Source organism: Phocoena phocoena, chromosome 17 (assembly GCF_963924675.1).
Source record: "Phocoena phocoena chromosome 17, mPhoPho1.1, whole genome shotgun sequence".
Classification (NCBI taxonomy): domain Eukaryota; kingdom Metazoa; phylum Chordata; class Mammalia; order Artiodactyla; family Phocoenidae; genus Phocoena; species Phocoena phocoena.
In genome coordinates, this window is record NC_089235.1 from 19,716,429 (window position 1) to 19,788,517 (window position 72,089).

At 34.6% G+C, this 72,089-nt stretch overlaps 1 protein-coding gene across 1 annotated transcript; it reads left to right on the plus strand.

Moving 5' to 3' along the window:
- Positions 1 to 12,468: 12,468 nt before the first annotated feature.
- On the plus strand, positions 12,469 to 36,574 carry HNF4G (hepatocyte nuclear factor 4 gamma). The gene is made up of 10 exons (XM_065895051.1): positions 12,469 to 12,604; positions 15,644 to 15,815; positions 19,125 to 19,219; positions 22,132 to 22,238; positions 23,793 to 23,948; positions 27,785 to 27,872; positions 29,927 to 30,079; positions 30,208 to 30,444; positions 31,400 to 31,522; positions 36,453 to 36,574. Exons 1-10 carry the CDS (start codon positions 12,469 to 12,471, stop codon positions 36,572 to 36,574), a joined length of 1,389 nt encoding a protein of 462 aa, XP_065751123.1.
- Positions 36,575 to 72,089: the final 35,515 nt, after the last annotated feature.

Below are 72,089 nucleotides of genomic sequence, written 5' to 3' on the forward strand. Positions count from 1 at the left end.
AAAGAAAATAGCAGCAAGCTAAAGAATGAACATCTATGAGAAGAATGAGGAAAAATGGGGAGGGTGTCACAGAGGTAAAGATGAAATCAGGATTATATAATTTTAAATAAAACCAGTTACTATATTTGGTAAGTCAGAGGTAGATTTCAAGTGAAGCTAATGAAACTTAAATTTCAAGACTCATCAGTTGTCTGAGCCTCTCCTAAGGTCCTGGTTAGGGCAATGTGTTTCTAGTAATTTGTTCCTCTTCAAGAGCCCTCAAAATTGTATAAGCTTCATTTCCATGAAAAATAGATTGGCTACCATACTGTTTTTTTTTCTACTTGGTATTAATTTTTACTCATTTCATTTTGTAAATAGTAGTAACGCTATAAAATTATTCTGATAAGCTCTTAACACTTAAGTAAAACATTTTTGCATTTTGATACAAATACATATTGAATTTATTTAAATTCTGCATATTCATGGCTTACCTAAACTTTTCCAGAGGTTCATGTTTCCGACCTAAGTTGTCATTCTTTTCTTTTCCTTTCTTTGCTTTTCTTTTCTCTTTCTTCTATAACTGAAAGGAGAACAGTTAGAAAAACATGATATCTGTTATAATGCATATTTATCACTGAAAAATTAAATTGCCCTAATTAATGTGAATGTGACAGTGCTTGGCTGAACAAGCATTTCATTTACTATCATAACCTAAAATCATAGTGAAATTACCAGCTGAAGCGTTTTTTAATAAAAGATTTGGAAATAGAGTTTTTACTTTTAGGGCCCTGGAACTGAAAACTTATTTAGTTTCCTGTAACAAAAAATAAAGGTAAACATTTAGAGGCTGGTTCAACATAAATGGACAGACTTAAAAGGAATGGGTTTATTAATATATATCAATGTTTTTCTTTACATTTAAAACAAATATTAGGCACAAAAATATATTCACATAACTTTTTTAAAGGTTGGTAGCGCCTTAACAGGTTGATACAGGAATTTTAAAAATAGACTACAAAGGACTTTGTAATTCTCCAAAAGATTTTATTTTGCCTCAAAATAAAATTAACGTTATACAGCCAATGAATAACTTTCTGTTTATTGCATATTGGAAACCTCAGTAATAATGCATATATGTATATACAGTGGATCCTCATTGTTCGCAGATTCCATGTTTGTGAATTTGACTACTTGCTAAAATTTATTTCTAACCCCAATATCAATACTTGAAACACTTTTGCAGTGCCGAGTAATGAAAAGTTTGAATTGCTAGATGATGGCATTCCCAGTTGAGGTCAAATAAGACAACACAGCCTTTTTGTTTCAGCTCTGTTCTGTAAACAAGTGTTCTTTTCACAACATATTTAGTGCCATGTTTCCCTCATTGTTGTGCTTTTTGTTGGTGATTTTTCTGTTTAAAATGACCCCAAAGGTAGTACTGTCTAGTGTTCCTAATTGCTGAAGGCTATGATTTGCCTTACAGAGAAACTATGTGTGTTAGATAAGCGTCATTCAGGCATGAGTTATAATGTTGTTGACAATGAGTTCAATGGTAATGAATCAACAATATAGATATTAAATAAGGGGTCTTTAAACAGAAACCCACGTAAAACAAATTTATGAATTGATCCATTGATGACAATGTTGTGACCAGAAGCTCACAGGAAGGTCACCCTGTGTTTCCCCTAGGAGCAAAAGTTCCATATTTGTTAACACAGTGTTTGCAGCAACTTCCTACTTAAATACCTAAAAATAAAGAACAATGTGAATTAAAGCAGGCATTGAGGAATCAGAGACTAAGGAGGGTTTACACCTCTTTCTATCTACCTACATACCAGTAAGTTTGCTGTTTCAAGGTCTAAATGTATAAGACAGTGAAGTTCTCAATTCAGCTTTGTGAATCCAATGGAAACACAATGGTTCAATTATCCACCTCCTTATAGAGAAATAAATTATTATTATTATTTTATTGTAAGTTTCATGAGGGCAGGAAATTTCTCTATTTGTTCATTTAGAAATAGTCACTGGAAAAGTACGTTACATACAAAATTTACTTCTGTGCTCAATATTAATGCTATACTCTGTCAAAGATAATTATTTGCATATATATTTTATTCACACATTCAATAAGTATCTGTGGAGTGTTTACCATGTGGAAGACACTATTCTAGGCCCTAAAGACATAATAATAAATAGAAAATATAAAATCTTTGCCTTTCTAGAACTTAGCAGCTTAAAGCAATGGTTTCCCAAATTTTCAGCACCTTGGAATCTCCTAAAGAATTTTAAAAACACTGATACCTGACTTCCACCACAGACATTCTAATGTAATTGGTATCTGATGCAACTTGGGCCTTGGGATCTTTAAAAGTTCTCCAGATGATTCGAACATGCAGCAGAATTTGTGAATCACTGACCTAATGTATGTTACACATTAAGCAATTCCAAATTGCTTACTTGATAGTGGTGATAGCTTCTGATACTTTAATTTTGAAACTTAGCACATTGGCAAAAGCCATGACCTTACCTGTGACATTTGGCTCAAATTAAATTAATATTTGTTTGCTATTAATATCATTTTAATCGTCTATATTCTTAATCCAAAAGACATACTTCATTATGGTATTTTCAAAAAACCAACCAATATTGCGTTTTTCAAAAAGAAATTTACATAAATTGTGGTGAAATATTTAACATTTCAGTTGAGTTGACCAAATACCTAACTATATTAAATAGAGATGCAAATCTTAATTAGTTTCATCTAAATCACTTATCACAGAGACTTCCCTGGTGGCATAGTGGTTAAGAATCCACCTGCCACTGCAGGGGACACGGGTTCAATCCATGGTCCGGGAAGATCCCACACGCTGCAGAGCAACTAAGCCCGTGAGCTACAACTACTGAGACTGCGCTCTAGGACCCGCGTGCCGCAACAACTGAGCCACGTGCTGCAACTACTGAAGCCCGCGCGCCTAGAGCCCGTGCTCCACAACAAGAGAAGCCACCGCAATGAAAAGCCCGTGCACCGCAAGGAAGAGTAGCCCCCGCTTGCCGCAACTGGAGAAAGCCCACGCGCAGCAAGGAAGACCCAACTCAGCCAAATAAATAAAATAATAAAATAAATCAATTATCACATTATTACATACACAGGGAGAACAACAATTATTTTGTTCTCCCTGTGTATGTAAGAAAGCTTTAAGGAGGAATGTTGAGCTGTTCTTGACGATATGACTGTGTGTATAATCTACTACTACATTTTTAAAATGAAGAAATCGTAACTCTTATGTGTGTATATGTGTATGTATGTATGCATTGGTCTCCCAGATGCAAAAGTTTATGGTCATTATAATACATTTATTCAAAATGTTCAAGTCAGTGCACTCAGCATAGTAGAACTGCTGCTATTTTTATTAAACATTATACCACTTTAGAACATATTTGAGATAGGTACTGGCTCAAACTGATAACTTTCTTCCCTTCATTTTGCATAATACAGCATCTTTGGTATCAGAGTGCCACAACAGTCTTAAATATTCTGACTAACTTTGCTGAGTTTGCAGTGGCAGCAATGATAATACTGATTGTAAAAACCAAATGCAGAAATAGTGACTGTCGAATCCTAACATGTTGCTTATATCCAGACTCTTTTTAATTTTCCTTACCAGTATAATCTATATTCCAGTTAATAATTTAGTACTAATCAGCTCCTTATCTTCTGGAAAGGAGAGTCTGTTTTGAATCATGAGGCAACTGACCTTGAAGGTAGGTTTAATATATGCAGATTTCTCATATCACCTCTAAGCTTTTACTCCAAGTGTTTTCTTGGTTACATTTAGGTCTCAGCTGTGCAGTCCTCCTTTTGTCTATCTTAACAGTAACTGATTTAATTATGATACCATTTTCACTCTTCTTTAGTTCAGGGTTTTACACTTATTGTATAACTAGTTTTAAATAACAATCTGATGTTTTAATGAGCATATAGAAAGAAATGAGTAGCTGAGGTAAACCATAAATATTATAAAAAATAGTAACATTTCTAAACTAATTCAGGTATTTCACAAGATGTTGTGTATCTCTGTCCAATTTATTTATTTAGCAATTTTTAGTAGTGATGTGAATTGTTTGCATTGATCAGATAAAAGGTGGATCTAAAATAGGGATGTAAAATTGTTTCCTTGGGGTATAGTCATGAATTGAAAGACAGTATGAACTGAGCAATAAGCTATTGAATAATTATAATTATTTCAAAGGAATTAGAAAACTTTGTAAGTAAAATTTATGAACGTGCAGTTTAATTTTAATTTTTTTCCACCAGTTGTAAAACGAGTATATTTCAATAAAAATAATACTGTATATTTTTTAATGTAGGTAATTACTTTAGTTTAAATGACCTAATGAGTTTTGTGGTTCTGCTGGTCATTGCATGATCATCAGCTAGATTGAAGAAGGAAAAAAAGACAAGTAAAAATTATTTTTGTTTATCTAAAAATGATATATAATCCGTGCTTTAAGAAAGAATCTATGAACCACTTTGAAAATAGAATCCTATCATTAGATCCAATTTCAGACTTCTTTCTTTGCATGTCGGTGATAGCAACTTACTTTGAAGATTAAAATGCCTATTTTGATTTGTTTTAATTTTTAAATATGTTTGTTTTCCCTCATCGAAAGTAGAAAGGATAAGAGACAAGATTTCTATTTCGAAAAAGGGCTGATGATTAAGACAGTGGCAGCCAGGAAAATAATGATTTTTTAAATTAACTCTTTTTTTTTTGAGAAATGAAAGGTGCCTTTGCTTTGAATTAATAATCCATTTTATTAGGTGGAGTTCTCCTCTTATTGGTTTCCAGTTTACATTGAAAAATATACTGGGTTGCAGAGATAAACCCATGCACATATGGTCACCTTATCTTTGATAAAGGAGATAAGAATATACAATAGAGAAAAGACAGCCTCTTCAATAAGTGGTGTTGGAAAAACTGGACAGCTACATGTAAAAGAATGAAATTAGAATAATTCCTAACACCATACACAAAAATAAATTCAAAATGGATTAAAGACCTAAATGTAAGGCCAGACACTATCAAACTCTTAGAGGAAAACATAGGCAGAACACTCTATGACATAAATCACAGCAATATCCTTTTTGACCCACCTCCTAGAGAAATGGAAATAAAAACAAAAATAAACAAATGGGACCCAATGAAACTTAAAAGCTTTTGCACAGCAAAGGAAACCATAAACAAGATGTAAAGACAACCCTCAGAATGGGAGAAAATATTTGCAAATGAAGCAACTGACAAAGGATTAATCTCCAAAATTTACAAGCAGCTCATGCAGCTCAATATCAAAAAAACAAACAACCCAATCCAAAAATAGGCAGAAGACCTAAATAGACATTTCTCCAAAGAAGATATACAGATTGCCAACAAACACATGAAAGAATGCTCAACATCATTAATCATTAGAGAAACGCAAATCAAAACTACAATACGATATCATCTCACACTAGTCAGAATGGCCATCATCAAAAAATCTACAAACAATAAATGCTGGAGAGGATGTGGAGAAAAAGTAACCGTCATACACTGTTGGTGGGAATGTAAATTGATACAGCCACTATGGAGAACAGTATGGAGGTTCCTTAAAAACTAAAACTAGAACTACCATACAACCCAGCAATCCCACTACTGGGCATATACCCCGAGAAAACCATAATTCAAAAAGAGTCATGTACCACAATGTTCATTGCAGCTCTATTTACAACAGCCAGGACATGGAAGCAACCTAAGTGTCCATCAACAGATGAATGGATAAAGGAGATGTGGCACATATATACAATGGAATATTACTCAGCCATAAAAAGAAATGAAATTGAGTTATTTGTAGTGAGGTAGATGGACCTAGAGTCTGTCATACAGAGTGAAGTAAGTCAGAAAGAGAAAAATACCATATGCTAACACATACATATGGAATCTAAAAAAAAAGAAAAGAAAATGGTCATGAAGAACCTAGGGGCAAGATGGGCATAAAGTCACAGACCTACTAGAGAATGGACTTGCGGACATGAGGAGGGGGAAGGGTAAGCTGGGACAAAGTGAGAGAGTGGTAGTGTATATATGTCCGTATATACACTACCAAGTGTAAAATAGACAGCTAGTGGGAAGCAGCCTCATAGCACAGGAAGATCAGCTCAGTGCTTTGTTACCCCTTAGAGGGGTGGGATTGGGCAGGTGGGAGGGAGGGAGACACAAGAAGGAAGAGATATGGGGATATATGTATATGTATAACTGATTCACTTTGTTATAAAGCAGAAACTAACACACCATTGTAAAGCAATTATACTCCAATAAAAATGTTAAGAAAAAACATATATATACTGGGTTGATTTGGATTGCTATTCTTCTTCATCAAACTTTTAGTGGTCACATTTGTGTAATCTTCAGAGTTGAAAAAGTGGAACATGGAAACAAAATAAACTACTTTTGGGATTAGTATAGTACTTTTGGTACTTTTGGTAATGAAAAGTAATCTCAAAGTAATACATTTACAGAACAAATTTTGTTAACTAAAACTTTAAAATAAAATGTTTTAATGTTAATATTCCAAATTATTTTCATGAAAATTCTTTTATGAAAATAACATTGATTTTTACTAGCCTGTTTTCTATTTTGAATCATGCTCTGAAGGAATGATTTAATTAAAGTATAGAACTATTTAACAGGCTTAATAGTCTTACAGATAAGATAGCAATGTTTCTGCTATTATCTTGAATAGTCAGTCAATAGTGAACTGAGTTGTTTTCTTTAAATCCTATGTTGTTTTCATCTCTTGTTATGTTGCTCTAAAGAAATTTAAATATCATATTTCACATGCCAGTTTAAGGAACCATTGCTTTAACATTTTTCAAGAACATTAGTTATGCTATTTAAAACTGACATTTTATCTACAAATAATGTTGTCTTTCTGAGGTATATGACCTAACTAGGAGTAAGAAGGTATATCTTAGCCTACAAGCCATGAGATCACACTAAAAAACAATAACATTTTGTTCAGCGTACAGAACAGATACTGCAAAGTGACCTCTGTTTAAGGAGCTTTCAGTAGATCATAGTTTACGATGTATATTTATATTTTTGAATGTAGATTAAGTTTATATATCTCTATTTTAGAAAATGTATGTTAATTATTACAAATTGCTGTGTTAGGAAGTAGCATGAATATTTGATGATTCTCCCAATTAAACAGTAAGAAGTAAATTTAAAATTACTCATAAGTTTATTATGTTGAAGGTAGGGTTTAACAACATAAGTCCCATTTATTTAAGGACAATCATTTCTGTATTACCTAGGCATAAAATTAATACATTTTTACATAAATTAATAAATTTTTTCTTATGACTACTTAAGCTTTTAATCTAATGTAGCCTTCATGAATTTATCCATAAGAAGTACTTGATGAAGCAATTATGAAAAGCTCCCTGGACTTTTCATCTGTCCCTTTACTGGAAATACCTGAATTTTAATATGAAAATATATAAACAAATACCATAACTGTTTTACACATCTACATTTTATACTGTACAATTAAATGATATAATTTTCTTTTGTTCAATTGTGCCAAGTTCAAAGTTACTAAGTTATGAAAATGTCACAATCATTATTGAAAGGGAAAACACAAAACACTAAAGAGTGATACTTGCTTGATTATGATATGCATTATTAAAAAGCCAAAGTAACCATGACTAAAATTATTTCTCTGTGACATTTTCTTTTTTTGTTATCTCTTTATTTCCTTTCTTTCTCATCCTCCTCATTGTCCTTCCTTACTCCTCTTTAAGCGAACAAAAATATTCTGAATGAAGCCTAATTAATTTTAAAAGTAGAGAGGAGGGATTTGTCTTATGGAGGAATACACGTTAATTTTAAAAAACAAGTTATCTCATGTTAAAATCAATTCAAGAGAAAAATCTAATCTCTACTTAGCCAGCTCCCTGCATTGACTCAGGTTCTCAACTTCCTTTGTAGAAGATACTAATTTAGTTTCCAGGGTAGGCTACTTTCCTTAAGTAGAAGGCATCTTTTTTTTTTTTAACAACATTGTTTTGTTTTACATTTCTCTGATTACTAATAAGGTTGATAATTTTCCCATACTGTAATTCAGTTCATCATAAATCTTTTGATTTTATTGTGCTAAGAACATCTAACATAAGTGCTGCCTTTTTAATAAATTTTTAAGTTGTGTTATACATTATTGTTGGCTGGTACAATGTTGTATGGCAGATCTTTAGAACTTACTCATCTTGCTTCAATAAAATTTTAAACCTTTTAATTAGTAACTTCCCCTTTCTCCCTCCCCCTGGACCCTGGCAACCACCATTCCTCTCTTTGAATCTATAAGGATGACTATTTTAGATTTCTCATATTAGTGCAATCTTGCAGTATTTGTATTTCTGTGATGGGCTTATTCTATTTATCATAATGTTTTTTTTTTTTTTTTTTTTTATGCGTTACGCGGGCCTCTCACTGTTGTGGCCTCTCCCGTTGCGGAGGACAGGCTCCAGACGCGCAGGCTCAGCGGCCATGGCTCACGGGCCCAGCCGCTCCGCGGCATGTGGGATCTTCCCAGACCGGGGCACGAACCCGTGTCCCCTGCATCGGCAGGCGGACTCCCAACCACTGCGCCACCAGGGAAGCCCTATCATAATGTTTTTAAGGCTCATCCGTGTTGTAGTATGTATCACTAGTTCATTCCTTTTTAAAGCTGAATAGTTTTCCATTTTATATCCCATTTTTTAAAATCCATTCATCCATTATGGACATTTGTATTGTTTCCACCTTGGCTATTGTTATTAGTGCCGCAGTGTCCTCTGACCATCTCATCAACTCTATATAGTTATCAAGGATCACTTGTATTTTTTTACCTAGCATGTTAATGCCATTTATTCTTGTTATTTTACTCTATAATTTAGTTAAATATTGCATAATCTAATGAAATATGAGTGTTAAAAGAAAAAAATTTCCCTATAAAAACCAAGGAAAGTACTTTGGAAGTGAATAAAAGCAAGTTGATTAAAATATATTTCAAAAAGTATAAAATTCTAGAAGGCTTCTGTATTCCAGTTGCTTTACAGATACCTTTGACTTTTTTCTCCACTTAAAAAAAAATACAAGAAATCAAAGGTAGTGTATGGGATTTATAAAAATAATAATAAAGAATCCCCAATGTAAATTGGTGCGGCTGCCATGGAGAGCTGTATGGAAGTCCCTTAAAAAACTAAAAATAGTTACCATGTGACCCAGCAATCCCACTCCTGGGCATATATCCAGAGAAAACTCTAATTCAAAAGATACATGCACCCTAATGTTCATAGCAACACTATTTACAATAGCCAAGACATGGAAGAAAACTAAGTGCCCATCGACAGATGAATGGATAAAAAAGATGTGGTACATATATACAATGGAATATTACTCAGCCATAACAAAGAATGAAATAATGCCATTTGCAGCAACATGGATAGACCTAGAGATTGTCATACTAAGTGAAGCAAGCCAGACAAAGACAAACATCCTATGATATCACTTACATATGGAATCTTAAAAAATGATACAAGTGAACTTATTTACAAAACAGAAACAGACTCACAGACATAGAAAAAAAAGGTATGGTTACCAAAGGGGAAAGGAGGGTGGGGTGGGAAAGGATAACTTAAGAGTTTGGGATTAACAGGTACACACTACTTTATACAACATAGGTAAGTAACAAGGTTCTACTGTATAGCACAGGAAATTATAGTCAATATCTTACAATAACCTATAATGGAAAAGAATCTGAAAAAGAATATATGTATGTATATTCGATATATACTTCAATTTAAAAAGAAAAAATCCATTTATTTGGATTCTTACTCAAATAAAAGGTCTTGGTTATCCAACAAAACAGTAACAATTATACATATTAAGTATAGATATACCATTTTTATGACTCTTTGTTTCAATTATTTTATTTGCTTAACTAGTTCAGTAAATTACCAGTTCTAGAATTTAAGAAAAGAGGACTTCTACTCTACTTTGTAATGTCTTAGAAGATTAAAAACAAAACAAAAACAAAGAGAATCTTTCCTTCACTAGAGTGAGGCTGACTGAATTCTGTGGGAGTTTCCACATCTGAAGATCATTAAGACAGACTGCCCCCTTTGAAGAGATATGCCTGCTATTTCAATCCTCTGTATCTTCTGGAAATTCTCAAGTTTTTACTTGATAAAGTGAAGAAAATAATTTACAATAATGTGTTTCATCTTGAAAACCAGCTCTAATTGCCAGTGGCTACTTGAGGATCTGTGCTGAGATGAATTTAAAGCTCCTTCCACTTTTGAGGGCAGTGCCCTGATCCATGGTGATGCCACCCATGGACACAGGATGGAGTAGACCAATAAAACTATGACAGCATTGTTCTCCTGATCTATATCCACATTTCTCTTTTTATCACATTTCTCTTAAGTGTTTTGCAGTCTTATAAATGAATGGTTCTCGACCTTTTTCTTTGCTTCTTTTCCTTCTGTTGGTACACTCCCATTGGTGACATACCTCAGCATCGGTTCATCACTACGTGCATGTGAAAGACCGTGGGCAATGCACAGTGCACTCTTTGTGTTCACACAGGAAACACAACAGGTCTGTGCTACTTCACCACAAATGAGAACCACTTCATGTAAATGAAAACCACAGGATTTTCATGTTGTGCCCTTCAAAAACAACTACTACAGTTAACCTTCTAAACAAAATCAGTCCCTGAAATTTATCCCCCCAATATTATCCTCACAATTAAGAATCCTACAGAATATAAAGGCAAGAGGACTATTCCAGTGATCCCTGTTTGATTTAGTGACACTGGCTGCTGAAATGACTCTGCTATTTTCTTCATATGGCTTTGAGTTTAAGAGGCCAGTCTTCCCTGATGAAAAATATAATAATTTCTAAGATACAGTAGTCACAAAGTCTATGGTGTTAAGAAACTGAATAAGAAATATTACTTTGCAGTAATCGTTAACAAATGTGGAAAATGAAATTCTGACTTTATAATGTAAATGTGGCTGGAATTCTTTCTTGGAAGATAAAATCAATAAACATATTCTCAGAAATAAAATATAATCTTTGAATATTATCTTCTAAATTTCCCCACACTCTAAATGCTTCTTGTCACACATACACATAAAAGATAGAGTGTGCTTTATAAATGTTATGTATGAGAAAGTTGATGATGGGAATGTGTAAATCTACACATGTTCAGTTTAATGTCTAGAATGTAACCGACATCAGAAGTAAAAATATATGAAACCTTATTCATGTAACATTTATTTATTTATTATTATTTTTGCCTTTTTTGTTGTTTTTATTTTTATTAAAGTTATAAAAGCACATAGATTTAAGAATTAGATAATTCTACAAAGTTGCTCCCAAGAATTCTACAAAACAAAAATCAAACAAAAAAGGTAAACGGACATCGTTCTCAGAAGCACTTATTTTAGCCTTCTTTTTTCTTTCTTTTTTCCCCCCACTATTATCCCATGACTTTAAGTGACATGCTGCTTCTTGTACTTTTCGGTTTTAGTGTTCTCCATTGACTCTCCACTATGGAGAATGAGGATTTAGCTTTCTTTCCTACCCTGTCTTCAATGCACACTGGTATTCAGCCTCCTGCACATCTTTTCCAAGGGGCCTCCCTGAAGCAGTTTTTAAGGGCTCTCAGGCTGCATGCCATGGCAAGCTTCCCAGCATCTCACCGTGGTTGTCTAACAATTACTTATTGAATGCCTACAAGATACTAGCAACTGCACTGGTTCTGCCCTTGGAACATTTACAAACATGCAAGGGACACTGACTCATAGATTGATAACTAAAGAGAATGTGTTTCAGGCCATATTAGGGCTATGCCCAGGCTTCTACTGGAATATATCATAAATCCCTGTCATTTCAAATTAAAAATTTGTTTTTCCTCAGCATAAAGTTAGCTAAGGAAACTTGAAATTATTAAGTGCTTATGTTAAGTGTTAGCTTACAGTCTTGACTTAAAGTGATTCTCATTTTTTTAGAACATGGGGCATGAGATTTCAGCCGCTTAAATGGGAGAAATGATGCTATAATGACAGTTCAAAATCAGAGGTATTCTCTTTTCTATTTTTAATCCTCTTAATGACATCATTTATTGTCTACTGGAAATCCATTTAGGAAATCACGTTAGTCCACTAAGCACTTCAGATAAGGTGATTTCATGAAGCATTCCAACATTATCACAATGAATTGCTTTCGTACACCATAAAAGAAAAAGAAGTAAGCAGAATATGGCCAGCTGAAGGAGTTTACAGTTTTACAGCTCCTCCCACTGTAGCACATAAGTCACTCAGTTACAGTTAACTTTGGATTATCCCTCACAGATTGAAAGCCCAACAGCCATCACACACTCTGGGCCTGTGGTGCCACTCGTATGTGTGTATCTAAATCAATGATGAGGGTATCGGAACCGATACTGGACATGGAGATGGCAAATTACAGTGAAGTTTTGGACCCAACTTACACAACTTTGGAGTTTGAAACTATGCAGATTCTGTATAATTCAAATGGTGAGTTCTCATCTGCTTGTAGATAAAAAAGAAAAGTAAGTATAATGAGAGCAGGAAAACTGAGCTTCCCAGGTGGTGGTTCTGTGTGTTTTATTGCTGGAGAATTCGGGGCTTGTTTTTTAAGGCCACAAATCTGAGGCTTTTGCACTTCATCACAAATTTTAAATTAATAATGCTATGGCTATCTTATGTTTGAGATAGAAAAAGCTTAGCTATGCATAATAAAGTAACCTCGGAATTCTGTCATGGGCCACTTAGATAGAAAGAGTAGTTTCAGCAGTTATTTTATTTACTGTAAATCACAGTAATGAGTAATATTGGCAGGTTGGCTGTAAAGTATATTTTCTATGCAACATTTAAAATGACATATGGAAAATTGTCCTGAGAACACTGGAGATTTTTACTGGTTGCCTTCTTTCATTATTCCAGTTCTCAACTGCTGCTGATGAGAAACTGTGTTTAACATTACTATCAAGTTTTTGCATTGAACACAAATATGAAAAGAAATAAGGGTTTATATTATAACTGCACTTGACAAGCTAATGTTTAGCCTCACAAAGCTCTTGGTATTTATCTACTGTAACATTTTAACTTTAAATAAGACATGACATGTTTAGGGCTCATGTCTTTATAGAATACAGTTTACTACTGACTTTGAATTTAGATACTTTTTCATGTAAAAATTTTGTCCAAGATCAGTTATAATTGTTAGAACTCATAAAATCTGCAAATTATGTATGCTTTGGAAAATTCTGTGTGTGTGTGTGTGTGTGTGTTTAGCTCAGGACTGAGAATATATCTTGTACTCAGGATATCTTAACGTTCTACTATGCTGTACAATTTCAGTGACTGCTATAGCTGTAATATTTGCAATAAACAACAATAATTTATTAGTGGGAAGATTTCTAAACATTTTCAGAAGATGAATTCTGAAATTTTAACACAAAGGGGTTAAAATCAATTGACAGTGCCTCTATCAGGAAGTCACTATTTTTAATCCTTATGTTTAGATTTGACTAAGGTATTTAATAAAGTATTTACCTCAATAGACTCATGAATTTTTTAAAGGCTATAGATTACTAAATAGTAGGGACAGATTTATCATAAATATTTACTAAAACAACTGACTTATATGGCTATTTCCAAAGTGTTGTCTAACTTGTTTTCTTGTAATAATATGTAAATTCTTGTTAATAATATGTAAGTATGACATTAAACTGGAAGCAAGAGTTGAATATTTTTTTTGTTTCCATATAATCTTCCAGAACACAGTCAATCCTTAACACTTCTGCCATATTTCTAATATCTATTTTGTTTATGTTATCAAAAGAAAAATTACTAGCATTTAAATTCTAAAATGTCACATGATTACCCTTAAGCATATTCTCACTGAAGATTTTTGTAACTTTATGAAGTTATATATGACAATATTTGTCAACTCAGAAGTATTAGTAAGTAGAATACATATATTGTCACAGAATGTAATTTGGACATAACAGTCTTTGATTTTATCCTTTTTATATTGGAAATATAATTAATTGTTATTATATTTACATTATTATATAATTTATTATTAATTAAAGTGTATAATATATTCTTATTTATTTAATATCTTTTGAGTACATAGATAATTGTAAAGGTGTAGTAAACAATATTAACTAATTTAAGAAATATTTAAGTAAAAATATCGATGTGGATTTTTTGAAGCGTCTTTCTTCAAAACAATTACTTCTCACTTTATGGAAGGCGTAGTTCTAAGAGCTGGAAGGCAGAGGGGTGACTAAGACAGATAAATCCTCTGACATCATGAAGTTTTTATTCTATGTGGAAAGATGGATAATAAATGAACAGACCAAAGCATATTATAATTTTAGAAAATGAAGTGGTTAGTTTAAAATATAAGCAGGGTACTAGGTTCTACTTGAAGGGCAAATGAGAGATGACTCTTTTGGATGTGTGTTTACAGAATGTTTCACAGAACATGTGAGATTTGAGCAGAAACTGGGTAGCCAGCTCATAGAAATTCTTGAGGAAGAGCTTCCCTTCCAGGCAGAAGGGTTAGCAAGTATAAAGGCTCTGAGATGGGAACAGAATTCAAGGAGAAAAAAAAAAAAAAAAGAGGCAACATTACTAGAGACTAGTGAACAGGATGAAAAGTAGTGCCAGATAATGGGATCAGAGAGATGGGAGGGGAACCTTTTCACTCTGGGCTCTACAGGCCATGGGAATATGTGTAGGCTTTATTTTGTATCTAAGGGTTGGATGCAGAAGGCTAATGTGATGTGAATTTCTTATGCCAAGAGCACATTGCCGGCTTTCTGATAATAAACAGTAGGGGAACCAGGGTGGAAGTATTCGAGAAATTAGGTAGGAAGCTATTGCAATAATCCAGGGAAAAGATTATGTTCGATTGCATAAGGGTGGCCATGGTAAAAGGCTGAAAAGGTGTGGATTCGTTATGTATTTTAAATACAACTCGTGGATTGGATGTGAGCAACGAAGGCGAGAATTCAGTAAAGGCCAGATTATTGGCCTTAGGTACCAGATGGTACCACTGACTGACTAGGGAAGACTGAAGGAAGAACAAGTTCTAGGAGAAAAAAAAAAAAATCAGAGTTCTATTTTTGATACATTAATTTGAAATTCTTATTAAACTCCAAAGTGAAGTTGTTCAGTAGGTATTTGGGCATTTCAGACTGATACCCGTGGGAGACATCGGGCCTAGAAATAAAATGTGGGGCTTTTTCATTATACAGATGATATTTAATATCATGGGACTGGATGAGCTTCCCTAGGGAAAGGGTATAGTTGAGGGACTGAGCCCTATGGTATACCAAATTTTAATCCTCCAAATACGAGTGGGGAGTTTGGAACGGAGACTGGCAGAAACAGCCAGTGGATAAAAAGAGAGCACTGGTGTGGAGCTTCCAAGAAGCTGAGGAAGGGACTATTTCCCTCTCATGAATAATTAGTAGGCCAATTTATGTAAGAAATACTCAGTACTAACTTGCACTCTACCACTTTGTCTTTCTTTAACAGATAGTTCTGTCCCAGAGACAACAAGTATGAATACCACAGATAATGGTGTCAACTGTCTATGTGCTATATGTGGGGACAGAGCGACAGGAAAGCACTATGGCGCCTCCAGCTGTGACGGGTGCAAGGGCTTCTTCAGACGCAGTATCCGCAAGAGTCACGTTTATTCCTGCAGGTACTTGAAATGCTCCTTCCCAGAAGGAGATCTTTAGAGGTGTTTCAAAATGCCATGCAAGAAGTATGGGCATAAAATTCAGAGCTTTCAAATTTCTGTAACTCTAAGAACAAAATTTATAAGCGACGTGAAAAGTGAGGATGTGTGGGTGTGTATACACATGCAGTCACACGGGTGGTTCTTTTTTATGAAACATCTTAGACTTATAAAATGTATACTAAAAAATCCCCATGCTTACCACCCTGTTTAGACCAATATAATTGAAGCCTCCAGTGAACACCTCCCCTATCACTTTCTCTTTCTCCCCTCTCTCCCAGAGGTAAATACCATCTGAAATTTGGTGTTTGTCTTTTCCTTGTGTTTCTTTATCGTTTCTCCACGTGTTCATATACCAAGAGCCATATGTAAATCTGTATTTAAATGGTTTCACAATACGTTTACGTTTCTGCATATTGCTTATCTTTTTAGCGTCATCACATCCTGAGTCTTGGAACAAAATTATAAAAAGGCAGATGATTTTGGTAGCTTGTTGATGTTACTGAATAAAATGAAATTTTCAGCTCTAAAGTTTTAGATGTATTTCTCGTGCCACAATTTTGTAATTGAATTTAATGTTTGTCTAAAATGTATTTATATTTTATGTATCACACATTTCTAGTAGGCTTTTTTAAAAAAAAGTCAACATCATAGCATGATTTAGGGTTAGATATTTCCCTTTGAGTGTTCAGAATGACAGTTCTTGAATACAGATTATATCTGTGTTAAATATGGGTTATTAAAAAATGGCTGACTTTAACAGAAAAATATCTGTGTGTGCTCTGTCTCTGAAAGTCATGTGTAGGATTGTTAAGGTGTTTTAGGTACAAGATGGATGTTTGGGAAGAAGTTAACTCTCTTATAATATGATGCCATTTGACTTCTAGGGATGTGGGAAAAGTTAAGCTAGTGTTCTCTAGTAATTTTTTTAGGAGAGCTTAAAGTAGGTATAAAAATCTAAATCATCCACTTTAAAACCTTCTTGGTAAACGAAAAAGAGTATGTTCTTGCTTTTATATACAGCCAGACTTGAGAGGTGTAAAGTAATCAAGCAGATTTCCTTCATCCAAAGCATTTTCTCTATGATTACATCAAATATTGAGTGCTTCTAAAAGATTAATAACTAAAATACATACAAAATAACATGTAAACAATACTTTTTACAATTTTTAAGTTATGTGAAATAAAACTTATATGTATATGAAAAATGACCATCCAAGCAACTAAATCCAACAGCAACTTTTTTTTAATTTAATTTTTTACTTTATGTTGGACCATAGTCGATTTACAATGTTGTGTTAGTTTCAGGTGTACAGAAAAGTGAATCAGTTATACATATACATATACCTGTTCTTTTTCAGATTCTTTTTCCATAGAGGTTATTACAGAATATTGAGTTGAACACCCCAAGAAGAACTTTTAAGAGTCAGAGAATGTCAGCACACAGAGCTTTCAAGATTTCCACCCTTCCTGTATGAGAAAAGTGGGAAAGAAACGTTCCCATAACAAATTTTGGAAATGTAAAAACTATTCCAACGACATGTATGGCTTTACTCCTCCCACCTTCCCATCATGAATACTGCTGCCAACTTAGCTTTCTTTACATGTATTGGTATTAAGCAAATGCCATGATTTTCCATTTGGAAAATATTATATTGATGTAAGTTTAGGGGCAAAAAGGTTTTTTAAGCTCAGGTTTTGCTGATCTCATAGTCTTTTAAGTATGCTCAGTTAACAGCCTGTGACGGCAAGTTTTCCCTATTTTACAATTGTGGGTTAACTTGGAAAGTTAAATAATATTTTCAAGTTCTATAGACAGTGAATGTTGACGTGGGAATCAAGGTCAGGTCTAATTCCAGAGACTGTACTTTTTTTTTTCTTTTAGTATGCAATTCATTTTTTTATTATATTTACAGAGTTGTACAATCATCACTACGTTCAATTTAGAATATTTCACCGTCCTATAAAGAAACCTCTTAGTACCCTTTAGTAGTCACTCCTCATTCCCCCCAACTCCCTCCCCACCAATATGAGGTAACTACTAATCTACTTTCTGTCTCTATAGATTTGCCTTTTTTTCTCTTTTTTTTGCGGTACGCGGGCCTCTCACCGTTGTGGCCTCTCCCCCGTTGAGGAGCACAGGCTCCGGATGCACAGGCTCAGCAGCCATGGCTCACAGGCCCAGCCGCTCCGCGGCATGTGTGATCTTCCCGGACCGGGGCACGAACCCGTGTCCCCTGCGTCGGCAGGAGAACTCTCAACCACTGCGCCACCAGGGAAGCCCAGATTTGCCTCTTTTGCACATTTGACATAAACGAAATTACACAATATGTGACCTTTTTTGTCTGACTTCTTTCACTTAGAATAGTGTTTTCAAGGTTCATCCATGTTGTAGCATGTATCAGCGCTTCATTCTTATTTATTGCCAGGTGTAATATTCCATTGTGTGGGTACACCACACTTTGTTTATCTGTTCATCAGCTGATGGGCATTTGGGTTGTCCCCACTTTTTGGCTATTATGAATAATGCTGCTATGGACATTTGTGTATAAGTGTTTGTGTGAATATATGTTTTCATTTCTCTTGGCTGTATACCTAGGAGTGGAATTGCTGGGTCATTTGGTAACTCTTGTTTAACTTTGTGAAAAACTACCAAACTGTTTTCCTAAGCAGCCACATCATTTTGTATTATAAATAACAGTGTGTGAGAGGTCCAGTTTTTCCACAACCTCATCATTTGCTGTTGTCTGTTTTTTCTGATTATAGCCACTGTAGTGGGTGTGAAGTGGTACCTAATTTTTCAGAGACTCTACTCTTTATACTTTATTCAATTGCCTCTAGATATGTAATTTGGAATTTCGAGTAAACTCCAATTGGATATGATGTGAAATTAATAGAAAAATTTTTAAATAGAGAAAAGCATGAAAGTTCAGAAGAGTGAAGTTCCCCGTCACACTGAAATCATTTAGCAGTAAGCATTAGAATTTGTATGCCACAATTTTTAAACTAGGTTTGGCTTTCATGGCTCAAGATAGAAATGATCATGGATACTGGCCAAAAGTGAGATATCATTCAGTATTGTTTTATTAGAAAGACTGCATGAGAGGTGAGGCTTGTATTTTCATGTCGATCATGAGATTAGAAAAGTCATAGTTAATTGTTCTTATACATTCTTTCTGTTGATCTAAATTTGACTATACTTTTTAAAGTCTGTCTGCTTTTTTTGATAAATAACAGTTTTCTGCAAACTAATATATTTTTTTTGTGTTGTAGGTTCAGTCGGCAATGTGTTGTTGACAAAGACAAAAGGAATCAATGTAGATACTGTCGATTAAGAAAGTGCTTTAGAGCAGGAATGAAAAAAGAAGGTAATAATATATAACATAATGATTATTAACATTATTGATGAAAAGTGTTATACACACATGTTCTCATTTAATCACAATAACCTTTACATGAGTTCTGATTATCCTCAGTGAAGAATCTGTGGTTCCTCGAGTTTAAGAATTTACTCAAGGACACTGATACCCACTGGTGAGTGGTAGAGCCAGTCTTTACCTGCTGACCGATCTGACATGTTCTATCCACTACTGCATAATCCCTGGCAAGAAAATTATTGTCTGAAAAAATATTCCAACGTCTTGTTCAAAAGCTAAATGGCAAACTATATTAATAGGATGCAATTATAAATGAATTTTAAATGGATTTTTCATTCTCAATAACAATTGAATATCTTTATTCATTTCATAAACATTAACTGAACATTGACTTTTCATGCATTCATTTATTTATTTAACAAATTTGTTGAGCACTGCTGCTCTCCAGACACTGTTGTGGGTGCTGAGGTTTCAGGAGTGAACATACTGAACAAAAAAATCCCCCGTCAGGGAGCTTCTATTCTATTCAAAGACAGAGACAGTGGACTAGATGCTCTATTTTAATGTGCACTAATTTCATTTTGAACATGTTAAATAATCTAATTATATTATCCTACGTTCTAACTATGGTTAATTTAGCAAAACAAACGTGCTCAGCACATTTAAGTGTTTGGCGGGGAAGAGCTGCTATACAATTTTCTGTTTATCATTTTGCCACATGCTTATCCCTATCACTATCACATACAAAGAGATATTTTTCAGAACTGTTGCATATATTATTTTTTTTTTTTTTGCGGTACGCGGGCCTCCCACTGCCGCGGCCCCTCCCGTTGCGGAGCACAGGCTCCGGACGCGCAGGCCCAGCGGCCATGGCCCACGGGCCCAGTCGCTCTGCGGCACGCGGGATCCTCCCGGACCGGGGCACGAACCCGCGACCCCTGCATCGGCAGGCGGACTCCCAACCACTGCGCCACCAGGGAAGCCCGCATATATTATTAAAACATTAAATTAGATATGTGAAAAATATCAAACCGATCTTAAACATAGTTTTCTTCTTTGTCACTCAGTATTTTCAAGAGACAAAAATTCCATTCATTTCGTTCAGTTGCTAGTCTCAGAAAAGAAGGCAAAATAAAGTTCACAAAGTTAAAGGACAAACACTTTCATTTCAACATGATTTATTTCTAGTGGCCTATTTGGTAGCTTATGGGATTAATTACATGCTTTGTCAATTATCTTCATTCATTTCTACTTGAACCTCTGCTTCACTCCTACCAATGTAAAAGCAAACCGTGATTCTACAATTCCGCTAAGAGTTTTACAGTCTGCTAAATAAAATTATTTTCAAAAACAGTGAAAGTATACCTTATACTGTTCATAGAATAATGTATTAATTTTTCCTAACTAGATTAGGAAGTAACTTTTAGCTTTCAAAGTAGATATATTTTTCTTATTTACACTAATAGCATAATATTAAGGTTAGTTAGATGGAAACGTATATAAATATGGTTTTATGTCCAAAAAGGTAGCTGCAAGATAATTACAAATGTTCACAATATCTTTTAGCATTTTTCTAAATATTGGTCATGTAAACGAAATTCATAAAAGCATAACTTACATTTTAATTTTTTTACCTCCATGTACACATTTCCAAATGAGTCATTTTAGTCTGAAAAGTCAATTTGCTAAAAAAAAAAAAAAAAAAAAAAAAAGGAGAGAGAGGAAGTAAGCTACCAGTAAATATGATTTAAAAATAAAATATTAATGATTCACTCTAACTAAAGATTACTCATTCTTAAAGGCAAGAAGTTTAATATTTTCTCTTTCAAATTAGTGGAGTTGATAGTTAATAGTAAGTTTGGTTAGATAGCAGATTTTGGCATAGAAATTGGTGAATTTCTTTAATAAAAGAATAATTACAGAAAAAAATTCTGATAGTTTAATGAATTATCTTTCCAGCAGAATTGGATAGAGCATTAGTGTAAATAATTTAGGGGCTACAGATTTTGTTTCCATTCTTTTTGGTTAAGAGAAGATAATTTTACCTTTTAAGGTTTGAAATCCAACTTTGATATCTGACTTCTATTCTATGTATTACAAGTATACAAATTCATACTAACCCTCTCCCTCTTCCTTATTTTTAAAAATTTAGTTTTCAATAAAAAATTTGGGGATACACTCTATTCTTTTTTTTCCTTTCTGAAACAAAGAGATCTCTTTCTTAGAAGACTTTCATATAAATACTTAATATTTCTTCATTGTTCCAAAATGTTGATATTCTAATCTCAATGTTCTCAAGAGAGACCCCTACATGCTGCAATTTTTGCCTTATTAATGTTTGTAAACTGTCCTGAGGACATTGTTTCATAAGAGATCATAGGATTGTGATCTGAAAATCACCTTAACTAAAATAAATTTACTTTCCATTTTTTCTAGTGTTTTAAAAGAAAAAGAAAAATGGGAGTTTCAAAATGTATGACTCATATTTTCTGACAGTGAATACACTCTTATCTTTGACCTGGTCAATCTCACAGGTTGTACTCTTCCTCTAGTTATCTTATGGTTTTATTAACTTTGAGAGAATGGAAAACCAACCTCGTAAAAATACAGCATGGCTGAACTGGCTGACCCAACACTTTCTAACATGAGTGCCATCATGAAGTCCCAAAAGGCAGTATTTTATGAACTGTAGTGACAAGCCTGGCTCTTTCTACTTTAAAAATGGTACAGAATGAAACATACCTTCAGTCATACTTTTCTCCCTGCCTCAAGCACCCCTCTCCAAGGTCTTTTAGAGGCATCCCATTTCTCCTTTTATAGTAACATTGTTTTTACTTCAAACCGTATATTCTGAGATATATCGAAGAAAACCGACCAATAAATACTGTGATTTTCTCCCCTAGCTGTGCAAAACGAACGTGATAGAATAAGCACCAGAAGAAGCACATTTGATGGCAGCAACATCCCCTCCATTAACACACTGGCACAAGCAGAAGTTCGGTCTCGCCAGGTACTGCTGCATTACTGCTGCACCAGCATCCAGCCCTGTTTAATAGAGTCAGATGTTTATTTAGGCATAATACTAAAATGATTTAAGTTCATTCAAATGTGCTCATTACTATAATAAATTACACCTATGCAAATTGAAGAATTTTACTTTGAAAATATTAGTTGGACTGTTGACTCAATTTTAACTTTTCTTGGGCAAGTTCCTACTTTTTAAATGGAAAAATTAAACGCACTTCAGTCTGAGTGTTAAAAGTTTGTTTGCAAGGTTGATTTAAAATACTTAATGCATAGCACAATGCCCTGGGAGCAGTATCTTGTTTTACTGATTGAATCTGGAAATCAATTATCACAGCTTTGGGGGTGTTTAGTTGAGGCCTATCATTAGAGCTTCCTTCCTTGAAAATGACTTCTAGATTCAAGAACTCACCTTAACATCTGCTTTGGAAACAGGTATTTAAGGGAAGAACCAGAATTTAGAAAACACAGGAGAAACTTTATTATTTGAAATTTCTAGAATGAGGATATCAGTTCTCAAGTTAAAAATATAAGTGATTAGTTATATAAATAAAAGTAAATCACTTAAGAATCAAATAAAGAAACCTTTTGAAGAAAGTTTGTTTTACCATTGCCCATATTAGAAATGTTAATGGTATTTTTCTATTATAAAGCAAACAATGAAATAGCTATTAATCAGGTTCTATAACGAGTCAACGCGACTACTTTCATTTTTGATAACACAAGGGTAAATGATGAAGTTAACATCACCTTTATCATCATCATTACTTGAAGATTACTTGATGATCCTATAAAGTATTTCGAGAATGGCCTGAAAGGAACTGTGAGGAAATAGACATACACTGCAGAAAGACATGTACACACACACACACACATGTTCAAAAATTAAGTTTAGAAGAACTTTTAGAAAGTGATTTTTTTCAGCAGAAAGGCATTTGAACACTACTTATATCTTAGATAGTTCAAAATTATATATCATTTAAAAAATTTATCATTATACATTAAGATTTTCGACTTGCTGAGTCCAAGATTGGTTTCTTAACTTTATTTGGGTGGGCTTCCATTAAATGCAGCAACTTCTCATCTAAATCTTTTCTCCTCAGTTGGTAAACTTTATCCAATGGAAACTTTCCTCCCTAAATTACAACAAATTAAAAATGGGCTTTCTTAATGGAACTATCATCTTCAATTAAAAATAAAATCATACAACATAGTTCATGTGGATACTCCATAGCTCTTTGTATAGTCATTTTGAATTATGAAACTCCCTGAAAGTTGTGGTAACATATTTTACAGGTTTGGCCAGAAAATAAGATAGTACTCCCAGACCATGGTGCTGTGCAGTGAATGTTGTCAATTTAACTTGAATTGATAGGTATTTGATTTCTCAATTTTAAATGTTTAGTATATTTCAAGATACTGTGACAATGATAGTGCCCACTTCAATGGGGCTTACTTATCGCAGTTGTGGAAAAAAGAGAAGTAGTGGTCTTGTGTTATGTTCAGTGATGAATTAATATAATGTTCTTCTTAATGCTAGATCTCAGTCTCAAGCCCTGGTGTGAGCACTGACATAAATATTAAGAAAATTGCCAGTATTGGTGATGTCTGTGAATCCATGAAACAGCAGCTCTTAGTCTTGGTGGAATGGGCTAAATATATTCCTGCCTTTTGTGAGTTACCACTGGATGATCAGGTATAATTTAAAGAGATTATGAATGCTTTAAAAAAATGTTTTTTGAACTTTGCTAAGTTTTTCAGTTCTTTTAATTATATTTATAGTAGATTTACTATATTGGACAAAGGTTAAATTATCTGAGAGAAAGATTGGTTTTCTTGTTCATTCTCCTTGAAGTTAAACAGTCTACTGAGAGACAGACTGTTTAAATTCTATTTTAGGGGTCTTACAAATTTATTGATAGGATGAGGGTTGATCAAGCCTATGTTCTTCCCTCCTGAGGTTTAAAAAGCTTAAGTAAGGGAGAAAGACAGGTAGTAGATAACTGCCACTGTGAGATAAAGTATTGGAAGAATAAATGTCTGGAAGGCAAATGGTACCCCACTGTGTGTTAGTGTTTACTAAACGTGCATATAAAATTCTTCAGAAATACCAGGCCACTTCTAGACAGAAACCACACAGGTTGTGTTGGTGTCTTTGTAGGCACTTTTATGCACTTAACATATAAAATTGTGCCTTTCATGTTGTCAGCTTTATTCTAGCATTTACTGTATAAAAAGTATAAATCTGGTAAAAAAAAAAACTGTAGAATTGTGTTCTGAAATCTACTGAAAATAGGATTCAGAGGTAGTGATCTTTTCCTAATATAGACATTTTCATACTTTGTCATATGTATATTAAGATATTTTAGTTAATAGCTAAAAGTTCACTTTCCAATATGTTTAAAGAAGTAGCTAAGATACTTGTCTCTACCTTTCACAGTTTATGAACTCTAATTTTCCCCAGACTTTCTGCAAGGTTATGCACATTGGAGTTTGTCTGATAAATTAACCTGTAAGCAACCTTCAAGTTTATCCATTTTATATTTATTATTACATTATTTATTGTAAATGTAAACATACTGGAAAGTACTGCCATTTAATCAATGTTAACAGGTCTATAAACCTTGACTATTCTAGAGGGAGGGGGAAACTGCTAGTTACCCATAAAAATGACCAGCAGTAGGGGCACTGATGAGACTTAATCTGACTTTTTCTTTAAACCTGCAGAATTGTAACAGAACTTAGTGGCTAAAATACGACTTGAACGTTAAAAAAATTAGCTGATCTCATTTCTCAAGTGACCTTACACTTCAGATTATCAACATACTATATTCAAATCAGTTAAAAAAAAAGTATATCAATATAATATAATGTTTTAATTACTAGCATCAAATATATAAGTTCTAAAAAATTGAGATATTTGATATTTTGAATTATCTCAAGGAGCTTAACTCACCAGCAGTCTAACGTTTTGATGTCTTGAAGTAAATAAAATATTTAGGTTCTTTAAAATGAACCAAGGGAAAAGGAATGCTGAACACCTTTGTAAAAAGTTTTTACCTGTATAGTCTTGAAATATTTTTAAAGAGTTCTTACCTGAAATCAATCTGCTTTTTATATTCACTGTTTCTAATAAAGCAATCCACTTTCTTAACAAAAAAAAAGTAGTTAAGAAGTTTAATGTTCTAATTAGTCTATAAAGATTAGATTATTAGTTTCAGATTCATTTTTAACTCTTCTAAGTAGTATATAATATTCTGTAGATGTAAATAATTTGAAAATTTCCAGTTCCCCCAGGTTAAATAAACCATGATATATAATATAACCAGTGTCTATTTTTATACCCTCTGACCAATGCTCTTTATCACTGATAAACAAAGACAAAGAAACAATCAAAGGGAAAAGTACATGATTGTTTAAAAATCAAAGAAGGGCAATATATATATATAACCAGAAAATAAGTGATCACAGAAAGTTAGCAGTTATATTTCTAGGAGAGCATTTCACCTGGTTACAAAAAGAAAATACTGTGAAATCTGAAATCATTCTTAAAATGTTCTGTAACTCCCTTCCTGGTATGAGTCATGGTTGTGGACATATCATAAAGATAGCTTGGCTCAGAAGGTTATTTCAGAGTGAATAATGCTAAGTTGCTAAAACTTACTTGTCTCACCCCAAGCCATATAAGTAGCGTTATGCTATTTATCAGTTTTATATTTTTATTACCACTCTTTTTTTAAAAAAAGTTGCTGACATGTATTAAGACAATGATTTAAAATTGGGAAATTGAAATCCTGTAACTTGTCAATAATAGTTTTCATTTACTAACTGACACTTTAATATAACATTAATAGCCATGGATTGGTGAATGTCTATTATGGATAAGGCACTCGGGCTTCAAATGCATTATATATTACATTATTTTATTTAATACTCTCGGGAGCTCTGCGGCATAAGTTTTATAATCTCTTTAAAAACTTAACAGCTTTTAAAACTGAACCATATATCAGTTAAATTCACTCAGTGTATTCATCAAACAAATACTTCTTAGGATTACTGTTCAGTTTTAGGAACTGTGAGTATCCGGCAGTAAAAATACAGATTACATCACTATTCTCATAAAATTTGCATTCTATTTGGGAGACGCAGACGATAAAAATATACAGATAATGAGTAAGTTAATTCTAGGTGGGGAAGAGTTCTATAAAATGAAATGGGATGAGTTGTTGGAGAATGACTGGGAGTGGAGTGGTAGCAGATCTTTTAAATTGGGGATTAAGGAAGATTTTTCTTGAGACCTGAGTGGCAAGGGGCTAAGCATGTCAAGATCTGAGGAGAAAGCCCTCTGGGTACAGGAAAGGCAAGTTCAAAGGCTCTGAAGCAGGCAGGCATAGTGTGCCTGGAGAAAAGTGAGCAAAGGATGTTGTAAGATGAAACCAGGGACGTGGGCAGGGGGGCAAAAGCATTGAGCCATAACCTCATGGTAGGCCATGGTTGAGGTTTTTGGGTTTTATTCTAAGAACAGTAAGAAACCAGTGAAGAGTTTTTAGCAGAGGAGTGATATTAAGTGATTATTATTATTACAAGATATCATCGTAGAAGCTCTGGCAAGAAGGACTTAGGATGGAGGAACCAGAAAGGAAGCAGGAATACCTAGTAGCTCTTTGGAGTGTATTTTGGTGGGCCAGGCGAAGAATGACCAAGGCTTGGCCAGGGGCCGTAGCAATGGAGAAGCAACACTAGGATTTGCTGTACAATGAGAGAGGGATCCAAATAGACCCTTGTTTTTGGTGTGAAAAAGCATTTGGATGATGGTGCCATTTACTAAGGAGATGAAGATGTTGGAGAAGCATTACTTTGATGTGTTAAATTTGAAATGCTTCCTAGTCTTCCTACTGGTGATATTCAGCAGGCAATGGCGCTCCTTTGAGAGCTTAGTGCAGAGTTAAAGGTTCAATCTAGAAAGTGTCAGAACCCAGATCCCCCATACTCATTTCGCTACATCACCAATCTTTGTTTTCCTTTTGTTTATTCAGTTGATTATGTATAAGAGATCTTGTTTTACATATATTTTCTCCTTTAGTCCTCATAGCTACACTTTCAGATTTTTATCACTATCTCCATTTGATAGATGAAAACAAATGAGTCCCAAACATACTGGTGGTCAGCTAACCCAAGGTTAAAGAGGAGTAAGTGGCCAAGCCGGAATTTGAACTCTGGTTTGTTTGACTCTATGCCCAAACATCATTCACTCCCAAACACTAAACTGTTCTGCTTTTCTTTTTCTTTTTCTGTGTTTTTTGCTGCCATTGTATTGACCTGTTAGTTTTAGAAATTTTGAAAAGTAAAACTCTGTTGATATGCTAAAAGTAGAAAAATGGAAGCCTTAATCATGGCAAGAATCTATGAATACTGTAGTTGTTAAAACAAAAAAAGTCCCAGTCTTAAAGAATACTAAGTTAATCAGGCTTATATAATCTTTTAATCATTATATTTTATAATTAATTGTTAAACTTGGAATTTTTCATTAAGGTGGCACTGTTGAGAGCTCACGCAGGGGAACATTTACTGCTTGGAGCTACAAAGAGATCCATGGTGTATAAAGATATTTTGCTTTTGGGTAAGGTTTTTTTTTTAATTTGAGAAAAAATTATGCATGCTCCATACTTCCATGGGGCCTATTCTGTATGTACCAGGCATTCATAGACACTGCCAAATGGTTCTGTCACTTCACAAATTGGACTCAGTTGGTCAGGTCCTCACTCAAGCCCTGTTTTTCCTTGCCGTTAATTCAGGGAAGTTCAGAGTGGATGTTCAGGGTGCACTAAGATTTAAAAATAAAAGATGTTGCTCAATAAACATAACATTGAGGTATGTTTAAATCATATCAGGACAAAGAGTTAGTGATTTGTGTCACCATCTTATGGAGTCCCACTGTTGTTTCATACACTCTCAGTGTCTACCTAATAATTATAGTATATATTATTTTATACTCTTCTAAGGAACGTGTTTATCTCCTATGATCTCATTGCCCATAATATGCTACAGAACCCCAAGTTAAAAAAAAAATTTTTGTGACAATGTCTGAAAAATTCTGAGAGTTAAAGAGCAGTGCTATAACACACAAAAGTAGGATGGTAGGTGGGATAAGACACAAAGGAAAAGCTTGTGTCTTCATTAAGGAAGTACCCTGATCCCCTACTTAATGTATAAAGTTAGGTTTCCTGTTGGGATATTTGAGATCCCTCTAATGTTTATAAGCTCCCTCCCTCTGGCTGTGTGAAATGATGATTAAATTGTCTTATTCCATTTTTGTGATAGATATTTTGTCCCAAATATAAACAAATTGAACATAATATCACAATAGCTAATATTTACTGAGGACTTAGTAGGTATGATGCATTGCTTTAAGTGCTTTACATGTTTATATATACACTCTCTCATTTAATCTTCACAATAACCCTGAGGGATATGTACTATTATTTTCAGCCTGTTTCGTAGGTGAAGAAATGAAGGCCAAGAAAACTTACCTAAGGTCACAAAGCAAGTAAGGGATAGAGCCAGGATTCTAAACCACATGATATGACTGCTTTTAAATTCTGTTAAACTTTCTCTTGCATTTTTAGTTCCCCTGCAATAGTGTTCTCATTATAAATCTGAATACAATATACATAGAAATCAAAACAGTTTTACTACATAGTTCTAAATTGTTTTACCCTAAATAATTAGGTACTTTAACTTTTCATAAGAAGAGCAGGGCTACACTTTTTGAATAATTTTTACATTATTATTATTACACATTATTATTTATACTGAAGATTGTCTTTGCCTGCAGTGAATGAAGTCAGAATATTCTGGTTTGTTGACTCTCAACCATTGCGCCACCAGGGAAGCCCTATTCTGTTTTTTATAAAACCAGAAAATAAAAATTTAGCAGCTATTTTAGGGGCTAAAATAAGCTTCCAATTTTCTAATGTTTTAGAAGCTATAATAGTATCATATTATAGCCCGAGACTTTCTAAGGTAGAATGCCTTTAGGGATTAGGTGGTCCAGTTCTCTGTCCAGTTTCTGAACTCCTTTGAATACAGCCCTGTAAAGTGATCATCCCGCCTCTACTTAAACAAGTCCAGGAAGAGAGAATTTACTATTTAATGAGGCAATTCATGAGAATATACATGCTAATTTTCAAAAATCAGCCTCGTCTACTTAGGCTTATTAAAATTGTGTCTCAGTAGTTGTTACATGTATATACACCTAGACCACTAAAGGAATGCCATTTTTAGTTCACTGTAAGCAAGAGAGATTCTTTAGGTTTTGTAATATGCTCATTAATGAGTAAAACACTAATAGATAACTGATATAGTGGAAAGCTAATCATTATATCTTGTTTCTCCCTTGTCAATAATTAGCTTGCTATTAGTCTGTACTTTAGTATTATCACAAGTGACCGAGGCTGTTAAAATGCATGTGATCATATTATCAATGTCATTGATCCTGTAAGTGTTCTAAAGTTTTTCTAACATAATTAACAATGTTCTTGAAAGAGGAAGTCCTATTCCTGTTTCTTCAAGGGAAGACCATTTAAAATATTGGTTTGTAAAAAATTAAGCAAAGTCTGACGATTTTGTGTGTGTGAGGAGGGTGATTATTTTATTTTATTTTTTTTTACCTAGGAAACAATTACATTATTCACCGCAACAGCAGTGAAGTTGAGATTAGCCGTGTGGCCAACCGGGTTCTAGACGAGCTGGTCCGACCATTTCAAGAAATTCAGATTGATGACAATGAATATGCTTGTTTGAAGGCAATTGTATTTTTTGATCCAGGTTTGTTTCCAAAGATCCATTAAAAATAATTGCAGTGAAAATTAAACTACTTTTTAAATACTAGAATATTTTCTGTTACACTCTAGTAAGGTTAAGTATTTAGATTGCCCTCTTTATTCCTTTATTAGATGCAAAAGGGCTAAGTGATCCAGTAAAGATTAAGAACATGCGGTTCCAAGTGCAGCTGAGTTTGGAGGACTACATCAACGACAGGCAGTACGACTCCCGGGGCAGGTTTGGGGAGCTGCTTCTACTCCTGCCCACGCTTCAGAGCATCACTTGGCAAATGATTGAGCAGATACAATTCATTAAACTTTTTGGGATGGTTAAAATCGACAACTTACTTCAGGAGATGTTACTGGGTGGTGAGTATATTTAAGAATTTCTATTTTATTTATTAACATCATACTACAGTACTTTAGAGCAACTTGACCTGTTTACCTTTTGTCCATGATGTAATGAACTCAGTATTTTATATTTAGAAAGCCTGCAAAACCCATTGGATGGGAACAGAAATACTTGAACACATTCAAACCTCCCCTCCATTTGTATTCACCTCCACCATCTTTACTCTACCCTGTCCCTCTTTCCTCAATTTTCAGATCCTCCCAAATATGGTAAATAGAACTATATCTCCTATTGTTAGTACTTCTTGGAGTATATTATATTTTTCTATGCCTTGACTCCTCTAAAAGCTCAAGGATATCGGAATTGCAACAAAACCAAAAAATATATATAGTAAATACTTTAAAAATAAACATTGTGCTCCTGAAGTAATTAACTGACACAACAGAATGAAAAGGGAAAAACGAGATTTCATTGCTGCAGTAGATGTCAGGAATAACCTAAGAAATCATTTATTTTGTATTCTGATCTAGATTAAATTTCCTTATAAAATCACTTTATTTTAATTTAGTATAATTTTAGTTTTCTAGTGCTTAATGTGTTTCTAATGATATCTTTCTGAAATAAAAGTTGTTTATGCTAGTAGGGTGATCCCAAATACTGTAAACTTAAGGTAAGTGATTCTTGGAATTGACTTAACAACAGGCAGCAAACCTAATGATTCCAGGAAACTGCACAGAAGGTCCATTATTAATATACAACATAATATGACACAACATTAATCTAACCAATGTACAGTGAAAGCTGACATTGTCTTTAACATGGCAGTGGCTCTATTAATTTATTTTTGAACTTCCAAAAAGCACTTTGCAAAAATAGCAATATTCAAGCTGTCAATCAAAACAATTGTTCCAAGGTAAACTTGCTGTTCCTGATTAAATATCACTAATGCAAGCATCTTTTTATCTTCTGTAGGTACTTCCAGTGAGGCTAACCATCTCCATCATCCAATGCACCCACATTTATCTCAAGATCCATTAACTGGACAAACTATACTTTTGGGTCCAATGTCAACACTGGTTCATACAGACCAGATCTGTAAGTATCTGGGCTACTTTTTTTTTTTTAGCAGTACGCAGACCTCTCACTGTTGCGGACTCTCCTGTTGCGGAGCGCAGGCTCCGGACGCGCAGGCTCAGCGGCCATGGCTCACAGGCCTAGCCGCTCCGCGACCTATGGGATCTTCCGGGACTGGGGCACGAACCCGTGTCCCCTGCATCGGCAGGCGGACTCTCAACCACTGCGCCACCAGGGAAGCCCCCTGGGCTACTTTTGAAACATAGTATTTCTTAAACTTAATTACCTGAGAAAAGGTGGAATTTGGGGGAAAGAATCTATTTGTGCCCAGAAATTATAAAATTGGATATAATTTCTTCTCCAAGATTTAATTGTGGGAGATTGTGAAGCAAGTCACTTATTCTTCTTAGGTATGAGTTTTCTCCCTAAAATGGAAATGTGAGTACTAAATCTTTCTTATTCATAGGTTTAGGAGCACAAAAGAACATACAGGATGTCCTAGCTTTGCCTGGTAGTACAGGACCATAAAAATGACTATACAAGGTGGAACCATGCAAAGGAATCTTAATAATCAACAGGAAAATTATGATTGCTTGTGACCTTTAAATACATTTGTCAAAACATCAAGAACTCTTTTAGCTATAGGTTATAAATGTATAGGGAACCTAAAAAAAATAGTAGTTTTAACTCTTAGTGTACCATAATTTAAAATATTAATAACACTGAGAATTAATGTGTTTTATCTTTTTGTAAAAAAATATGAAGAGTAGTTTAAACACTGCTTGCCATGTTCTCTTCTAATGACTTACAAGAGAAAGTGACCATCTTTGATGGATTTTACTCTTTTGGAAGTTTGGGTCAGTTTCCAACATTTTATCCTTTGCATTTTTAATGTCCTAAAATATCTCTGAGAATCCATTTGATGTGAAGTTTTTTGCCAGTTTCACTCCCTTTGGGACCTCTTCAACCTTTTCAGTGCAACTAGTTCCTCATTTCTGTTGACAAGCTTTCCTTCACTAAGTTCTTGGCTGAACTTTTAGGGACTCAAACAATGGTAGTGTCAACATTTCCATCGTCAGCTCTTTCTTCTATAACTCCCATTTATGTTCGATTTGAATTTCATTTCCAACATTATCACTTTTTGTTTCTTTACTGTACATTCTCCCCTTTTGGCCAATTCTCTTTTCAGTTGTCCATTTTTGCAAATTGTCATGTGGATTTGTCACTGAGAGGGAGACGAGGAGGCAACACAACTACACAGTTTGTTGTCAGTGTATGAACTGAAGGAAATATGTTCATTGAATAATCATGGACAGAATGAAGGATGTGATGTGATTGGTCACTGATCAAAATGCACATCTAATATTTTAGGTAATTATTTGTAGACTGAAGAGTTATCAGTGAAGTTTGTAACACAGTGAAGTTTGTGAGCTTATGCAATACTCACAGTTAATTAGAGTTAGCATGCTAACTGAAATTTGAATCATGTTTTCGAAAGACTGGTGCTATTTAACTAAGCTGTGATAACTGACATTCGTGTATATCATAATTGTGCCAAACGTGGGTTGCTTTGGAACTTTGGAACTAAAATGACTATATAAATACTAGGGATTGCTAGTAGATAGTTAATCTGATATTATTGCAGATTTAACACAAATTTTATTTTTATATGTCACATTGGAGATTAAAAAAAATCTCTATTTGACAAAAATATCTAGAATTAATTGCTTCTGAATTCATACTAATTAATTCCAGATTTACTTTTGATCTATTGCCTCTGAACACTAAACCAGCTACCTCACTGAGATGCCTTCAGTTATTGTCATATAATTATTATGGGTACCAGCATTGCCTACTGAATTTACAATTGCCCTTAATAACTAGCTACAATGTTGTTTTACCCAAATGTTCAGTGCAATGCAACAAAATTAAGTGAGTACCATTCCATCTGACTGCTACCTAGTGGTAGGGAGAGTAGAATCCACAGAAATGCATGCTATCTGCTGTTCTTTAGATACACACACTGGTAGATCTATGTGTAAATAGTGTATGAAACACAAAGTTCTTTGAGTATACGACAGAGGCAGAAATTAAATTGTTAGAAAAAAATACAAATGATGTATACTATAGCACATTTAATCTGTGGGTCCCAATGTAGTTGAAAGACATTAATTTGGGAACATTCTCTTCTGTTTTTTCCTTGAAGTACAGTTGATTTATGATGGTATATTGGTTTCAGATGTACAACATATTGATTCAATATTTTTATAGATTATATTCCGTTTAAAGTTATTGGTTATATTCCCTGTGTTGTACATCACATCCTTGTATCTTATACCTAGTAGTTTGTGCCTCTCAATCCCCTTCTTGTGTCTTCCCCTTCCCTCTCCCCAACTTCTTACAGGTAACCACTAGTTTGTTCTCTGTATCTATGAGTCTATTTCTGTTTTGTTATATTTATTCATTTGTTTTATTGTTTAGTTTCCACATATAAGTGAAAACATACAGTATTTGTCTTTCTCTGTTTGACTTATTTCACTATGCATAATACCCTACAGGTCCATCCAAGTTGTTGCAAGTGGCAAAATTCCATTCTTTTTTATGGCTGAGTAATATTCATATATATATAAATGATATATATATATATAAAATATATACTATTCAATATATATATAAATATATCTCTATATATTTTTTTCACATCTTCCTTGTCCATTCATCTGTTAATGGACACTTAGGTTGCTTCCATATCTTGGCTATTGTAAATAAAGCTGCTATGAACATTGAGGTGCATGTATCTTTTCAAATTAGCGTTTCTGTTTTCTTCAGATATATACCCAGGAGTGGAATTGCTGGATACTATGGAAGTTCTGGTTTTAATTTTTTGAGGAACCATACTGGGACCATTCTTGCAAAGCCGATGTTACCACTTTCATTTAATTAATAGTCTAGAGCAGAGAGAGGCAAGCCCAATACCATACCAAAGAGTCTATGAAGTTGTGTCTCTTAGAGATCAGTTATTCATAAACTTGGAAAATAAAACACATTAGCAACATATTGAACATTGTAGGTATCAACTGACAAGAAAGTTTAACAATTCTGCTGGTGGTTAAATCATTTACTTTCTTTTTTTTTTTTTTTTGGCGGTATGTGGGCCTCTCCCTGCTGTGACCTCTCCTCCCGTCGCGGAGCACAGGCTCCGGACACGCAGGCCCAGCAGCCATGGCCCACAGGCCCAGCTGCTCCGCGGCATGTGGGATCCTCCCAGACCGGGACACGAACCCACGTCCCCTGCACCGGCAGGCGGACTCCCAACCACTGCGCCACCAGGGAAGCACAATCGTTTACTTTTTATGTTTTAGATTTTTTTTTTTTTTTTTTTTTTTTTTTTTGGTGGTACGCGGGCCTCTCACTGTTGTGGCCTCTCCCGTTGCGGAGCACAGGCTCCGGACGCGCAGGCTCACCGGCCACGGCTCATGGGCCCAGCCGCTCTGCAGCATGTGGGATCTTCCTGGACTGGGGCACGAACCCATGTCCCCTGCGTTAGCAGGCAGACTCTCAACCACTGCGCCACCAGGGAAGCCCCCAATCGTTTACTTTTTAAATGCTAGCTTTGTAGTATTTTAAAAGCATGTTTGCTGACCCTAACCTTTTTAGAATCACATCATCACACTTTTTATTTTTATTTTCCCTCTCTCAACATAATATTTAAGAAATTCATTTGTAAGGGAAAATTTTGCTTTGCTTGTGCTCATTTGGAACAGTTTATATTTTACACAAAGCAAAATATTAAACACAAGCATACACATTTACATTATATGTGTATGTGTTATATATATAACACATTTATATTATGCACATACATATTTAAGTTCATGCATATTTTCTTGGTCTTTTAGAGCAGACTACTTGAGTGTTAGATCCATCCTAAATATCCAGGAATAATTTTTAAAGCAAATTTGGTAATTCTTTTGTCAATTAAATTACATCTAAAGACATTGTTTCTAAGTAACTGCTAATTCACACTTAATAATATAAAGTTAATATATTAAAGAAAACCAGGCAAAAAGGGACTGTTCTCATTTTGTATGGAATTTTTAAAAACTGTTTGGGAAAAAAAAAATCTAAGAAGTTTGCAATGCCTCAGTCTGATCATTAAACATTTTCTATTTGTTCTGTTAAATATACGGAATAATAATGTGAGTGCTAAAATATTTCAAGCTTTTAAAAATTATAGAATGGCTTCTAGATTATTTTGTAATATGGTTAAAATTTGTCGATAGAAAGAAATACTGTTATCGACAATGAAGTATTCAAACTGTAACTTATTTTTTTAAAATACTCAGTGCTCTTTGCATTGACAGGGAAGGGACCGCCAAGTGTATTTGTAATAGAATAACTTGGAAGTGACAAAGCCAGTATTTTTTAGATGCTTTTAACTACAACATAGATTTCAAAGCACTTGAAAAGTTATCTTACCTTAATTTTTTTATGTCATCTAATGTTTGAATTAGTAAAATCTAAACCAAATATGTTTTATTTTATGTGCTTTTTTGATTGCAATTTTGATTTACAATATAAAATTTATATTGTATAAAAAATATACAAAAACTAGCTTTCTGTTAATTCTTTTCATTTTAACTTTTTTTCTGCTGGGTTTATGAGAGAATCAGAGTTCATAAATGCTATTAAGAAAGTCAGAAGACACCTTAAAGTGACTGTCAAGATTTTTAAGTATGATTTAGTTTAATGCTAATTGGGACAGTAAGATGGGAGTGCATCTCCAATAGTATGTCAATGACCTGATAATGTATTATAATCACTACTTTATATATGATCTTTTAAAAACATATCCAAAATAAAGTAATGCATATTGGTGTCATGAAGGACTTAATGGGAGGGGCCAAGGTGACTGTCACCATTACATACAATTCTCTGATTCTTTTTTTAGCAACTCCAGAAACCCCACTTCCTTCCCCACCCCAAGGCTCTGGACAAGAACCGTACAAAATAGCTGCAAATCAAGCTTCAGTCATTTCACACCAGCCTCTCTCCAAACAGAAGCAATTGTGAGAATATGTTTACTTCTGAATGGCACTGCATAAATGTGAAAAGTTGTTGGTCTTGAAATATCTCAGGATAGCACTTTTGGCAAACTCTTAGCCAAGGCTTCTTCATGGTGCTGTTATAAGATGGTATCCTGTTTTCTTGTTTATATGCTCATTTTGTTTGTTGTTGCTATTGTTTAAAACCTTTAGATGCAACCAATGTATATCTGAGCTTCAATATGTTTATATAGTATAAACTTGTACTGTGCATGAACCAGTTGAATCTTATGTACTACTTTCATTTGTTGTCTTATTATTAATTTAAATCTGTAAATAATTGCTTATGGTGATGTGATGCAGAGCTAAGTATTCTTTTTTGACTGTGAACAGTAGATCAGAAATCCCAGATTAATATTAAATGAACCAAGTTTTTAAATAAATTTTAAACTTGCAAATTCAAAAAATAAATCAGTCAGTGTAGAATAGGGTATATTTCTTTGAAGAAAAATAACTTATGGGTATCCTGTGGCTAAGAAGTATCTTTTTGGCCCACAGTTAAATATGCCTATATAAAGTTTAGAAAATTATAAATAGACATTCCATAGATGACTGGGTATTCCTTGAAATCTGCCTATATTTGAAGAGGTATGTTAAAATAAAACATGTTAGTTTTATCAGTTAGGATACAGGTTAAACTGTAAAAAAGAAACTCTTAAAAGAGTGGCTCAACCAAGACAGACATTTATTTCCCTCTCCTAAAACAATCTAGAAGCAGACATCCATTGACTAGAACTTAGCCCATGCCCCCATCTTGTTCTCGGGAGGCTGGGAGTGTTAGGTAGAAAGCCTTGTGCCAACAAAAACTGTATATCACTGGGCTTCTGCTATCGGGAGACAAAGTAGCCATCTGTCACACACGTGTTGCCTCATTTAATCCTCAGAGCAACCCTGTAAGAGAGGTATTATTATCTTTCTCTTGTAAAGGGAAGAAACCTTTAGCTTAGGGGGTTTCAATAATGTAACCAAAGTTCATTAACCTAAAAAGTAGGAGAGCCATATTCAAGTCCAGGTCTGGTTTAAGGAGATTAAATCTTTGGTATAGAATGAAAATGTGAGCTTCTTACTGTGGTTTTTAAATATATACAATTGAGTGATGATTGAATATTATCCATTGTGTTACCTGTTGACACATATTTACATGTAAATAAGTATAAATTTGTTGCAACATGAATAAGAAACCACTTTTGTACTTTTAACGAATCTAAAATGTATAACAGGTAGGTTATGATGAAAGCAAAGACAAATTTAAATCAGTGGCTCAGCACATTTTCAAAAAATCCAGTGGACTGAGGAATGTAGCTCATTGGAGCCCAAAACTATTTGACAATTTGATATTATCTAAATCTGGAGCTCATTTAAAACAATTGACAGGCTGCCTCAAGAAACAGTGACGCCTCCCTCTCTCTTTCTCATTCACACACACACACACACACACACACACACACACACACACACTTCATTTGCTGAAGCAGGGGAAAACTGATTTAGTAATTATTAATGACATAAAAAGGGTTCTCCAAGCTGCAAGAGACTGAATTAAATGATTTTTACAGAACCTTTCAAAATTTCTATGATTATGATTTCATAGCCCCCCACTTACCCTGCAAATAAAAAGCTTGTGTTAACTGTAACTAACTTATTAACTCTTAAAAAGGAAAAATGATTACTTAGAAGCTATCATTGATTTAATAGAATCAATAAAATTCCTTGCAGAGCTGGTACCTGGAAACTGAAAAATATATCTTTGAGAGAGAGTGAGGACAGAAAAAAGAATTAACTCATTTTTTAAAAAAATTACGCTAGTATCTCTATTTCATGAATAAGAATGCTTTTGATTTTTATAAATGGAAATATATTTTGTAGTTTTCTGTTTAATTTTTTGTGTTGTTCTCTCAGAAGACATTAAAAAAATCTTTAGAATGTAAAACATATAATTCATTTTTAGTGAACCTTCTAACTTATCTGCATGTATTTACTAAACAGCCATGTTTTAGAAATTATTGCTAACAAATTTGTTTTAAATACTATGGTCAGGGAATGTGTAATATAATATTTTTGTATACTTAACTGCCAAAAATGCTGGACAAAGGGGAACTGAAGTTTTCAGCATATCTTCAAAATGTCGATAAGCAAAGTTATTGCTTTTATATAGCACAAACTTTTTTTCAGGTAATATAAAAGAATAATTTATTGTGAAATAATGATTCATTTTATAAATGTAAAATTATTTTTATAAATTTCATTGTTGAAAATCAAAAATTACTAGTTTTTTTAATGTTAAATTATAGTGAGATTAAAATGTTTCTAAACTGTGATACCATATTGTTTCACTGAACTTTCTAAATAAAAATTGAGAAAAAAAAAAAAAAACCTAAAATGTGGTCCTTCCTTAGTGTTCAAAAATGATTTCATAATTTTAGAGATACTGATAGTGTCTTTTATATTGTCACTTAAATTTACATAGAGTGTGCAAAATACTGGTCTTTAGAGGCCAGAGCGAAATTAATTAGCACATCTTCAAATAATTGTAGAGTGGGACACTGATTGAAGGAAGAGCCTCATATTTGCACTTTAATTATGTAGTTTTGCTTGAAAGTTTTGTCCCAATAATTAAAACAGATGCCCTAGGCTGACTTAAACACTGTACATAAATTTGGCATGTAAATTTTTTATTTTTTTATTTCGGTACGCGGACCTCTCACTGTTGTGGCCTCTCCCGTTGCGGAGCCCAGGCTCCAGACGTGCAGGCTCGGCGGCCATGGCTCACGGGCCCAGCCGCTCCGCGGCATGTGGGATCTTCCCGGACCGGGGCACGAACCCGCGTCCCCCGTATCGGCAGGCGGACTCTCAACCACTGCACCACCAGGGAAACCCTGGCATGTAAATTTTTAACCTAAATGTTTTAATTCCTGGTATCCTTCGTTCACATTTAAAGCTTCTTTGTACCATTTCTTATATTATTAAGACCAGTGATTTTATTTTTATAGAATTCTACTAGGTTTTATTTTATTTTCACTCTTATCAGGGTAACATGTATACGTCATTTAAAACACAAATTATACTTAAGGTGTAAATTGAAATCCTGCCGTCCTCCATCCCATCACTCCCCTGCTCTGCATGTACTGCTCTTTAGTAACTTTATTCAATTATTGCAGCTATTTTCGCTGATATTTTTCCCCAAGATTTGAAAGCACATGTTTTTTTAATCATATTTTGCAATTTTTTTTCATTTTTAGAGTCTCTTTGTATACAGACACTTCATCCTCACCACATTCTCCCGATTTCTTAAAAAAAATCAATATTTTTACTTAGTAGTCACGATTTAAATAATTTTCAAACCATCGTTTAAAATGTGAAACAGGTAATTTTTATATCTCTGTGGAGAATAGAAGATATATACCCTAATCTTATAGCAGAAGTAAGAATAGTCCTAGCTCCAGTTCACAGAATGAATGTGACTTAGAAAAAAGAAAACACATCAAATATATTAATAGTGAAGTTTATCATAACCCCATGTTTGAGTGTGATATGACATCCATTTCAGCTTGATTATTTGAGATGATTTTTTTAACTTATGTCTCTTCTTTCCCTCCAATCCCACTGAACTGCCCAGAGAAACACTTCTCAAAAATAAGAAAAATCTATACAGGTACTGAAACTTAAAAAAAATTTTTTTCCTGAAAAATATGGGGTGATGACATCAGAGTAAAGGAAATGTAGACCAGTCTATGATTAAGCACAGGTACAACGGTGCTTCTGGGAAAGTAATGTGAAATTCCACAAATAGAGACCTCAGAATCTTCAATGATTTAACACTAGAGGCTGAGACCAAGGAAGAGCATGTAGTTAATGAAGGTCAAATCAAAGAACATAAGGGGCTATGGCAGTGACCCAGTATAGAGGGCTCCTAGTGAGATTCATCTGATTTCCCTTGAGGCAGAAATGTTGATCAATGAAGGAGGGTCAGGGCCACAGCAATTTCCAAGTGAGAGGAGTTGCATTCAGTCACAGAAGGGATGGAGAAATCTTAACTTCAGAGTACTATAATAGTCGGGCAGACAGAGAAGGTTTAAGCCATGCCCACGATTTAGTCAAAAGTGTAAGCAGAGTTCCCATAGAGGTTAAATTCTCAAACGAGGCAAGTCAGCTACACCAGGGTAAGGGCCCTGATTGGGAAAAATGGGACCTTGAAATTGAGATAGGAACTTCTATAGAAAATTTTGAATTCCCAGATACTCTGGAACTCTTTGCAGAAATGCCTTACTCTTTCTTGCTGTTAAGGGTAAGAATCTAGGGCTTCCCTGGTGGTGCAGTGGTTGAGAGTCCGCCTGCCGATGCAGGGGACACGGGTTCGTGCCCCAGTCCGGGAAGATCCCACATGCTGTGGAGCGGCTGGGCCTGTGAGCCATGGCCGCTGAGCCTGCACGTTCGGAGCCTGGGCTCCGCAATGGGAGAGGCCACAACAGTGAGAGGCCCACGTACCGCAAAAAAAAAAGGGTAAGACTCTTTCTGGTAAGGAGAAGTCACTGCTTGAGGACAAGCAAAGGCCTTTTCTCCAGACGAGACATATGCCCCTCAGGACATATCCCCTCCTCCTCTCCTGTTGACTAAACCAATATTGAGGGTTAAGTCACAACATTGCCAGGTCTTGGAAGTGCTAGACTTGCTGAGAGAATAAGGGGGAATTATATCTCCAACATAATGAGATATGCAGTTAGGACGTTGGTTCTGTTAGAACTGGATTCCAAGGAGTAGGATCCAGGAGGGACATAACAAAAAGCTGAATAAGGGAGATTATATTAATATGGAAACAACCTACTAGGATACAGAGTTTAGCCTCCTGGCAAGAACCCTAAAATCATGGAGGCTGAGTGGTGATGCAGACAAGCACAAGCATTTTAATGAGCACCAAGTTTACAGTAGTACCTAAAGGGCTTGATCTGCAAAGAGCTATGGAGATGGTGACTAGACCCAAAGAGACCATAGCGGTAACAAGTTAAATAGCCAACAAGGGTATTTTTCAATCTATGCCACCATAAAGAAAGAATGAAGGAACAGAGGAAGGCAGGGTGAGAAGGAGGGAGGGAGGGAGGGAGGGAAGGAAAGAAAGAAGAAAGGAAGGAAAGAAGGAGGAGAAAAATGAGATAGAATGAAGGAGGAAGGAAGGAAGAAACAAGGATGATGAGCTGAGGGTTGCCAAACAAATTTTTTAAATTGCATTATCTTGCCAAGTTCCCAAACTTAGGTCTATTTTCTAACCCAGAATTCATTGACTGAAAAAGGGCCTCCAGGACAGACAGGCCCTATATCTCTATAACAGGTATATATTTTAAGGATTCCCCCAGTCCTTTTCCAAACAGACCTATGGCCATTTACTCAGATAAACATTCCCTGGAGGAAGGAAAATAAATAGCATTTTGGAATTGTTGCAAGAGGTTCTTGCTTGACACTGATACCTGGAAACCTGCAGCATCTTCATGGACCCCTGTTAGAATGGTAGCATAAGGAAGCTAGATAATAAACAGAGTCATGGCCTAGGATCAGCCCACAATGAGTGTGGTGGATTTGTTTCAAAATAACTAACTGAAATTATGTTACAAAAATTCCTTTCCCTGAATTTCTGGGTTAGTTCAGGCCACAAGAGAAAATTTGTTTGTGTGAATTGGGAAAGCATAAGTGAAGGAGCAGCCATGTCCTTCTATGCTCAGAAGATTAGTACAAGGTACCAGGTGCATTTGCAGCTCATACATCTGTCACTTAATTGCTGGCTGCCCTTGTTTGTGTGGGGAAGTAGTCATTTTCACTTCCCTCAGTTCTGGCTAATTTTGCTGCCATTGTTTCTCTGACTCCCAGGCCATGAGCAAGGTTAGCTCCTTGAGAAATGACACGAGATCCTCAGGCACGTCATTCACTTGATTGCAGTTGGATTCTTAGAGGCAAAGAGTCATCAGTAAGAGTTCTGATGTGCCCTTGTGGATTCCAACTCATCTTCACACACTCCAGTCTGTCCTTGCTTTTACCCATTATGTCCATATTTCCTTTTCAACTAATACCTTGTTGACTTCAGGCCACAGAACTATTTACAGAAGCAGCAATTTTATGGAGAGTATTAAACCAGCCCTAAAACTATGTAATATCAAAGTCTTAAAATAAGTTCATAATTGTATATAACTTCTTGTGTTTCTGTTTCTATGATTGAATCTTAACTGATACAGTGATTTTGCTGAGTCCAAAAGTCAATCTGATAATCATTTCTCTAGTACCTCAGTGGGTTGGACATACTTTGAGGTTGTTGGAATCCAAACATCTGTTCCTTGTCCTGCTGGATAAAAACTATCTTAGTGGTGAATGCCAAGAGGAAGCCTAGAAAAGTGTTCCCACTCTCCAGAAAACGTCAGTAACTAAAAGAATATCATATTTGAAGCTGGTGTGGGAGAGGGGGAGGAAACAAATATTATTATCCCTTAAAAACCTATAGAATGCAAGAATAGTAGTCTCTGTTATATCTCAATTTAATTCATCAAAATGGATTCTAAAAAGACAGAGAAATCCTGGAGAATAAGAGTAGACTGCCACAAATTTCAACCAAGTAGAGTAGTAGCCTTAATTGCAGTGGATTAACATGGCTACAGGTATGAGGTACGTGGCTACTGATCTAATGAACGCATTCTTTTTCATTCTGGTCAAAAATGGATCGGGGGGCTTCCCTGGTGGCGCAGTGGTTGAGAGTCCGCTTGCCGATGCAGAGGACACGGGTTCGTGCCCCAGTCCGGGAAGATTCCACATGCCGCGGAGCGGCTAGGCCCGTGAGACATGGCCGCTGAGCCTGCGCGTCCGGAGCCTGTGCTCCGCAACGGGAGAAGCCACAGCAGTGAGAGGCCCGCATACCGCAAAAAAAAAAAAAAAAAGGATCAGGGGAGGAAGGAGGTGGTGCTGCAGTCCCTGGTCCGAGGATCTGTGTGTCTGTCCACCTGCCCAGCCCCGCCCTGCCCCTGCGGCAGCTTGGCTCCAAGCTGCAGCAGGATGCCAGATCAGAAACTGTTTAGTACTATCATTTGGAACAGCCAACGATCTACATTGACAGAGTTGATCCAAGGCTATGTTGACTTTCCTGTCTCTTGCCATAATATAGTCAGAAGATATCTCGATCAGCCTGATATCTTATCAAACATGATACTGGTTCCTATTCAGCCAGAAGCTGCTGAGTTTACGGAGAGAAGAAATGGCTTCTTGAATATCCATCAGAGGAAACAGCTTGCAGATAATAAATGTTGAGGATAGGAGTCTATCCTTCAGGACACATTACATGTTCTAACTGTATCTCCAGAAGGTAAAATAATTAGATCTGGAAATCAAATGGTAGAAAAATGATTCCCAGCCCATTTGGGGAATTTGTGCTCTCTGTGCCCATAACTCTGGGCTCTCAGTGATTAGAAGTATTGGCTCTAAATAGGTAATTCTGAAGAAGACTTCCATTTACAAATATTTTCTATTTATACGATTTCCAAGAGACCAGGACACTAAAAGAAGAATCACTATCTGAGCAGGGGTAGTTGCCCCTGATTATCAGGAAGTAGGGTTGCTGCTACACAGTGGGAGCAGAGAGCAGGTGATCCTTTGGGCATCTCTTGGTGCCCCGTTGCCCATCTGTGAATGAAAATGGACAAGTTCCGCAGCCAGTGCCTGAGAAGAGCTTGGTAATTAGAGACTCAGATCCCTGAGATGAAGGTCTGGATCACGCCAGCCATGCAAGCCGCTGAGACTACAGAGGTTCAGTCGAAGGTGAGGAGACTCTAGGTAGTAGAAGAAGGGGGCAATAATGATCAGCTGCAGCCTTAAGAACATCTTCATTGGTGGGTTATTGAAGCTGAATCTGGCACCTGTAATCCAACACCGAATTAATTCTCAGAGACAGAGTTTTGGGTGAAGTGGAAAATAGCTTTATTGCTTTGCCAGGCATTAGGGAACCATAGCAGGTTTATGCCCTCACAAGTATGTGTCCTGACCTGGAAGGAGTGGTGAGGAGTTTTATAGTAATGGTTCAAAGAAGAGGGCATTGTCAGCTCAGGGACATTTTTCTGACTGGTTGTTGGTGAGGTATGTGGGAGTCGGCATCATCAACCTTCTGGTTCCAACTGGTCTACGTGCTTGTGGACAACACACTATTAACTTCTCCCACCTGGTGGGAGTTTCAGTATCTGCAAAACCGCTCAAAGGTATTGTTATGTGTATCCCTTGAGGGGGAACCGGGACCCTGCCCCAAGGCTGTACTATTGTTTCTTCTGACTGTTCCTCCCTTGTCTCACATCCCCTCCCTTCCCTAATCAGCAAATGTTTGAACCTGCTCTTTGGAACTCAGGGAAGGTCACGGAGGCTGAATGAAGCCTATTTCCTGTAATGAAGAAATGGGGGACACAGAAAGGCTTTTGTGCCCAGGACCCCCAGAAGGTCCTGTTTGGTATTGTTATCAAATCTATTCCACTTACCTTTCTTTGTTAATTTTCCCCCAGAAAAGGGGCTCTCCAGAATCACAGAGGAGCTGCTAACTAAATTTAGAGGAAGATATGCACCAGAGAGGCACAAGGTACACCATAGACTGAAGGACTTATTTTGCCAGTTGCTGGAATGCAGCTGGCTAGGAACAATCAGTGGGCAGATATCTCTGAAAATTACCGAAAGTCACCTCATTCATCACCATACCTTCTTCCTCGGGAGCAGCCTGCATCCAAGGATTGGTCAGTGCAGGAGCATAGAAGTCTAGCCCTCCTCCCCCAACTTAGGAAAACTCTGGACAGCTGTCCAGTTTCAAAGCTCATTATGGGATTGACTGAGGTCTTTTTTGAGTCTGCATCACAGCTTCTTCTTTCCCAAAATTTGCCTCTATCCTCTTTTTTTTTTTTTTTTTTCGGTACGCGGCCTCTCACTGCTGTCGCCTCTCCCATTGCTGAGCACAGGCTCTGGACGCGCAGGCCCAGTGGCCATGGCCCACGGGCCCAGCCGCTCCGTGGCGCGTGGGATCCTCCCGGACCGGGGCACGAACCCGCGTCCCCTGCATCGGCAGGCGGACTCTCAACCACTGCGCCACCAGGGAAGCCCGCCTCTATGCTCTTTAAGAGTGTAGATCTGAAACCCCACAACTCAGGGGACTTGAACCCACTGTCTTTTAATTGAGATCACACCCCTGGTCTGAGGATTTAATGAAGCTCAGGTTCGTTATGTCTCATCACAGAAAGAATTCAGCGAGAGACAAAGTGATAGGTTAAGAAGTGGATTTATTTAGAGAGATGTACATTCCATAGACAGAATGTGGTCTGTCTCAAAAGGTGAGAACAGCCTTGAGAGAAATACACTCCAGAGAGTGTGGACCATCTCAGAAGGTGAGAGGCCCTGAAATATGAGGTGGTTAGTTTTTATGGGCTGGGTAATTTCTTAGGCTAATGAGTGGGAGGATTATTCCAACTATTTCAGGGAAGAGGTGGAGATTTCCAGGAATTGAGCCACCTCCCACTTTTTGACCTTTTATGGTTGGCCTCAGAACTATCCTGGCCCCTGTGGGTGTGTCATTTAGCATATGCTAATGTATTACAATGAGTGTATAATGAGGCTCAAGGTCCACTGGAAGTCGAATCTTCCGCCATCTTGGACCTAATTGGTTCTAACCATCTTTTCTCATGTCCTGTGTCTATGTCATTCTTTTAAAGGTTGTCCCCTGTCCCCTTCCCTCCTGTTTCAGATCCTGAAAGCCTTCCTTAATAAATATACTACATGCTAAATTCAGAGTCTGATCCCTAGGGAACCCAATCTGAAACAACATAGAGAATTGATTCATATTTATATACTATCATAGGTAACGGTAAAATAAAATTAATTAACCATATAAATTAAATATTATCATTAAAAATAAAATTTGTAAAAATCAATATAAATTACATCAGAAATCAAATTTATAAAATAATCTAATGAAAAATGTTTGCACTGAAACACTGAAAACTATGAAACATTTCTGAGTTTATTCTATTTTCAGATAAATTAAGGCATCAAAAACTAATGCAAAATCATGATCTAACGGAAATATTAGATATTTGTTTTAAGTATATTTTGGCATTGAGATAGACCTTCCCTTAGTTTCTTAGAACATATTTTGGAGGAATTAATCTTTAAAATATCATTTTAAAAAACAATGAGGTTCTTTGTCAGGCTATTTATGTTAAGTCATCTTAATAATTCTATTACAACATAGGTGAATAATCCATTTTTTTAACCAATTAAATAAACACTCAGGTTATATTCCTCCTTTAAAAAGTGATCCACATAATCTTGTATTGATCATAGCTTGAATATACACAGGAATTTTAAAATATATTGAGTATTCTTTTATAAGTCACTCTAATGTGACAATGCTATGTTCTAGTAAAGCATTGCAATAGAGAGTTATGTAAAATACCCAAGGACCTACTGATCAACATTTTATCAACATGACTACAAACACTATCATTATTGAACTATGAAAAATAAACCCAACAAATATATGTATATGTTGTAGCAAAAAGTTTTTTGAATTTATAAACAATAATTTAAAAAGGATATACAATATCTACTTTAATACATATTTTTATTATTATATAAGAAATGCCTGGCTGGAAAAAGAATGGTAAACATGCAAGGAAGTGGTTAATTCTTATCCAGGAATTGATGGTGCACCTGAACCAGGTATCTAGAATGACCCCAAGGACATAGCCCAGAAGTTCAAGTTTTATGTGGCAATGCAGCCTGATCTAGACAGTCTGAGTGCCAGTCTGTGCTCTTTTTCCTCTGTGTGTCATAAATAATTACACAGGTGCAATTGCAAGAGTGCTATAAATGAGACTCACTCTAAGTTAATTCCTATAGGTTGAGAATTTTCTGTAATTACAGAAAGCTCAAAGTGCTAGTCACACATGGATTTTGAGATCCAGCCAAGTATTCACAGCAGTTCATTCTGGGGCCAAGACTGTCTCCTGACTCCCAGGTGGATTCAGATAAGATCAGATACAAAAACAAGCTTTCCCTAGAAAACTCTTTGAACAACTACAAAACAATTTCTTCAACTTGTGCATTTTTAACAGCTAAAAAATAATAAAATTTTAGTAGCAATAAATATAAAAAGGAAGTTATTTACTTAAAGGTATATTTTAATAAATAAAATTACAATTAACACACATGAAAATATTTTGGTTTGTTCAAAAATATCTTTTGAAAGGGGTAGTCATTTTTTTTCTCTGATAATTTAGCACAGAAAGATGCCTTGGTAAATTGTAAAATCGAATGTTAGGCTAAATGAGAAAGGCATTATGTTGGAAGTTTGGATTTGTGTGCCATAATTAAACATAAATAATCATGGCAGTACCCCTTTGAAACCTCTAATGGTTTCCCACTACTCTTTGAGTAAAATTTCAATTCCATGCCATGCCCCCACCAAGCTCTAGATAATTTACATGCCCTAGCTCTTCGACATAATCATTTCCCATTCAATCCTCTTCACTTAGTACACTGGACTTGCATCATCATCATCATCATCATTATCTATTTTAGTGTAATTTAGGGCTTTTTTTCTATTCAGAATACTCTTCATATGGTTAATACATTGTTAACAGTTCGTGTTTCAGCTCATATGTTACCTCTTCAGAGAATCTTTACTCTGTCCCCTGAGGTACTGTTTTCCTCATTACCATAATGAATGCCTTTAAACATGTATCTCAACGAACAATCTTTTTATTATGTTGTTTGTTCATTTGCCTACTCTTTCTCCCCCCACCAGCCCATTTAGAATTTAAGCTATTGGGATAAGAAATCATGTTGAATTTATTTATCGTTGTACTCCTAGTAGAATAACATAGAATGTAGCTTACATAACAAATATTTGTTTAATTAATTAATTAAAAGACAGAGACATTCAACTTCAGAGACAAAGTTGTAAACCTAGTTTGCAAGACATGCTAAAAGAAGTTATTTAGAAAGAGGGAAAACGAATATAGGTCAGAAACTCAGATCTACATAAAGGATGAGCATCAGAGAAGTAATAAATGAAGGTAAAATAAAAATTTTTATTCTTTTTATTCTTAATTGATATAATACTTAACTGTTTGTTCAAAATAGTAGTAACAACACAGTATTCCCTGAGTGTACCTAAATGATAAGTTAAATGAATTGAGAGCGATGATATAAGAGACAGGAGAGAGGAATTAGGAAAATTTTGGTTACTATAAGGTACTTGCACTACATGTGCAATGGTATAGTGTTACTTGAGAGTTGACTTAGATTGGTTTTAAATGCATACTGAAAACACTAAGGCAACCTCTGAAAAAATGTAAATGAAATTATAACTAATATGCTAAGATAGTAAAGAAAATGGAATCACATAAATTGCTCATTAAAACCACAAAATGCAGAAAAAAAGACAACCAAATCCAATTATATCAATAACCACTTTAAATGTCAATGGTCTAAATAACGCCAATTAAAAGACAGAAATCGTTAAAGTAGATCAAAAACCAAAGCTCAGCTATATGTTGTCTTCAAGAAAACTATGTTAAATATAAAGTCTCACATAGATCAAAAGTAAAGGGATGGAGAAAGATATACTATGCTAATACTAATCAAAATAAAGCAAGAATAGCTATATTAATTTCAGACAGAGTATGTATACTACAGAGCAAGGGAAATTATAAGCCATAAATAGGGGCACTACATAATGATAAAGGGGGCAATTCTCCAAGAACATATAACAATCCTTAATGTGTATTTGCCTAACTACAGAGCATCAAAATGCATATGGTAGAAACCTCTAGAACTGCAAGGGGAAATAGATGAATGTACTGTTATATTGGAGACTTCAATACTCCCCTATCAGATGTGGACAGATCCAGCAGGCAGAAAATAAGTAAGGACATAATTGAAGTCAACAACATCATTGATCAACTGGATATAATTGATATCTATAGAGCACTTCATCCAATAACAGTAGAATACACACTTTTCTCAAGCTCACATAGAACATTCACCAAGACAGACAACATTCTGGGCCAACACAATACAGTGTATTGAAAGAGAAAAACAAAAAGTTGGAGGAACGACACTACCCAACTTCAAGACTTGCTGCAAAGCTACAGTAATCAAGAGAGTGTCATGTTGGTGAAAGAATTGACAGATCAGGGAAAAGTAATAGAGATTCCAGAAATAGACCCACATAAATATAGTCAGCTGGTCTTTGACAAAGGTCCCAAAGCCAATACAATGGAGAAAAGATAATCTTTTCAACCAACGATGCTGGAACAACTGGACATCCACATGTGAAAATATGAATTTAGACACAGATCTCACACCCTTCACAAAAATCAATTCAAAATGGATCATAGACCTATATGTAAAACTCAAAACTATAAATTTTGAGATGATAATGTCGGAGAAAATCTAGATGACTTTGGGTATGTTAATGACTTTTTGAATACAAAACAAATAGCATAATCCATGGCAGCAATAATTGATAAGCTAGATTTAATTACATTTTAAAACTTTTGTGCAAGATACTGTCAAGAGAATAGAAAGACAAGTTACAGACTAGGAAAAAATAATTGTAAAACATAGTGATAAAGGACTCATCAAAAATAGAGACAAAGATTCTTAAAATTCAACACCTCCCCCCAGTAACCCAATTAAAAATGAGCAACAGTCCTGGAGAGATACCTCACCAAAGAAAATATGTGAATGATAAATAAGCATATGGTGATGATAAGCAATGATAAACATATGGCGCTTTTCCCTAACGATATATCTTTCGTGTGTCATCAGGGAAAGGCGTTTCAAAACAAGAATTAAATATCACGATATACCTATTAAAGTGTCCAAAATCTGGAACACTGACAATACCAAATACTGACAAGGATGGAAAACAAAGGGAACTCTCATTCATTGTGGTAGTATATACACTTACACAGCCAGTTGTAAAAACAGGTTGGCAGTTTCTTACAAAACCAAACATACTCTTACCATGTGATCCAGCAATCACGCTCTTTGGTATTTACCCAAAGGAGTTGAAAATTTTTGTCCACACAGCCATCTGCACACAGATGTTCACAGCAGCTTTATTCATAATTTCCAAAATTTGGAAGCAACCAAGATGTCCTTCAAGTAGGCGAATGAATGAACTTTGGTACATCCAAGCAGTGGGATATTATTCAGCGCTAGGAAGAAATGAACTATCAGGCTATGAAAGGACACAGAGGAATTTTAAATGCACATTACTAAGTGAAAGAAACCAATATGAAATGGCTACATACTGTACATTTCCAGCTATATGACATTCTGGAAAAGGCAAAATGTATTATGGAAACAGAAAAAAGATGAGTGGTTGCCAGGAGTTGGTAGGAGAAAGGGATGAATAGGCAAAGCATGAAGGATTTTGGAGCAGGGAGGATTTTTAGGGCATTGAAACTATTCTGTATGATACTATGATTGTGGATACGTTTCATTCCACATTTGTGAAAACCCACAGAATATACCAAGAGTGATCCCTAATGTAAAATATGGACTTTGGGTGATAATGATGTATCAACATAGGTTCATTGATTGTACCAAATCAATGAACCATTGCAGTGGGAGACATTAAAAAGGGATGGGGGTTTTTCAGAGTGGGGGTAAGGGGTATATGGGAACTCTCTGTACTTTCTGTTCCACCTTTCTGTGAATCTAATATTGCACTAAAAAATAAAGTTGATTTAATCCTGCTTTAAAATACAATAAAATAAAAACTTTTAAAAAATGTATAATGATGGAGGCTTCCATGATGGAAACATGCAGGTAAAAAAGCAAATAATAATTGGCTAGTTTTCTGCCAGTGTGCTTCCAGTAACTCAGTTCAAGACCATAGTAAGGTAATATCTTCATTCCAACTGTACTCCTAGCTGTAGTTTGATTTGAGTTCATATATTGTGTGTCATCATTGACCAGCTATTTTTAAATAAAATCAACTGAAATGAACACGTAAAATCTTGTTCAGTTTTGTGGTCTACATCACTTACAGTAATGCTTATGAGAAAATGTTAATTGTAAAAGCTGATTTGTTGACATTGTCTTTTAAAATGTCATTTTGTAATTTTTATCAATAAATACTACTTTCCAATAGGTGAAAACATAAAAACATGACATTGTGGATCACTTCCTCTTTCTGGTATCTATTTTTATGTAAATACTAAATGTATGTAAATACATTATGTAAATACTAAATGTATTATCATTAATTTTAAAAATACACTGATTTTGATTGTTTTATTACAGCATATACACATCAACAGGAAGTCTTGTTAGTTCAAGTGTGAAAATTTTGGAAACTTCTTAAATAAAGCTGATGAAACAGATATTGAAAATCAGATTCACATTCTATGATTCTTTGTTCTTTTATTAATTATAGGAAAAAGTACTCTAAGGAATTTGGGAATACTAGTAAATTTAAGTTTAAATTTCCAGGAATTGCATTAATAGTTACTCATTCCTTTACTGGCACAGAACTGTATTAAGCATTAAGGAGAAAAAAAAAAGTAGTCTTTGAATTTGGCAGTCTTTCATCTTGGAAGTGTTTTGATACTTCCAAGTTCAGTGTGAATTTTACTGAATGGCAGTGGTTATAAATTGAAATTAGGAAACAATGAAATCATAATGGCTTGAAGTAACTCCAAATGTTAAACCATATCTCACTGGAAAAACTAGGGATGTACAATTAAGAAAGAAAATTTATTCTTATTAGCATTCTAAAAAATAATTCCTAAAGTTATTGACTGGCAGTAGTTCTTTTTTTAGCTAATTTAGCTAATTAAGAATTTGTGAGATGTTATCCTTTTGTTTTTCCAAGACTATATCTTAAATCTATAATTTTCTCTCTTTTACTATTATCCAGCTTTCACTGTCAGGTGTATCTTGTATTTTCATCATTGAATGAAGTACAGAGTCATACACTCATATCCAACTGACTGTTAAAGTACACTCTAGGTCTTCTGTAGCTCCAGTAAGATGTTTTCGAGCTCTTTATACTTATACATAAATCTTCTCCTTTTTTGAACTTTAGGCTAAACCTTTCATACCAATAGTCTGATCAAGAGAGTTATCAATGTTTGTTCTTATAATACTGTATGCTGAAGAAATCTCTGTTAGTATCTAATTCCCAGTAGGAGATTTTCTAATTTGGAGAGTAAAAGTTAACAGAAAACAAGAACAGGAAGGGAAGTGATCTGAGATGGGTGAAAGGGACTCTACAGAGTTGAAACTGGATGTCTAATTAGGTAAAACTATTAGAAAACCTAGATAATCACTGCAGCAATTCAACCTTGTAATTGCCTTTATTGAAAATAGCTACACAAATAAATCAAAAGTATTTTCCTTTATTAATCAGATGCTTGCTTTAGTTTAATGTATAGACATAATCATTTTAAGCAGTGAATTTACTATTTTAGAATAAAAATAGGAGGACTAATTGGTTTAAAAATAGCCTTCTGACAATATTACTTGGTATCCAGTTGTGACTCACTTGCAGATTTGGACTTTGGGCTTGGGAGTGCCCAGTCCTGAAAACATTGGGATGCATAGTGTTCAATTAAGTTAAGGTTTTATATATGATACTAAATATCGGAGATATCTATAAGCCATATATATGATTATATAAATAATTATATATATTATTTTATTTATACAATTTTATAAATATAATTATATATTATGCATTTATTATGATCATTTACATGATAACTACAGATGATGTTCCCAATAATGAGGTAATATGCATACATGAAAAGCAAAATAAAAAAGAGAATTGAAGTTAGGGCCTGGATAGGGTGGAGTAAAGGGAAAAGTTTAAGGAGTAGAAATGATCTCCAAATACACTTGGATTTTTCAAATTCAACTTTGAAACATTTTGAACATTTTCTTCCATAACAAGTGTTAGGCATTTAGATCCCACTAATAAAATCCTGCAACATAGTTAATCTTTAAGCTTTGTACCAGTGTTCTTCATAATTCTGTTACCTTGAATTATATTAGGAAGAAGAATGACTGAAAGCCAAATATGCAAAAGCAGTTGCATATTAATCGCAGTTTCAAAATCACTGTGTGACAAAATCTATTTTATTTTTGCGCACTGAAGTAGGCTGTTACAACTTTGTGAGGTTCCTCAACCCTATGATAATATACGTGCCCTTTTTTTTGGCCTCCTAACAAGTACTTCAACAAGCTTTTAATTTTACATCCTTCGAGCAAAATTGACAAAAATGAACAAGCCTGCTAGCTTGAAACCACACAAATGAATTCCAAAATAACATTAACCCAGTAGTAGATGAAGGCCAATTGAAAAGTAGTCTAGTTACCCTTGTGGCTGGAGTGAATAAACTTCAAGGTCTCAGTGGAACTCCTAGAATATTTTCCTGGACCCCTCTTGCTTGTAGGGCCCTGAACTCAATTTTCAGTCTCCACTGTCTGTGAATCTAACAAAAATTCTGCTTAGCTTCTCAGCTTCTCAGCCACCACCTCTGGAATTAGTAATTACCTGGAGGGAAAAGGTGGTCCCTCTTTGGCTTCCCTTCTCTCTTAGCTTGTAGTCATACAATTCCTCACTATTTTAATGCCTTAAAATAAATAAATATTTAAAAGTGTTTTTTTTTTCCCTCTCTTTTTTCTAGTGTTGTTAGTGGAAGATTTGGTGTGCAAATATCTAATGCACTATTGCCAAAAATAGACACTCTAGGTACATTTTTCTTAAAATAAATTTATTTGTTATTTATTTATTTATTTTTGGCTGCATTGGATCTTCGGTGCTGCGTGGGCTTTCTCTAGTTGCGAAGAGCAGAGGCTACTCTTCGCTGTGGTGCGCGGGCTTCTCATTGTGATGGCTTCTCTTGTTGTGGAGCACATGTTCTAGGTGTGCAGTCTTCAGTAGTCGTGGCACATGGCCTAGTTCGTCCACGGCATGTGGGATCTTCCCGGACCAGGGTTCAAACCCATGTCTCCTGCATTGACAGGCAGATTTTTAACTGCTGCCCCACCAGGGTAGTCCTAGGTGCAAATTTTTAGCCCAATTTAAAATGAGGAAACTGATGCTTGGTAGAATGACTTGTCTCAAGTCACTCACTTATTAAGTGGAGAAACAGGACTTGAATCTAGATTGTCTGAAACAGAAATCCATTTTATGTTTATTTCACCCAATAAAACTATCTTACAGCAAGATTGAAAACAGAGGCAGCAGAGGTAAGAGAACCCAAAACTTGTGCTATAGCACCACCTACTGAAAAACAGAAGAAAGTAATTACTAACCTGTTGAGCTGTTCGTTAATTTTATTCCTGAGCTCATTGAACTGCGTTTCTTAGTTTTCTTGTAGTACATTGTTTTTTATTGTGACAGCTATTTTGAATTCCTTATCAGTTAGATCACAATATTCTGTGTCTTTAAGCTTGGTTTCTGGAGAATTCTCATTTTCTTTTGTGATACCATGTTGTCATGGTGTTTTATGGTGCTTGATGTGTTGTTTCATTGCTGGCACAACTGAAGTAGTGAACACCTTTCTTCTGTAGCTAAAGCTTCTTTTTTTTTTTTTTTAACCTGATTTCAACAATTCAGCAGGTCCATAATCAGTCTCCAGCAATTCATCAAAATTATATTTTTGATACTTCTACCAGGTTATTTCTCCAGCAGCTTCTGTTCCATGTAAGTCAATCTCAGTTGCTATATCTCTCTGGATGAACCTGTCTCTCCAGATCTTATGAACGGAAGGACTATTTTATTAAAAAGATCGAAACTCTAAAAATGAACAAACAAATTCTGGAGCTAAAGAACTCAATAAATGAGATGAAGAATGCATTAGAAAGCATTAGAAATAGAACAGACAATATGGAAGACAGAATATGTGAACTCGAAGATAGGAATCTAGAAATAATACAGGTAGAAGAGAAGAGGAAATATCTTAAAAAAATGAAGAAATTCTATGAGAACTATCTGACACCCTTAGAAAAGGCAACATAAGTGTAATGGGTATCACAGAAGGAGAAGAGAAGGAAAAGAAACAGAGTTTATTTAAAGAAATAATAGTTGAGAACTTCCCAAATCTGGGGAATGAACTGGATATACAAGTCCTTTAAGCTAAGAGAACACCTAATTACCTCAGTGCAAAAAGACCTTCTTCAAGACGCATTATATCAAAACTGTCAAAAAATCAATGACAAAGAAAAAATTTTAAAGGCAGTCAGGGAAAAAAAAAGATGGCAACCTACAAAGGACCTCCCATCAGGCTATCAGCAGATTTCTCAGCAGAAACTCTACAGGCCAGGAGAGAGTGGAGTGGCATACTCAAATTTTTGAAAAATGAAAACTGTCAGGCAAGAATCCAGCAAAGTTATCCTTCAGATATGAAGAATAAATAAAGGATTTCCCCAATAAACAAAAGCTGAGGGAGTTCATCACCACTACACCTGCCTTACAAAAATTGTTAAAAGGAGGTCTTCTACCTGAAGCAAAAAAGTGAAAGTACACAGAACTTGAGTAGGGTGAGAAATAGAATCAGAAGATTGCATCTCTATATCAGAAGAAGTTGTTACACAATTAAAGCAAAGGTTAAAGGGAAAAAGTTATAAAAATAACTATAGCTAGTTATTGTTGTTCAATTTGGTAATAAACTCACAAAATGAAAAGAGATTTCTGCTTCTTGTTATGAGGAGTCAATGAGAAAGGACTTACTCTCTCACTGTAAAGAACATAAATAGAAAACTGGACAGAATAAATGAAACCACTCTTTTTAGTCATTTCTCTGGAGAGTTGAAAGTGCAGGACTGTGATCCCTTTGAAAAGAAGCAATGATATGAGCCCTACAGTCAACTTGGCTCTTTGTATGGGGGAAGGGTCCAGCTTTGGAGACCATGATGTGGCGAGAAGAATCCATACAGCGAGGAGAGTGGTCTCACTGAGGTGAGGAGACCAGGAGACAGAGATCAGAGTTCACGATGGCTGAGGTGGCTGAAATTTGCTAATTAGTCTATCATATTTTCCCATACTTGACTTTTTTAATGACCTCATTCGCACTCAAATTATTCTAGCTGATCCAATATAGGAAAATTATATTTAATAATGGTCGGTAGTTTTATCAAACTATAAATAAAATAATTTAATATGGAATTTAATTTTTGAATCTACCTGGATTAAAAAAGGAGCATCTTCTAAGGTATCTAAAACTGGCAATTAAATATATTAAGGTTTTTCTTTTTAGGTCCAAGCACATAGACCAGACAAACAATCCCCCCACTCCCATACTCCCCACATAGAGTGGGCCTTAGAATGCAGTGGCTTTTCTCTTAATCTGAAGGGATCAGCATTACCTGTAACATATAAATTAGCTGAGCCTCTGAGAGATCCTATATTGACCTCAGTCATTTTGTTCAGTAATTCTTCAACAACAGGCCAGGGGCTCACTGGTGAACATGTTTGCAATACTGATGTATGTGCTGCAGAAAATTTTTGGAAGGGAATTCTATTTCCCTGAACAAGTTTCCAAGCACTAAGCTCTCTTTCAAATAATAAAAGAGGTTAGAGACTAACTTAGGGAACCGATTCAGTTTTTCAATGTGGTGCTAATAGGGGTAAAGCAAAGAGACAGATTGCATTGACAAGGAAACAAAAATGGATAATGGATTTAATGGCTTGAGCTCTAATGGAAAAAAATAACATTCTCTATGAGACTGTCATATTTTTTAAAAATGTGGCTACCATTAATAGTTCTTACCTGAACCAAAAAAAAAAAGTTTATATGGTGTTGTATAAATCATTAATAAGTTTTCAGCAAAATTAAGGTGAAAAATATTTAGGTTTCCTTTTGTTTATTGTCTTCTACATTATTTATATCCTCAGGAATTTCTTATGCACTCAATATCATTGATAGTAAGATTTGCTGCATTGAATATTCACTTGTGATTTTTAACTTCTTAAAACAAAAAGAAATACCAATAAGAAGCTAATTTCCACGTTAGAATAATAATTTGTGGGATTATTTCGGTAGAGGTATATGATGCAAATTGTTAGAATCAGTGTATGATCAGATGGCTAATCAAGGGACATTTCAGTCCAAAATTGTTTTATTTGTCCCTGTCTGTTATGTAAGATATTCATAAAAGACCATAAAAATTTTGAAAATCCCATGATTGATGGACCCATAGTAATGTATATATGACCATAACCCCAAATTTTGTCTATAAACTAGGTGATAAAAAGAAATTTGAAAATATTAGATAAAAACACTTGATTTAAGCTATAAAGTAATAATTAAGTAACTAGACGGAATGATAACAATGGGATAAAATGTAGAGTTAATATTTTATTTGATCAAAATGCAAAGAGAACATACCTTAAGTATGACAATTGATCCTAGCAGAGAAAAAAGCATGAGGACTCAAAGGGATAGGAGATAAATTCAGTTTTGTCAAGGTATAAATGGTAATTATGATTATTGTATGAAAGAGACAGACAGAGAGAGAGAGAGAGAGCTTGACAAAGGGGAGGGAAGCAAAAAAGTAATATTAAAATGCCTAATAAGAAGAAAGAGACAACAGAAAATTACAAATTAGAAAATTATTTTCAATCCTACTTTATCCAACATTTATTCGGGTACCTGATGAGCTATGTATCAACTCTGTAGAATGGTCTATCAGCTGGTTTCAATGATTTTGTCACAGTGTTACTGTCCTTCAAAAACAATTAAGTAAATTAATGAGCATATCAATGAAAATAAGTGTGACAAGTCAAACATAAGAAATAAGAGAGAAAAAACATCTCAGGTGTTAACTCTGTCTCAGTCTTAATAGGTGAGTGTTACTGTATCTAATTTGAATTTTCCATTATAGGGATTTATGTCAGTTTGTGATCATTAGATCTTATTAAACATCCCCTGAAGAGCTACACGGTGCAAAGCACTAATCAAAGAAATGTTTTAAATATTTAGAACTTTATTTTTAGGCTACTCTTTGAGAAGCAAATAAAGAACATTTTAAATTAGTCATAGAAACCTCTTACATCCTAATGTAACATGTACTTCAGGGAGATATATTTTTCAAGAAATCTTGGAAGTGTATATGCTATTTTTCATAATAGCTTGCTAAAATAGGTACCTGTCTCCCTAAACATACCTCAGAGATGTTTCCAAACTTTGCTGGAAAAAAACATTTTTAGAAATAAAAGCAAACAGTAGCTGCATTTCTATAGAGGAATAAATGTGCTAAGAATATTAAATGACTTATTGAGAGTGTAACAAACTCGTGGAAGGAAACACAAAACCAATAAGAAGAAAAGTGAAGCTAATTTGGATGTTAGAATAATTTTTTTGTGTGTTATTTTGTTGTCAGGGTGTATATGGTGAATTTCTTCAGATGAAGCATGTGATCAATTGGCTAACCGAAGGATATTTCAGTAATGTTTTTAATTGTCTCTGCCAGTTATGTAAGCTATTCATAAAATATCAACTAGCAAAAAGATTTCATTTAATGAGTAAATTTATCCCAATCTTTGCTATTAAAAAAAAAAAATATATATATATATATATATAAAGATAATGTTTTCTTTACTCTGAAGCCCTGTGCCCAGTCATATTTTAGCATATGACGTCATAAAATATAGCTGTAAATTGCTAGTCATCTCTGTTCTCTCATTGCTTTAGATGGAATTGTTACTCAGATATAGTTTTCCTTTTTTTTTAGCTTTATTGGGGTATAATTGACAAACAAAATTGTATATATTTAAAGTGTACAATGTGATAATATTTTTTTTCTTTTTTTTTGCCATACGCGGGCCTCTCACTGTTGTGGCCTCTCCCATTGCAGAGCACAGGCTCCGGACGTGCAGGCTCAGCTGTCATGGCTCACGGGCACAGCCACTCAGCGGCATGTGGGATTTTCCCAGACCGGAGCACGAACCCGCGTCCCCTGCATCGGCAGGCGGACTCTCAACCACTGCGCCACCCTGAAAGCCCTACAATGTGATAATTTTATGTATATATATATATATATATATATATTTATTTACCATAATCTGGTTAATTAACACATTTATCAACCTTGTGTATTTATCTTTCTTGTGTGTGTGGTGAGAAGGCTTAAGTTCTACTATCTTAGCAAATTTCAAGTATACAACACACTGTTGTTAACTATAGTTATTAACTATAGTTACTGTTATTAACTATAGTTACCATACTGTACATTAGAACCCCAGAGTTTCTTCATTTTATAGTTGAAGACTTGACCCTTTGAGCAGCATCTCCCCATCTGCCCCACTCTTCCCTCAAGCCCTGATAACCACCAATGTACTCTCTGTTTCTATGAGTTCTAATTATTTTTTAAAGTTCCGTGTATAAGTGAAGTCATATGGTTATGTCTTTCTTTGTCTGGTTAATTTCACTTAGCATAGTGTTTCCTAAATTTATTGATGTTGTTGCAAATGGAAGATTTCCTTCTTTTTCATGGTTGAATAATATTCCATTATATATATATATATATATATATATATATATATATACACACACACACACACATTTGTATAATGGAATGTATGTATAAAAAGATATGATACATAAATTTATGTATACATATATAATATATGTACATTTATATGTCACATCTTCTTAATCCATTTATGCATGAATGAAAACTTAAGTTGTTTTCATATCTGGTTATTGTGAATAATGCTGCAATGGACTTGGAAGTGCAAATACATCTTCAAGATACTGATTTTGTTTCCTTTGGATATATACTTAGAAGAGGATTGCTGGCTTGTATGGTAGTTCTACTTTAAGTTTTTGAGAAATCACAATACTGCTTTACATAATGGCTGCTCCCTTTTACATTACCACCAACAATATGCAAAATTTCCCTTTTTTCAAAATTCTTGCCAGCACCTGTTATCTTTTTGATAAAATCCATCCTAATGGATGCTAGGTGATGTCTCATTGTAGTTTTGCTTTGCATTTCCCTGATGATTAATGATGTTGAGCACCTTTTGATGTACCTGTTGGTCCTTTGTATGTATGTCTTCTTTGGGAAAATGTCTATTCAGGTCCTTTGTCCATTATAAAAAGGGATTATTTGGGTTTTTGCTCTTATGCTGTATAATTTCCACATATATTTCATATATTAACCCCTTATCAGATATATGGTTTGCAAATATTTTCTCCCATTCCATAGGTTGTATTTTCTTTTTTTTTAATTAATTAATTAATTAATTAATTAATTTAATTTTGGCTGTGTTGGGTCTTCGTTTCTGTGTGAGGGCTTTCTCTAGTTGCGGCAAGCGGGGGCCACTCTTCATCGCGGTGCGGGGGCCTCTCACTGTCGTGGCCTCTCTTGTTGTGGAGCACAGGCTCCAGACGTGCAGGCTCAGTAGTTGTGGCTCACGGGCCCAGTTGCTCCGCGGCATGTGGGATCTTCCCAGACCGGGGCACGAACCTGTGTCCCCTGCATCGGCAGGCAGATTCTCAACCACTGCGCCACCAGGGAAGCCCTGCATTTTCATTTTGTTGCTTGTTTCCTATGTTTTGCAGAAGCTTTTTAGTTTGATGTAGTCCTACTAGTTTTTTTGTTTGTTTGCTTCCTGTGCTTTTGTGTCATATCCAAAAAAATCATTTCCAAGAGCAATATTGAGGAGCTTTTTCTTTCCTATGTTTTCTTCTAGGAGTTTTATGATTTCAAGCCTCACATTTAAGTCTTTAATGCATTTCAAATTTATTTTTGTGATTGATATAAGAGTTCAATATCATTCTTTTGCATGTGGATATCCAGTTTTCCCAATACCATTTATTGAAGGGACTATTCTTTCCCTATTTTTCTTAGCACTTTGGTCAAAAATTTGTTGACCATATCTATTTGGGTTTATATCTGAGCTCTCTACTCTGTTCTATTGGTCTATGTGTCTGTTTTTATGCCAGTTCCATACTGTTTTGGTTACTAAAGATTTGTAATGTGGTTTATATCCTGCAACTTTACAGAATTAATTTCTTAGTTTCAACAGTTTTTTTGTGGAGTCTTTCAGGTTTTCTATGTGTATATAAGATAATGTCATATGCAAACAGAGACAGTTTTACTTCTTCCTTTCCAACTTAGATATCTTCTTTTTTCTTTTTCTTGCCTAATTTAAGAAGCCTGAATAGACTTCCAGTACCATGTTGAATAAAAGTGGTGAAAGTGGGCATTCTTATTTAGTTCCTGATGTTAGTATGATGTTAGCTATGGCCTTGTTATATATGCCTTTTTTACATTGAGATACATTTCTTGTACACCCAATTTGTTGAGAGTTTTACCGTGAAAGGATGTTGAATTCTGTCAAATGCATTTCTGAATCCATTGAGATAATCATATGATTTTTATCTTTTGTTCTATTAATGTGGTGTGGCTTAATCATTGATTTGTATATATTGAGCTGAACTTACATCCCAGGGATAATTCCTACCTAAATTTCGACTTGGTCATGGTGTATGATCATTTTACTATGCTGTTGAATTCTGTTTGCTAGTAATTAGTTGAGGGTTTTTTCATCTATATTTATTAGGGATATTGGCTAGTAATTTTATTTTCTTGTAGTGTCTTTGTATGACTTTGGTATAGGGGTAATGTTGGCTTTATAAAATGAGTTTAGTATTGTTTTCTTCTCTTCAAATTTTTGAAAACTTTTAGAGTGATTGGCATTAATTCTTCTTTAAATGTTTGGTAGAATTTACCAGTAAAACAATCAGATCCTGGATTTTTCTTTGTTGGGAGGTTTCTGATTACTGATTCAAACTCCTTACTCATTTTTTGTCCGTTCAGGCTTTCTATTTTTTCATGATTCTGTCTTGGTAGATTTTAAGTTTCTAGCAACTTATCCATTTCTTCTAGGTTATCCAATTTTTTCATAGTATTTGCTTATGATGCTTTGTATTTTTATTATCAGTTATAATGTCTCCTCTTTAATGTCTTATTTTATTCAGTCTTCTTTTTCTTAGTTAGTCTAGTAACTAACTAAGACAAATCTAGTAAAAATTTTTCAATTTTATAAAAATGTTTTCAGAAAGCCAGCTTTTAGTTCCACTGAACTTTTCTTTGTTTTTCTGATCTCTATTTCATTTATTTCTATTCTGATCTTTGTTATGGCCTTCCTTCTGCTAACATTGGTCTTAGTTTATTCTTTTTTCCCCCTCGTTCCTTGATATATAAAGTTAGGTTGTTTATTTGAGATATTTCTTTTTTTTTGTAATGTGGATGTTTATTTCTCTAAACTTTCCTTAGAACTGCTTTTGCTGCATCTTGTAGGTTTTAGTTTGTTGTGTTTTCATTTTCATTTGCCTCAAGATATTTTTAAATTTCTCCCTTGATATTTATCTTTGACCCATTGGTTGTTCAGGAAACAGGTTTTTTATTTTTTACTTATTTGTGAATTTTACAGTTTTCCTTCTGTTATTGATATGTGGTTTCCACATAGATACTTTGTGTGATATCAGTCTCCCTAAATTTGCTAAGACTTGTTTTGTGACCTAACATATGATCTTCCATTAAGGATGCTCTGTGTGCACTTTAGTATAATGTGTATTCTGCTGCTGTTAGATACAATGTTCTGTATATTTCTCCTATGTCCATTTGTCCTAAAGTAGAGTTCAAGTCCAACGTTTCCTAATTGCTTTTTGGTCTCTATGATATATCCATTGTTAAAAGTAAGGTTTTGACATCCCCTGCTGCTATTGTATTACTCTTATTTCTCCTGTCAGATCTTTTAGTATTTAAGTGCTCCTATGTTGAGTGCATATATATTTATAATTGTTATGGCCTCCTAATGAATTAACTCTTTTATCATTATATAATGACTTTCTTTGTCTCTTGTTACAATTTTTGACCTAAAGTCTATTTTTTCTCATAGTATAGCTACTCCTGCTATTTTTGTTTTGACTTGCATTAAATATCTTTTACCATCCCTTCACTTTGAGCCTATGTGTGTTGCTAAATCTCATGATTCTCTTATAGAAAGAAAGCATATAGTTGGATCTTGATTTTTTTAAAATACATTTCACTACTCTATGTCTTTTGATTGGAGAGTTTAATCTATTTACATTTAGAGTAACAAATTATTGGTAATGACTTACTAATGCCATCTTAACTATTTTCTGGCTGTTTTATAGTTCTTTTCTTCCTCTCTTGCTGTCTTCCCTTGTAAATTGATGATTTTCTGTGTTCTATGCTTTGATTCCTTTCTCTTTGCTCTTTTTATCTACTGTAGGTTTTTTCTTTGCGGTTTCCATGATGCTTACATAAATCATCTTATAGTTATAATAGTCTATTTTAAGCTGGTAATTTAGATCATATACAAAAATTTTACCCCTTTACTCCTTTGCCCAAATTTTTGTTTTTGGCATTGCAATTTACATCTTTTTAAAATTACTTAGATTAACACATTATTATAGCTATAGTTACTCTTTAATACTTTTATCCTTTAACATTTATACTAGAGTTAAACAATTAACACACCACCATATTACAATAATAGAGTATTCTGAATTTGACTATATACTTAACCTTTATCAATGTGTTTTATGCTTTCATATGTCTTTATGTTATTAACTAGCTTCATTTCATTTCAGCTTGGTGAAATACTTTCAGTATTTCTATTAAGGTAGGTCTAGTGGTGATGAACTCCTTCAGCTTTGTTTGTCTGGGAAAGTCTATATCCCTCCTTTATTTCTGAAAGACAGCCTTGCCAGCTAATATGTTCTTAGTTAACAATTTTTTTCCTTCAGCCCTTTGACTATGTCATCCCATTCTCTCCTGGCCTAAAGAATTAATAAATGATTATATGGTGGTAGCATGAACTCATGGCAAACCATACAGAACTAGGAATCAGGATAGCTGTGCCTCTGATGCTATAGATACAAGTAAGAGCAGGAGTCGGTTAATTACCTTCTGTCATGCAGTTTCCTCATATCTGTAAAATAGGAAAGTTATGTCATACAGTCTCTAAAATGCACTTCTAAAAATCTACCTGGTTTCTTGCTAAAAACAAACCTGGCTCATTTTTAAGCAAATGTTTAGCTACATACGTGGAAGTGTGGCTTGCTTTTTAAATTCATATCTAGATAACTCATAATCTATAAATTACTTGAATTTCTGAGGCCATTAATAATTTGTAGTTCCATAATGTTTCCATTTTGAAAGGAATATAAGAAACTATAAGTAATGCCATGGAAATGAAATATGTCAAGAACGTGTAAAACAAAATTACTACTGTCACTCATTTTTATAGAAAAAAATGTATTCTAAAATGTTCCTCTGTTTAGAAAAACTATTACATCCTATTTGTATAATCTGTAAAACCATTTTTCAGTATACATATTCATTTGAAAGAAAATGTTTAAATTTTATATAAAATTAAGCCTCATCCTTTCTTTATCTGTACTCATTGCATCAAGAACTCTCCATAAATTGATTATTTTGAGTCAAGTCACAGTCATATTCAAATATTACATATATTCATGTAAGAGGTGAAAATTAGTAAGTTGACATGCTTCTGGTTGAGCCATGTTTACACGGCCATTCTACAAATGAGCTTTTCTTTCTGATAGAACAGCTTGACAATTCTCAGAAACCCCGACTGCTTGAGTGAAAATTCAGTAAGTTAAGAATACCAAATGGTAACCAGGCCTTGGGGAAGCTACAGAATTGAAGCCATTTTTTTTTGACAGTTTGTAGTACAGCTCTGGTGGTCTGTTTCAAAATCTGTCACAAAGATGATAACTGGACTTAGGAGTTCAGTTTGATTTTTAAACCAAACAATTGGACAGCCTGTCTGGCATTACCGCCTTTGGCCACTTAGAAAAAAAATCTGAAATTTGAAAGAGCAAAAACATTAAAATCATCAAACTGTTGCTGTTTACTGGCATTTTCTAAGTTTCACTGCATGAACATCCAGTCAGGGCAACCATATAATGAAGGCATCTTCACTGATGTCAATAGGACTCGACAGCAAACACATCCCTAAAGAAATGGTCTTTAACAGTTATGTCATCTAAAGTGATGGGGGAATCACCAACCTCCATTTGTTTCAATGGTGATTTTAGTTTCACTTAGTCAATCAATAAAACAGTCACCCCTACATTTATTATATTGGATACTCAAGTAAAACTAAGGAAATTGCCACTAGAATCTCATTGTTTTTCCGTTCTACCAGGTCGCTATTAAACATCTACAAAATAATAAAAGGGAAAAATGTAAAGTACATTAATAATATTGTATTTGGAATTATATTTGACTGGACACATTCAAAAGTATAATTTGTAGTTGTATGAATCAGAGTCATTAGACCCCAGGGTGGGAAGATACTCTAAATATAATATAATTTTAAACTCTGCTACTTATTCTGTAATATTTGTAATATATGTATATTATGTAATATATATATATATATATATATTCTGTAATATTTGAACACAGACTACATTAAATTAAACCAATAGGATCCTAACTATTTTAATGATTACTTAGGATAAATAACACCAATAACAGCAGATAATATTTATTACATGCCTTCTATTTCGCACACTCTACTAAGTATGTGCATTTTTTCCATTTGACTCTCAAACCCATGTCTGAATTAATAATAATAGGTACTGTTAATATCTCCACTTTACAGTGAGGAGATTGAGACTGAAATTGACTTCATGACTGTCCCAGAGCATGAAGTCAGTAAATGGCATTCATAGGTGATTCTGAATGCTAATCAACCTGGATTTAAATAGAGGTGTTTCAGCAGGTGTTTAAATTACCTAAATAAATAAATAAATAACCTAAATAAATAATTACCTAAAGACTATTAGTAAGCTTCCTACCTGATGCTACTTAAGAGATTTGAAAAGGCCTACCCATTAGGGGAAAGAAACCCCTCACTGCCGGCCTAGTCTAAATTTATATTAATTAATTCAATAATACAAATTACCAAGGAACTCACCTGCATCTCAGTGTGTCATCATTCATCAGGTCCATGGCTATTATTTTGAAGACATATGGCATTAAAAGGTAAGTTTCAAGGAAATAGATAAGGTTGTGACAAACTTTAGCTGAAAGAATTAGCAAGTGGAAATTAAGCGAGAAAAAGAATTTTTGACATGAGATTGTGTCTAAGGAAAAAAAGGAAGATTGCTGAAAGAGAAATGAGGAAGGGAGGGAGGGAGGAAGAGAAAGAGAAAGAGGAAGAACGGAATCCCTCTGATGAATATAAGCTTAATTTTCCCTTCTGTTTAGAATTGGCATACTTATATATCTCCTCCGTCTCTAATGAGACTTGCGCATTTGTTTTTAGAGAAAGTAAAGAAATTTTAAAAAATATATAAAATCTATAATGCTTATGAGACATAGAGGTAATACTTGTCTCAAAATTCAGACAACTACAATAAATGCTGAAAATATCAGAACTGGTTTAAGGGGAAGAGCAGCATGGAAACTGCTCAATGTCCTCGTCTAGACGGTTAAACAACTCCAGAAATTTGAGGATGAAGAAGATTGTGCTTCCTAGAACTGTCTTCAGGGAAAGTTCTGTAAAATACTGGAAGATGGGATACTTAGGGATAGCTTTGTTTCCCCGATCTTGCTTGTCATGTTAAACTCTTAACTCAGGAAATTCTTTCTAGTCTTCTGCGAAGTGGAAAATGCATGTATGTTTGGAACTTGGACTTTGGAGATGAATTCCTCAAGACAGCACGGTATTGCCATCTGCAATTCTTTGTTTTTCCTCTTGTAGATCCCAGCATCTTCTTGCCAAAAAAAAAAAAAAAAAAAGAAGTCGAATAGTAGTGTGACAATACTTGTTTGAAGGAATATCAAATTTTGAGCCTTCTTAGGGTGCCTATGTGTCTTAGACCAGCCCTCATTACTGTAGACTCAGAGGAGACTTTGAAAGAATATGCCACAGTTTCAGATAATTACTTATAGTAAGGCCAGGCAGACTATGAAGTCCTGAACCAAAAATACAAAATCAGCAAGAAAAATTTATACCATATTTCCCCTTTCCTCTGTATATCATTTTATCCCTTCCATCCTTTAGTATTGGGTAAGCATTCCCTAAATAAACCATGACTGACTGCAGGCTAAATCGCTAAAAATTTGTCACCCTTTCATAGCAAACTAAATATCTGAAAGAAGACTAACTGCTGTTCAGTTCATATGTGACTCTTGTAATTCTTTTTGGATAATGATAGGAATATTTGTATAGTCTGGGGAATACATTTAGTTATATTTTTGCTATGTGCTACAAAGCAAATTAGTTTAATTTTTACATTCACAATGTTAAATAGTTCAAACACAAACCTGTAAGTGACATTTGAACTATTTTATAGAAGCATTGTAGTTACTGGGAGGAATGTTGGTGAGGCAACACAGAATGCAGCTACAGGATTTCCAAGATTTGAAAAAAGGTTTTTCCAAATGACACCAGCAGTAGTTGTTTACAACCCAGCAGGTGACATGGGGACTATAAAATCCCAGTCACCTGCATTAGACATAATGAAACTTTGAACCTCTCAGATGTGTTCTGTAGTGAGTAGAAACAGAAATAGCTGAAGTTTTAAAATATTTTTTATAACAAATGTTTTACTTTAAAATTATCTTTAAACACTTGTAAACTTAGAAAATCATTCTCTGCAAATTTATTTTACTGGTATTGTTACTGGTGAGGCAGACAGAATCACAGAGTAGATGACTGGAAGTCAGAACAACAGAATCTGAGGACCTAGCCCAGAATCAAAGCAGAGACATTCACCAGAACTACAACTGACTGATAAATTTGTTAATTTCATGAGCAAGATTTAGCTGTTATCACCAGAGCACCAGATCGATTCCACAGTTCATGTATAGTTATATGTGTATTGTGTGCATATAAATTTCTTTCTATATTTATGCTCAAATTGATGTATATTGAGAGTGTTGTGTGTTGTAATTAATTTTCTCATTAGGACACACATAGATAAAAAGAATACCTTTACAAATAAGTAATGGAATATTCAGGTATTTAAAGCAATTATTTTAAATAATTTTAAAACATAGGAAGTGCTTTTCAATATAATATATAATGAAAAAATTGGGTTTCAAGTCATATATGTGGTAAGGTAAATATTGTAAATATGTCTAAAATATGAGATTTGTTGTACTGCTTATTTTGGAATGATGTTATTATGATTAATTTCTTTCAATTTTTTTTCAGATTTTAGATGAATATATATTAAGAAAACTTTTCCATTTTTTTTTGAGGAACCAGTTATACATATTAAGTTATTAAGAGTGAGTGGATCAAACATTTGTTTGTCCCAGTTCCAGTGACTGGAATTAAATCCAGGTCAATAGCACCATCTGCTGAATGGTAGCAAAATGGGATCAGCTTCATTTTGGGTTACTTAGCTCTTGACTTAAAAAATACAACAATTACAAAAACAACAAGTTTTGTTGCACTTAAATATAATGTACTTTTGTTCTTATTGTTTTAGAAAAAAAATGGTGCTGACAGTGATTGCTGTTAATTAGGAAATTCTTATTATTCATTCCTTTTACATCCTGCTCCATGAGCTCCTGCTTTCAATTCTCAATGGCATGTAAAATTGTACCTACCGAAGACAGAGACAATTTATTCCAGCCAGATATTTAGTTTATATAAAAAAACTATGAAGTGTTATTATGTAGGTTCAACGGGTACTGTCACAAATAAAAAGCACTGACTTTAAATAACTAGATTGAGTATCACTGGCTGATTGTTGAAAATACAAACTTCTTAAAATTGAATTGCTTTTAAGAGTGCTTTCACTCATATACAAACATTAAATTATTTTTAGTGCTTTTTTGGAAATATACCTTCTTCTACTCTACACCAACCAGATTTCATTAAATTAATCCAAGCAATTTTTAAAAGAAAAATATACTGCCTACACTAATTCTCCAGTCTTTATAGTTCTTAACCTCACTTTTTCTCACTATTTATACTTGCATGTGCATACATATGCACACACACACAGACACACGCAAGCATACACGTGTTCACGGTCACATGCACACCCACCTACAACAAAATTCTTTTCATCCATTTATCTACGTCTACACCTCACTGAGTGATTCATCATTTAAAAAAATATGCCTTCTACTTCTCTCAATCCTTGTAAGCTCAGTCTTGTCCTTTTAAAAATCTACCTTTGACCAATTCCTTCCAACCATTTCTCCTTCTACCCTATGGATTCTATAACCTACTGCTGTCAATGTCTCCTGTTGCCTCTGAAATAATTAATTGTTTCTTCTGTCTTTTTATCCCTTAGTGTTAATTTGCTGTTCTTCTGACTCTGCGACTTCCCTTTAATATTGCAGCCTTTGCTTCTTTGTTTCCCCCAGATCCTCAGATTTGGGAGGAGAACACTCTCCACCCCCCATTCCCACTTTTAGAACTTCGGCTGCACCACATTTCAACAACTTAACTCTGTTGACATTTATACCATCTGTTTAGCACATAACCTCATAGCTACTTACTTTAATCCCTAAGACATTCTCCTGACTTCCTATTATGTCATGAGCTCTTTGAAAAATAGATAATCTATTTCTGCATTATTGTACACAGTGACTAGTACTTAGTAAGAGCTCAATAAATGTTATTTAAATGAGTTTATCCTGAAATATATTAAACAGACCTGTTTTATTTTCTTCACTCTATTCCCTCTCACTAATCTCTGTTATTTTAATATCTATGTTAATGTCTCCATTATTAATATTTTACCATTTTCCAAAATCTTCGTATTCCAGTGAATTTTCTCAACTACTTCAGTCATCCATTAGCACATACAATACTGAGCCCTTATTATCAAGCAGAATGGGTCAACCCCAACCTCTTTTCTTAGGTACCTTTCCCACACATTCATTTCTATATAAATAAATTTTCATTCCTCTTTAGATCATTGGTTTCTTGGCCCCAATAAAAAGTTTAAAAATTTATAAGTAAATTCTCACATTTTCTCTTAATTTGTAATTCTTACAGTCTCTTTAAAAGTCATATATGTGGGTAGAGTAAAAGTTACTCATTTGGATTACATTATTTTATGCCTTTAAACTTTTATTCACAAAATAGTTGCACTGTTCTTGCAAGTCAATATATATTCTTCAAGTTGGATACTTTCTATTGGTTTGTTTTAAAGTTACTGACCTTTTACTCTATCTTCGCCTTTCTACTATTAAGCCCCTACAGTAAATTTTTAAAACTTTCTATATTGTATTTTTAAATTGCAGCTTAAAATATTCCATTTGATTATTGTATTGGTTTCCCAGGGCTGCTATAACTAATTACCTCAAACTGGATGACTTAAAACAATAGAAATTTATTCTCTCTGAGGTCTAGAGGCTGGAAGTCTGAAATTAAGGTGTCAGCAGGGCCATGCTCCATCCAAAGGCTTTAGAGAGGAATCTTTCCTTGTCTTTTCTGGTGATTTCTGGCAGTCCCTAGCATTCCTTTACTGTGGCAGCATAACTCCAATCTCTACCTCTGTCTTCCCGAGGCATCCTTCCTTCTGTGTCTGAGCCTGTTTTTATAAAAGAATCTAATAATTGGATTTAGAGCTCAACCTATTCCAGTATGACCTAATTTTTACTAATTACTTCATCAAAAGCCCTATTTCCAAATGAGGTCACAGTCACAGGTTCTAATGGCTAGGACTTCAACAACGTATTTTGGGGGTGGGGGAGAGGCATGATTCAATCTACAATTCTTTTTTCTATTTTCTATTTTTGGCTGAAAGGTTACTATCTTTTCTTTGATTGCAAAAGTATTTTCCTTCACCTCACTGAGCATAGTTATAATAGCTGCTTTAAAATCCTTGTCTCATACCAATGTCTGTGTCATCTCACAGTTGGTGATGTTAATATCTTTTTCCTTGGTTGTGAATCACAGTTTCTGAGTTCTTTGTACAACAAGTAATTTTGAACTGTATTTTTTGCATTTTGAATATTAGGTTGTGGAGTCTCTGGATTCTGTTAGCTTCCTCCAACAAATGTGATGCTTTTTATCTAGCATTTAAATTCACAAGGTGTGATTCAAACTGTAAACTGTCTTTTGCAGTGGGCAGTTCAGTCTGAGGTTGTCCCGTCTTCATTTTCCTTAGGCCTGAAAGATAGCAGGTTTTCTAAAGAAGCTTGAGCCTACTTGTGCCCTGCTGCAACCCGAGCCTGCCCTCAGGCTAAAGTCACAGGACAGAGAAGTCACCTCTTGAGAGTTTATATTTGCAATCATCTGGTCTCATCCAAAATAGGCTTCCTTTTGTTGACTCTTCAAACCCATATGGTAGTTGTTTTATGGTATTTTGCCCAGAGTTTAAAACAATAAATAGCTGTAAGAAGGTCAGCCCACTTGTTCCACCACATCAAAAGTGAGACTTACAACATCTATTAGATATATTTAATATCTT

Excerpts from the sequence above, each read along its gene's own strand:
- HNF4G (XM_065895051.1), top strand. The coding sequence starts at position 12,469 with ATGTGTGTATCTAAATCAATGATGAGGGTATCGGAACCGATACTGGAC. Across the intron at positions 15,816-19,124 it reads AGTCACGTTTATTCCTGCAG|GTTCAGTCGGCAATGTGTTG; the intron begins GTACTTGAAATG and ends TTTGTGTTGTAG. Across the intron at positions 30,445-31,399 it reads TCAGGAGATGTTACTGGGTG|GTACTTCCAGTGAGGCTAAC; the intron begins GTGAGTATATTT and ends TATCTTCTGTAG.